The following is a 70880-nucleotide window of genomic DNA, read 5'->3' on the forward strand; positions in this document are numbered from 1 at the left end:
GTTCTTAACTACTAAGCCATCTCTCTAGACATTCTCTCCCTAATTTTTAGCTTTTAAATTTATAAAAAAATTTAGCAGTGTCTGGATATGTATCCCAGACTGGCTTCCAAATTGAGATCCTCTAGCCTCTGTCTCCCAAAAGCTATGTTTTTAGTTTCTTTCTTCCTTTCTTTCTTTCTTCCTTCCTTCCTTCCTTCCTTCCTTCCTTTCTTCTTTCTTTATTTGTTTTTTTGTTTGTTTGTTTGTTTTGTTTTGTTTTGTTTTGTTTTGTTTGAGACAGGGTTTCTCTGTGTAGCCCTGGCTGTCCTGGAACTCACTTTGTAGACCAGGCTAGCCTTGAACTCAGAAATCCGCCTGCCTCTGCCTCCCAAGTGCTGGGATTAAAGGCGTGCGCCACCACTGCCTGGCTGTTTTTAGTTTCTTGAGGAATTTCCATGCCACAAGGCTAGAATCTTTAAATTTTTAAAAAAGATTTATTTTTTGCACATAAGGGTGTTTTGGGTGCATGTGTCTGTGCACCAGAGACCAGAAGAGGGCATCAGATCCCCTAGAACTGGAGTTACAGATGGTTGGGAGACACTCTGGGTGCTGGGGGTTCACTAGATAAGCAGCCAGTACTCTTAATAGCTGAGCCATCTCTCCAGTCTCCCAAACCAAACTCCATTCTCCAATCGTTTTCCAGTTGCTACCTCCTGTTTCTTCCAAGCATCTCACATGGAGGGCCTTCATTTACTTACCTACCTACTTTCTGTTTGCTCAGTTCATCACTCTGGGCACCTCCGTTTTCTGCTGATGTGGATCAGACTATGGGGGTTCACGACCTTCATCATGCTGAATTCAAAGAATGCTGTTTTTGCTTTGACCTTATTGGAAATCTTTGCAGTGGTTGATGCTGTCGACCATTTAATAGTCCTTGAATTCCTTCCCTTGGATCTTATCCATGATGTTACTTTCTCTCAATTCCTCTCTTACTCTCAAGTTTCTTCTTGGCTTCCTTTCCTTTCCTTTCCTGTCCTGTTCTTTCCCTTGCTGGCTCTCTAAGCCCTGGCATTTCTCAAGTTCAGGTCTCAGGCCTTTGTTTTTTTACCTTAGTGCTGTTGTGGGTTAGGATTTCTTTTTGTTTGGTTGGTTTTGGCTTTTCGAGACAGGGTTTCTCTGCGTAGCCCTGGCTGTCCTGGAACTCACTCTGTAGACCAGGCTGGCCTCGAACTCACAGAGATCCTCCTGGCACTGCCTCCTGAATGCTGCATTAAAGGTGTGTGCCACCACCACCTGGCTGGGATAGTTCTATTGAAGTGTTTTAAGGAAGTTCTTGCCAGGTCTGGAATCTGGTTTCTGAATTCCACCTCCACAAGAATATTTTATTCTATAGATTTTCTAAATTAACGCTACCACCCAGTAGTACGAGAGTTTATTACCTCAAATTTTAAAAAAGTTTATTTTTAAAGAAAAAGTATAATATAAAATCAACATTTCACTGAGCGATGGTGATGCATGCCTTTAATCCCAGAATTTGGGAAGCAGCTGCAGGTGGATCTTTGTGAGGCTGAGGCTGGCCTAGTCTACAGAGTGAGCTCCAGGGCAGCTACACAGAGAAATCCTTTCTTGGAAAACAACAACAGAGCAAAGCAAACAAACAAAACCCCTAAAAGGATGAGAGAGAAGAGCAGAGAAAGGGAGAGTGCAGATACATACTGATTCTGTGTAGGTCAGAAGGTTTTATAAGCCTAGGAGTAGGTAAGGAATTCAGGAAGACTGTGTATAAATCTAACACACCGGAGCACTACCTGCATGAAATATGCAAGATGGCTCAGCAGGTAAAGGCTTGGTGCCAGGCCTGATGATCTGAGTTCCATCCCTGGGACCTACACAGTAGGAGAAGAAGAGAACCAACTCTTGCAATCTTCCTGAATTACACACAAGCTCATAGCATGCATGAGCTCCTACACATATGCACATAAAATAAATAAGCAAAAATGTTTCTGTAAGTAAAAAATGTAATAAAGCTTCCAATATTCATGTGTAGTAAAGCATTAAGTTATTTTTGCCCTAAAAGTGTTAATATGCATGCAAACTCTGTTCTTCTATATAGATGACTTGGGCACCAATTGCCAAGTAACACTAATTGGTTGGTCTATCACATTTAATAGTATAATTCCATTATTCATTGAGTATGGTGGCACATGCTTATAATCTCGGTTCTTGGGGGAGGGGGGGCGACCCAGCAAGCCCAGGAGGCTCAGGAGGCTAAGAACAGCTTTAGTTACACAGTGAGTTTCAGGTTGTCCTGGGCTGCAGAGAAAGTGCCTCTAAATAGATTTGCTTCTGATCAATCTTTCCTTCTACTTCCAATGTAATAACTACAGCAGATTGCTACCTGAGAGGGACTCACATTGGTCAGGAAATCACAGCATCCACAGCATTTCATAGGGCAAGGATTGATCTTAGCACAGGATGAGAGAGAAGAGCAGAGAAAGGGAGAGTGTGGGCACATACTGATTCTGTGTAGGTCAGAAGGTTTTGTAAACCTAGAAGTACGTAAGGAATTCAGGAAGACTGTGTATAAATCTAACACACCAGAACATTACCTGTATGAAGTATGCACCTTTTTCTTGTCTTATACTCTAGCTAATTACACTATGGAAGTTTAAATGAGAATGCCTCTCTGACACCCCATAAGGCTCATAAAATTGAACACTTGGTCCCCAGTTGTTGGAACTGCATGGGAAGGATAAGGAGGTGTGGCTTTATTGGAGGAAGTGAATCAGTGGGACACACTTTGAGGTCTTTTTGTTTTGGTTTGGTTTTTTGAGACAGGGTTTCTCTGCATAGCCCTGGCTGTCCTGGAACTTACTCTGTAGACCAGGTTGGCCTCGAACTCAGAAATCTGCCTGCTTCTGCCTCCCAAGTGCTGGAATTAAAGACATGTGCCACCACTGCTCAGCACACTTTGAGGTTTTAAGACTTGATACATTTCTGTTAATTCTCTGCCTTGTGATTGTGGACCAAGGTAAGCTCTCAGCTAGCTCACCAGCACCGTACCTTCCTGCCGGCTGCCGTGGTAGTGATGAGCTTCCATCCCCCTGGAACTGTAAGCCCCAAATAAACTCTTTCTTCTATAAATTGCCTTAGTCATCTTGTTTTATCAGAGCAACAGAAAAGTAACTAATGTGGGTTGTGGTGGCAGTGATGTATGCCTTGAATCCCAACACTCTCAAGGCAGAGGCAGTGAGTCTTTGTGAGTTTGAGGCCAGCCTGGTCTACAGAGCAACTTCTAGGACATACAGGGCTAAACAGAATTTCTGTCTTGAAAATAAACAAACAAAAAAGAAAAGAAAGTGAAAGAGAAAGAAAGAAAAATAACTAATGTATGCTTGTCATTCTTGCCAGATTGTCCAAGTTTGTGATTATCTATAAATATTTCCTGAATACCTCAGCCCCTTGTTCAATGAGATTTGAAAATTTTTGGTGGGTCATTTTAGGTGAGCGGTATCTCTGACTTTTCTCACTGGTCAAAGCAAAAATCTAGACGCTATTTTCTGCCATGTCCTCAAGCCAATGCCCAGTTAATTAACTGATCACTAAATTTCTGTTTATTCTGTCTCTTGAATTTATTGAGTCTATGCAATGTTCTCCATTCTTAATCCCGCTGGTATAGTTCTTAGTCATCACATCCCACCTTAGCTACCTTAATTACCTCCTAATTGTTCTCCACCTTCCAACATTGACCTTCTATCTCTTCTTTCTCAACATCCACACTCTGATGACTTTCTTTTTCTTTTTTTTTTATAAGATTTATTTATTTATTTTATGTATATGAGTACACCATTGCTCTCTCCAGACACACCAGAAGAGGGCATCAGATCCCATTACAAATGGCTGTGAGCCACCATGTGGTTGCTGGGAATTGAACTCAGGACCTCTGGAAGAGCAGTTGGTGCTCTTAACCACTCAGCCATCTCTCCAGCCCTCTGATGATTTTCTACTTAACGTTCAGAACTGACTATAGAAGGCTCAGCTTGATTTAACACTATTCTATCTCCTCTGTCATTTTTATGTACCGCCACACTTGCCTTAGTCTGTTTTCTGAGATTCCAACTAATACCACAGACAGGGTATTTACTGATATTTCTAGAATCTGGGATGTCCAAGATCAAGGTGAACATTTTGTGAGGTTCAACTTGATGTTAGGATTCTGTGGGGGTCTAAGATAGCACAGGGTCATCTCTATGGTAAGAAGAGGGAAGTGCATAAAAAAGACACAGACAAACTAGCTTTTATACTAGACCTGTTCTCCACACAACCCTATAATCCATTAAACCATGAACGAACAAATTCATCCATAAAAGCTGAACCTTCATGACTTCCAGGGGCCAGGGTGGGTGGGAGGGGTTGAGGCAGACTTCTTGGGTTCAGGCTGGCCTTGGTTATGGCCCTCTTGACTCACCGTGAGTTTGGGTGGCCATCTTTAGACTACAGCAATCTTCACACTACACCTGTACTCCTGCTACTTTGAGTAATTTTCTACTCTTCTGTGTGACCTCTATGTCATCCTGTTCTCACACTTAAACTTCACTTCCTGTGGGAGCCTTTCAAATCTCCTGGGCCAGAATAACCTGACACACACAGTGTCCCATGTCTTTTCCTTAAGACACCATAATTTTAATTATCTACGTGGTGTCTCTTCCCTCTTTTATTCTGTAAGCTGAATGAAAGCAGGAACTCTCTTTTGCTTTCTGGGTGTTAGCACCAAGGACAGTGTCTCATACCATACACCTATTTGCTGAGAGTGAGTGAGTGAGTGAGTGAGTGAGTGAGTGAGTGAATGAATGTCCTTCTAGGTAACACGTGCTCATTTCTCAAGGATCCAGGTCAGGTGCCATGTCTTCAGGTGGGATGCAGCGGAACCAGATTCTTTTTGGAATCTTTATGTCCTGCTTGGGATCCAACATGGTTTGTATATCCTAGGTGCTTGTCAGATTACAATGGATTCTTAGCCACAAGTCAGTAACTGTATAAGATGAGTGATGGGCATAGGAAGTTTTGTTACACTGCTCCATTTTTGTACATAAGTGCAAACGTCTATAACAAAAATTTAAAACATTCATATTTACCCAGGGACAAATGAAAAGTATATTCAAAGACACCTTTGGAGTGCTTGCTTTGAACAAGCCAGAGATTGATAAAGTGACCCTGCATTAAGATTGTGTGTGTGTGTGTGTGTGTGTGTGTGTGTGTACTTTTCCACTTCAGGGAAATTCTTTAGAAGATGAACATAAGATGAAATAACAAATTTAGATTTGGGCACTGTTAGACTTAGATGCATCTCCAATCAGTTTTTCAGTATGTTCAGAGCCCACCAAGCCCACAGCTCAGGGGACAATGCTTTTGGGGTTTCTGCCCCTCTTTGCCCTTGATGTCAGGGATCTGACCATTAAGACTTGCCTCATTGCCTACCCAGGGCCTGCAGTGAACAGGAAAATAGCCAAGTACATTTCTGTTTAATTTCCACTCAGTTCTCCACTTGGTCCTTTCCTAGAGTTAATTTCTACCCGGGAGTGCGGTGGGGGAAGGGTGTGGGGAGAGGCGGGGGAGGGGGGGCGCGCTGTGTCATAGCTTTATATTCAGAGGCATGGGTAGAGTGTTAAGAAATATCTCAGTTCTGGTTTAGTTTAACCACTTACTCTGTTACTGAGGGCAAGTCATGTTACCCTTCAGAATGTCAGCACCTGCCTCTCAAATCCGAGAACAACAATTGTGGGAATTGCACAGCGCTGGTTTGAGGATGAATGCAAGCAAATGGTTGAACATAGAGCCTGGTACAGAGTAAGCGGTCAATAAATACGCGCTATTATTATCCACAGGACGTCAGGGAGTGCTACCACAAGAGCCAGAGAGCAGCCGGCTGCCAGCCTCTTGAGGCGCAGCCACGGTCCCAGCACCCGTGTCTCTCTCCACCCCCCCTCCTTCCCCCCTCCCTAGCGGATCAGACTCCGTGCTCTAGGCGCGTCTCACGGCGTCGGTGCAGACCGACGCGGAGGTGAGTCCACGGTGGCATGGAAGGGGAGAGCTGGGCAGGGTCCTGGGAGATGGGTGCAGCCGTGCGGGGATAGACAGGAGGCCTGGGCCGCAGGGCTCGCTAGGGTCAAGGGTCTGCAGGGTGCGGCTAGGGCAGCTGCAGCCAGTGTGGCTCGCACTAGCTCGCGCGCCCCGCCCCGGCCAAGATGGCGCCCCTCCCCCTCCCGTGCGCGGCTCCGCCGCTCGGGGCGCGGCCCCGCGGCCTGCGCGCTCCTGGGCGGGGGATGTTGTGATGGAGAAGCTGCGGTGTTGCGGGAGCCTTGCAGCTTGAGCTACCTTCGCCACCTGGGCCTGGGGCCTCGCCGCGCAGGTAGGTGCTGCTCCGGCTCCAGCCCAGCTCCGGGAGCAGGATCCCCAGCCTCAGCAGCCCTTAACCCTTGCAGCCTCTTCTCAGAAGTCCAGGTCTCCAAGCCAGGCCTGATTACCTCCCACCCAACTCCCTTCGCCGCCTTCCTACCGCGGGCCTGCAAAATCACCCTCCGCAGGATCACTTTGGTCCTAACACCGACCGCTCCCCATAGCTTTCCTTCTTGATCCTCCAGGATGCCCGGCGGGGTCGGGGAGGGGGGATGAGGGGGGTGGGGGGGAGGAAGGAGAGCGAGGGGCGATAGAAGAGTGGGGGAGGGGACGTCTAATGCTGGGAAGGGGACTTGGATCCGGGTAGGAGCCAGGCCGCGCGATTCCAGACTAGAGCCCCAGGCTTGGGATCTGTCAGTCTGCATTCTGTTGTCCTCAGCGACCGAGGGGTGTGCCCTGGGACCGGCGGGGTTCCCATCTCAGCCTGACACAGAGGCCTAGCAGCGACTAGAGTGCTCCTTAGGAGCAGTTTTCCCTCTCCAATTCAGATGTTATTTCCAGCCTCTTCTGAGTTCTGTTTGTAGGTTGCATTCTGAGCCCCTAATTTCCCATTCATTTTAAAAATCCACTCCATTCTGTCTCAGACATCCACCGAAGCTTCTGAGCAAGGTCACTGGAGCCCTTCTTGTAACTCCAATGGACACTTGGCGGCTGTGAGCCCATTACCACTGAGTATGTGTCAGTCTCCTTAAAGCATTTTCCTGGTTTCCCTCCTAGGCACTGTCTATTGCTTTTAAGTCTTCGTGTTCTCTTGTCTCGTCTCTGCATATGTGATGCTATTCTGGCCTGAGCTGCGTTCTTTCACTCTGACCTTTTCCCTTGACCATTTATTTCTTCCATGTCTAACTCTTTAAATTTCATATATAAGCTGCTGAGTCCCAAATTTATTTATCTGGCCCAAACCACTGCTGAAATGCAAACTCATATATACCCAACTGTCCTCTGACATCCTTTTGAACAGTTCAACAGGAATTCCAAACCTACAGATTTCAAGGTGAATTAATTAACATTTCTTGTTCCCCTCATACCTCACTTACATGTCTGTTGTTTCTTCAGCCTCTCTCGATGACATCTGTCCATTCAGTTCAGGTTATGGTCACAGTGATATGGGTTCTGAGCAACATTCACCCTCACCTCTCGACATCAGATCTCACCAAGCTCTGTCATGCCCGCTACTTCAATATTTCTCAGGTCTGCTAATGTCACTGGAGCCCATTTGCTGTCACACTTAGTGGAGACAGCCCCCCTGACTGCTCTTGTTTATTCCCTCTTAGTTACACAGCACTCATAAATGGTCGTTTTAAAAATGCATCCAATCATTTATTCATTCAACAAATAGGATTTGAGCACCTAATATTTACAAGGCACTGCAAGAGGTACTAAAGATGTCATAAAAAACAGAATAGACTGAGTTCTCGTCCACAGAGAAGCGATGTCTTTGCAGGAAGTCAAATAAGAATGACATTGTAAAGATAGTCAGCATTATGAAGGAAGATGCATGGTGCGCTGAGAGATCCGAAGAACAGAATCTAGGCTGTCAGGGTGGCTAAGCAACAAGGGGCCAAGGGAAGATGCTCTCAGGAGCGTTCAGCATGAACTAGAATGTAAAGGGAGAGTTGGGAAAATGAGGCTCAGACCATGCTTATGCCTTCCAGGAATCAAAGAAAGCAGCTTAGGCTGGGCAGGTCAATGACAAGAGTTGGGGCCAGAGGGTAGGAGGGCCATGGTCGGGATAACAGGGCAGTTTAGGCAATGCTACGGATTTTGACCATAAGATCATTGGCTTTGGTGCAGATTATGGGTGTTAGTTGTTAGGTACAGGGTGGATAAGTCCAGAATATTTTCTCAGAATGTGATCGTTGTCTAGGAGTGGACAGCAAGGGCCGCACATGTATCTCTAGGATCATACAACAGAAGGACACAGAACAGGTGCACTGTATCCCGTGGTCCCGGATCCTGAAAGAGAATGAGATAGGACGGTAGGAATGAGAAACATGAACGCATGTATTAGTTTGAGAGGCTTCTGGGACAGCTAGATGGAGTTGTTGGGTAGGGAGTTGAAAGTTCATGTCTGGAGTTCCGATGAGGGAACTTCAAGTTTGGAAATCATCGTTGTATAGATCGTAACTGGGTCTGTGGGCATGAATGAATACTTCTACCGAACACAGGCCAAGGAAGAGAAAAGGATATAAGTCAACTCTGTGAGAAACCCAGCCTCTAATGGCTGGGAGGAAGATGAGCCAGCAAGGAAGTCTTAACAAGCAGGCAAACAAAATAAAACCCCAAACAAACCGGCAGCCAGATTCATGGAAAGAAATCCAGGAATGTAGATCATGGAAGCTATGAATGCACACTGGATGAGGGGCTCCTGAGGCTAAATTCTGCTGAAAGTACACATGCTGGCCAGACATCTATTGGGTTAAATGCCAGGGGGGCCATCTGGACCTTGGTAGATGCTGTTACCAAGTCTTACTGAGAATGGAAGCAGAGTTTAAAAAGCCAAAAGGGAAGAGAGGAAATGGCTGTAGTGAGTGTGGAGAGAAAGAGGCCCTGAGGAGCTTAAGGGAAGGTCAGGCCAAGAAACACTTTGCTCTTACATCTAAATAGTAGGCAAAGCACTTGGTTTTAGAGAAAAAGAGAAAGAACAGATTTATCCCATTTGGGTGTTTGAGGATGTTCCCCAATTAGTGACTTCCCTTTCTTCCAGGGATTGGAAAGGAAATTGAGAGACTGGGAGAACTGAGGGGTGGTCCAGGAGATTGATGTGCAAGCAGGCTTCGTTCCTAGAGCTGCAGAAAGCCAAGGGTCTAGTCATGTGGTATTCTTTCTCTATCACAGTAACTGATTTATTCCACCAATGAAAAGTGCTTTTTGGTGGGCAGGTGTGATGATGTCAGCAGACGAAGGTGCTTAGTATCAAACCCGACGACCTGAGTTCAGTCTTCAGGGCCCACATGGTGGAGGGAGAGAACAGACTCTCTTAAGTTGTTCTCACACTTGTGCTATAGTAAAGGTGTGCCCCCCCCACAAAATAATAAATGTAAATAAAAAATAAATGTAAATAAAATATAAATAAAAAAAAGAAGAAAGTAATTATAGATACTAGGAATTGTCCTAGAGATTGGCTTCCTACTATACAGTAAGGAGTTGTGCAGGTCCTCCAGGGGAGGAACCATTTTCTATTGTTGATACCCTTGACCATGTTTAGTGCAGTGCCTGGCATCTTGTAGGCTGTCAGGTTGGAATACTCCTGGCGTTGGACAGGACTCAGCTCATTGACCTATGGTGTGATGTTAGCCTTTTCAGGCTTTCTGGGTTCCTCCTTAGTCTCTACCCAAGGCCCAGCTTAGCTTCCTGCTGTACATTTATCTTTGTGGAGGAGAGATAAATGTGCTACACATTTATCTTTGTGTAGGTATACAGGAGCCACAGTGAAGATATAAAGGTATGGAGGTCAAAAGACAATTTATGGAGTTCATTTTCGCCTTCCGCAGTGTGGTTTCTGAGGATTGAGCTCAGTTATCTGGCTTTTTGGCAAGATCACTCATGCCATGAACCATGTTGGCCCCTTTTTATCCTCTGAGATGCCCCAAGTATGGATAACCCCAGTGAGAGAGGAGAGATTGGATTATACTTTTTTGAAGAAACTAGGTACCTGGTTATCTTTTTGGCTTCAAAAAGTCAGGGTGGTGGCCACATTGCCTCAGGCTAGACAGCTATGTCTCAGCACTTACAACAGACTTACCCAATCTAATTTAAAATTGCCTTCTTCTCTGGTGTCCTGATGGTCAGGGCTGCCCTAAAGTCAACTTGGCTTTTCACGCACCCAGTGACACAGAACCTGTGTTCTCTTCAGGTACATTTCCTAGTGTTATGAAAGCCAGTCCCAGCCTGACTTAGAAACATGGCTTTTCTTCACCATTGCCTCAGAGAGTTCATCATTCCTGATATCCTGTGAGCTGCCCAGAGGCATGGAGTCTCTGTGAGATGCTGCCATTGAACAGTCAGTGAGCCAGGACTTCAGTTTTCATTCTTTTTCTCCCTCTTTTCACAGACCGGAGCCTTACCTGGCCAGGCTCTGTCCCATCTTCCCGGTCAGGCCCCCTTCATCATTCTCTAGCTCCTTCCTTAAGACCACCTTCGTCCACTCTAGCCTGAGGTGACAGTACAAGCTTTCTGGGTATCTGTTCCCAGCCAGTGCCAAGCCCCCAGGTACCTAGTTCTCCAGTGTCTGCCTCCATCATTCATCCTATCCTTCTTTACAGTGGCCACTCTGGCAGACACACAACATGTTCCCCTTTATGACGATATGGTAATACTGAGTCAGACAGAGTTTCATATCTTCTGATAGCATGTGACGCTGGGTGTTATGGAGCACAGAAAAGGGAATGGTCAGTGGAAGGTAAGGAAAGTCCAGGGAAGGTTGCTTAGGAGCCCTGACAGCTGAGGGAAGGTTTGAAATACAAGGAGGGGTGGATTCCAGGCTGAGGGAACAATGTAAACAAAGACTCGGGCTTTGTTTGATGTGTTCCAGAACCTCCCATACTTCATGTGGCTGAGTATAAGGTGTGAGGGGGAGGGAGGGATGGCTTGAGAGGTGCTAGGTAGGGTTTGGCTGCAGTGGCCTCTCAGGTATCCTGTAAACTGAGCTCAACCCTTATCCTAAAGGCAGTGGTGAGCCCTTTAATTTTGTCAAGCAGGGAGTGACACAATCTGGTTTCCATTTTTGGAAAATCACTGTGGTTCTGGGTGGAGACCGAACTGCCTATTTTTTTCTCCTTCGTTTATTCCAGTGACCATGAGTTTCCTCACAGCCCAGGTGGAACCACCCTGATCAGATCAGCAGTTAGTTAAACATGAAGGTGAAGCTGACACACGGACAGAAACCTTATTTCATTTATTTTATACAAGTAATTCAGAGCATTGTACTAGATTCCCAGGTGCTAGAAATGGTAAAAATGCAGATAGTGGCTTCTGTCTCAGGATCCCTGGCTAAGCCTGAAGAAATGGGAGAGAGCCTTGCTTGGACACCCTATAACATTTGCACTTATTCTGCATTGGGGCACACACACTGAGGCAGTGGAGAGCCAGAGTCAGACACCTCGGCTAGAGAATAAGGGGGGTGTGCATTGAGTAAGATGTTAAAGGGAAGAGCTGCACAGTGGGGGTCAGAAAATAAGACCTGCAACTGTTGGGTTGTTGGGGACTTGTGTGCAGAGGAAGGGTTCAGTAGAAAGAGGGAACTTTGAGGGAAACCATTGGGAAGGAGAGTGACAACAGGGCTTGACTGAGGGAGGGATTGCTGTGAGAGTTGAGAGTGAGTGGGAGGTGGATGGTGGGGGAAGAACTAGCGTTGGGGGGTTCCAAGGAGAGCAGGGTTCATAGAGTTCCAGAACAGGCAGGGACAGAGAAAAGGACAGATTGGCCTTGAGGGAAGGTCTGGGGAGGGGGTCCCTTGAGGGAGGATAGGTCATACTCAGCCTGTTGGGAACTGGTGAGGAAGACTACTGAGAAATGGATGATATTGTTAACCAAGGGGTCCCCTTCCACATGTAGACTGGGAAGAGTGTGTTTGAGGTACCAAGAGCTACTGCTGAGACAGACAGATCCAAAGCATGAAATGAAGTGTTTTCTGAGAAGAGTCTAAAATGGAGTCTGGGGAGATGTGAGGGTAGGTTTGTACACTTACTCAATGAATGGTAATTTCTGGGCTCCCGCTTCTTGCTCTGTGCCAGGACATTGCTAGAGGCTGGGAGTATTTTATTGAAAATAATAACAATAATAATGCAGGATTTTCACCAACATAGAACTTAGCCAGGAGTAGATCAGTAAACAAATACAAAGGCTAACTTAGCATGGTAGATGATGGTCCATGCCTGGGAAGAATGGGTTACTGAGTTGGGGAAAGGTAGCCTACAGTTTAAAAGTGGATGTGTAGAGAAAGTCTTCCTCATAGTGATCCTTGGACAATGACCTGAAAGGCTAGAGGCTCCTGAGGTGACCATGCCATAACCAGGTGACCAGCCCTTGACCAGGGCTGGCAGGGGAGACTGGTACCCTAGGTGAGATATTTTACAGACACTGTCTATAGTCAGGAGAGTCAAGAGCTGGAGCTGAAGGCCCTTCCTCTGTGACCTGCTGTCTTTCATGATGTCTGCTGACAGGACACATCCATCATTCCTGTCTGACTAGTCCCCAGTGTAGAGTGGGCTTAGAGATAACTGTATTAGTGACTTATAATGAAGGGAACACAGCCCACGGGGCTGGCAACGATGAGGCTCCAGATAGCACTGTGGCAGTCGGTGTTTAGTATCCAAAACACTGAAGTCTGTGCTGTGCTGTCTGTGTCCCTGGCACAGTGAGCCCCAGTTGGTCAAGTGGGGCGTGGGGATGCACAGAGAGCCATTGTGCAGACATCCTGCTTTTGGTAGTAAAGAGAAAGCAGGCACCACTGGGCTACTCAGAACACAAGGGAAAGGCTGGGTTGCAGAGCTGGGCCTGGCTTGTGGTGGGGGTGGGGCTGTAGGGACAGGTGGGAATGTAGTTCATGGCACATGGATTGGTGTTTGCTTGCTTACTGAGTTACAAGAAGATGAGGGACAGGACCTAAGTCTGGGGCAGCAACAGGAACACTCAACATGGTCTCTCCTCCCTGTCTCACAGGATCTACCAAGGCCATGTCTGTTCCATCATCCCTGAGCCAGTCGGCCATTAACGCTAACAGCCACGGAGGCCCTGCACTCAGCTTCCCCTTACCCCTGCACGCTGCCCATAACCAGCTGCTCAACGCCAAGCTGCAAGCCACAGCTGTGGTACCCAAGGACCTTCGAAGTGCTATGGGAGAGGGTAGTGTGCCTGAACCAGGCCCTGCCAATGCCAAGTGGTTAAAGGAAGGCCAGAACCAGCTTCGGAGGGCTGCCACAGCCCACCGAGACCAGAACCGAAATGTGACCTTGACCTTGGCAGAGGAGGCCAGCCAGGAGGCTGAGACAGCACCTTTGGGTTCCAAAGGCTTAATGCATCTATACTCTGAGCTGGAGCTCTCAGCCCACAATGCAGCCAACCGAGGGCTTCATGGATCCACCTTGATCATCAACACCCAGGAACAGGGACCAGATGAAGGAGAGGAGAAGGCAGCAGGCGAGGCTGAGGAGGATGATGAAGACGAAGAGGAAGAGGAGGAGGAGGAGGACTTGTCTTCTCCTCCAGGGCTACCTGAGCCTCTGGAGAATGTGGAAGTCCCCTCTGGGCCCCAGGCCCTCACAGACGGCCCCCGGGAACATAGCAAGAGTGCTAGCCTCCTATTTGGCATGCGAAACAGTGCAGCCAGTGACGAGGACTCAAGCTGGGCCACCTTATCACAGGGCAGCCCCTCCTATGGCTCCCCGGAGGACACAGGTACCTTGTGCAGCTAGATGTGGCAATATGGGAGGGCATGGGGTCAGAAGTCTGGCTTCTCCATGCAGAGGCCAAGGCCAGCCTGAGCATGAGCTTCAGGGCCTATATCCTCAGTCCAAGATTCTCTCAGTCAGAGGGTGCTTGGACAGTTTGATACATCCATGTCCATCATGCATGCCATGAAGGCTGACTCTATTCATCATGTGTGCTGCCATGGTTGATGTGTAGCGTCACTGGTTTATTGAGTGCTTACTGAGAAACTGACCCTCTGCTAAGCATTGTGGCATTCAGTAATTAGAGCAATGTCTCTTAGAAAGACATACTCTTTCTAAGGCCAAATTACAAATGATGAGAAAGAGGCCCAGGCAAGTTTAGTGGCTTCCTGAGGGTCACAGACAGTCCCAGCTCATGATCAACTAAGATCTGAGCCTAGACCTGCGTGAGTGCTGAGCCCTGTGTTACACAGTCACCAGTGCACATGGCACATGCCCTAGGGTGCATAACATGGCCTCTTTTAGCAGTCACATCTATGACCAGAGGGAGCATCCAGCATCTTCCCAAAGATGTCTGTCTGCAAAGTGTGGGGGTTGGTTTCTACTTATGAGCCACATGCCGCATGCAGAGTGCCATGCCGGCCATTGCAAGGATGCCATGTTGCTGGGAATGAGATGCTGGCTAAAAGTTAGGGGACAAAGGAAGTACACTGATGCTTCCTCTTGGGGAGATACTAGAGAACAAAGAGTGATCAACTGATCACTCAATGTGACCTGTTTAATAAAGTTGAAGTTCTGAATTTGGTAATGTTATAGAGAGTAAAGATTTCTCTATTGTAGCTACAGCTACAGCCCAGAAGATCTGAGGGTGGGATATAAGAAAAGCTGCAGTTGAGGGGTGATGTAAGTTAATGCTAGATCATGTGCTTAGCATGCATGACCCGGGTTCTGCGCCTGGAAAAGAGATGGGAGGCAGAGACAAGGACTTTCACTTCTAAGGTACTAATAGTACCTAAACCCTACAAATGGTTCCTGGTAGGGGACATACATTTCAGATACCTGAGAGCTCCACCCATCTCTTTGTTGAAAAGCCTAACTGAATGTTTTCAAGCACATACAGAAGTGGAGACAACACAGTAATGAGCCTGACTTATTCATCACTCAGTTTTGGTAATCATCAATGCATAGTGATCTCGGTGGGTCAATGTCTTATCTACTTCTGAACCCCATCTAGGATATATATACACATATATTATACATATATTTTTTATATATTATATATTTTTTCTCTGTGTAACCTAGATGGACCCTACACTTGCCTTGTCTCTACCAAACTGTCTTAGGGCTGGCTATAGGCATGAGCCACTGTGCCCACATACCCAGCCTTGTTTTGCTTATATTTATCTGCATGTTTCTGAAAGGAAAAAAAGAAAAACCTCATAGAAACAAAAATTGTGATTCCTTCCTATCATCAGATGTCCACTTAATGTTAACATTCTCCCCATTGTGTGGTAAATGTCCCACTTAGCCTTTTGAAAAGAGGAGAACTATATGGATTGATATCCAGATGAGCCACAATGGTTATGCTTTTGTTTCATTTTGTTTGAAATGCATGCTCATGCATGGGCAGATTAGAGGATGACTTTCAGGAGCTGATTCTCTGCTTCTAACATGTGGGTTCAGGAGACCAAACTCAGGTCACTAGACTTGGCAGCAAGCACCTTTACCTGAAGAGCTCTCTTGCTGACCCCTTCCTTCCTCCCCTCCCCTCCTCTCCCCTCCCTTCCCTCCCTCCCTTGCCCTCCCTTGCCCTCCCTTCCCTCCCTCCTTTCTCTCTCTCTCTCTCTCCCTCCCTCCCTCCCTCCCTCCCTCTCTCTCTCTCTCTCTCTCTCTCTCTCTCTCTTTCTTTCTTTCTCCCTTTCTTTCAATTTGGTTATGAAATCTTGTCATTTTGGCTAACCTAGATCTCACAATGCACTATGTTGACCAAGTTGACTTCAAACTGGTCCCTTGCCTCTCTCTTTTGAGTGCTGGGATTATAGGCATGAGCCATAACACCTGGCTTTAAATTTTTTTAAATGTATATAAGTTCTCCCTTTATTTTTCTATTGATTGTGCGCACACACATTTCTGTCCTGAGTTTTCTATGATGTGAATTTTTAAGCCTTTCTCCTTAAGTGTTTTTGAATATATTCCTCTTCTGGATTTCTTGTAATAGATAATTAGATAAATGTAGTAGATAATTCTAGAGCCTTTACCAGATTCAGGTTTGAGTGGCATTTGTTTTGTTTCTTTGAGGACACCTCATAGGTGGTACCTTACCAACGGTAATTATTTCTCTTTGTGTTATGTTAGTGGCTTTTGATGGCCAATGTCCCCATCCTTTGTAAAGGGAACATCTTCTGTTTTACTCAGTCTGGTTCTTTATTAGATTGAGTTTGGAGAAAAAAAAGTACAAACTGAAAGTTGGATTCTGATGTAAACTATCTCAGTTTCTGGATGCTAGCACTCAGCAACTAATTTCTGTCTTTTCAAGAGCGCTGTGCAGGACATATGTGTATCTTAGAGCCTTGTAGCACTGGAGGTTACAGCTTGCAATCCTGGACAGGGGCTCACTGGCCAAACAGAGGCTTGGTTGCTTAGTGGCTCCTGAAGTCATCGCTGGTAGCTATGTTCTGGTCCTTTGAGGTGGGATGGTAGCAGAACAGAAGAACTAAGGGTGTGCTGGGTATGGCCAGTGATCTCAGGGAGGCCATGGGAGGGGTGAGAGGAGACTCAGCACAGTAGTCCTGGTGGATTTTAGGAGTTGTTGGATTCAGGCGTTAGGCCAGCCCCAAGGGGAGGAAGGTTCTTGGCTGTGTTGCTTCTGCCATGAGAACTGCAGGTGGTGGGTTTCTGCTCAGTAGAAACGGGGTAGGATGGAACAGAAGTTGGTTTTCTCCCCATTTTAGGATTGCCACGAAGCAGTTGTTGACTGAATGAACTGTGTGAATCGAGTGAATTTTGTGAATGAATGATGAATGAATGAACGTCATTACCTATGTTGGAGTTACACTCTGAGCAAGGCCTTGTCCTGGACGCTGAGAATGTGTAAGAAAGGACAAAGATGTTCTTACCCTCTCGGTACTCACAGTGGGGAAACAGAAATAGACTCACAATCAGTGATGATAACTGGGTTGGTAGAGGATCATCAGGAGGGTGCCCTGCCTGCCTGAGGGAGTCTGGAGGAGAGGGTCGGTCATGAGAGTTCCCTTTGTGCTTGTCTGAAGGTGGAGGGAACCCAATCTGGGGAATTGTCAGAGGCAAGGCTGAGAGGCAGAAAGCTAGGGGCTCTTAGCAGCACATAAAACCTGTGGAGGGGTCTGGATTTTGTCCTGAAGGTAATGAGAAAGCAGTTAAGAGTATTAAGCTGGAGAGTAACCTGATTACTTTGGCGTCTCCTAAGAATCATTCAGGCTACAGTGTGCAGCCCGTAGTGGAGACAGAAGGAAATCAGTTGAGAGGCTTCTGCCGTAATCCAGATTAAAGCATGCTGGTCGTCTGGTCTGTAGTAATGATGTGCGGGGGGGGGGGGGGGGGGGGGAGGGGGAGGGCAGGAGGAGAGAGAGAGCATCAGCAAAGTAGTTTGCCTGCCTAAACCACTAAGGCATTCATGGATGAATGAAGAAAGGGCCATGGGGATATTTGGATTCACGTGAGTGCCTGCAGGAGAGTGTACGGTTGTGTTATTAATGCATGTGTGTGGAAGCAGAGGCCCCGGGTGGGCTGTGCTTGGAGAGAGATGTGCCAAGCTCCAGAAGGGCCTCCCAGATGGTCAAGGGGGGAGGAGCTGCCCCCTCCAGGACAGATCGGAAGGACGAAGCTTTTTGAAGCAGGAAAGCACAGGCTGACAGAAATGGCAGATGGATCAGTGTGTGTGTGTGCATGACTCAGTCAGGGGAAACAGTGAACTGGCCCCCAGATTCCAGAAATGCCTGACCGACCACGAGGCAGGCTATGGAGGGCAAGGGCCCTTGGTGTTAGTGTTCCTGGAAGGTTTTAGCGGCAAAGTCCTGAGGGGATCTGGGGGAAAGCACACATTTGCTGAGCCTCAGTAGAGTCAGATAGTAGAGGGTGGAGACACAGTGATGGTTGCCTAGCAGGTAGATGGGCAAAAAGAGCTCCTTTTCATTGCGTGTCTGTGGGCTTACCTCATTTGCAGGCTGAGGATGGAGAAGCACCTTGTCGAATAACTCATGCTAGGTGGGGAAACACCTTGGCATAGGCAGGCCTACTCCCAGCCCCTCTGTGCCTTTAGTACCCAGCAGCCTGGATCTTGAGACTGCCTGTCCCTCAGTGCTGCCTCTTGGACCAGTCAGGATTCCTGGTTTCCTTGGTAACGGGAAGCACGTCAGCAGTCTGGGCACTCCCAGCCATCCCGGTGCTGCGGTTGCCGAGGAGACACTGCAGCCTAGCTGGGCCCTGGCAGGTGAGGGGGGGTGGTGCTGGGAAGCCTCAAATCCTCCAGCTTGCTAGGGTTTAGGCCCTCAAAGGCCACCCTTTGGTTGAAAGTGCTGGATAGAGTCTAGATAGGAGAAGGATCCCTGAGGGTTTGGAAGCCACACCCTGTTTATGTTGAGTCCTATAGATTCTGCAGGGCCCCAGGTGGCTGAGCTATTCCCAAGAGGCTGAGCCTCCTGGTGTTTGTAAGACTGGCTTAACTGTGGCTTTGATGTCACCACTGGAGGGTGGGGTAGAGAGTCGGGACTGGGGAGGGAAACCTGGCTAAGGAAAGAAGAGCCGAAGAGCTGGGGTCTCATGAGCTCCTCTTCTTCATCCATCTCCATCCCCCAAGGAGGTTCCTTAGTATGGTGGTCTTGGCCCCTCCCTCGAGAACTCCAGGCGGAGGAGGATCTTGCCTGGCAGACGCTCTGCCCTGGTGAGAAGGGGGCGGGATGAGCTTTTCTCTGCAGCCCAGCAGCAGGCTGTGAGCCCAGCTGGCTAGGCTAGAGGGGATGTGAGGAGGGAGGGTGGAGGCAGGAGGGGCAGGGAGTAAGCGCCATGTTCTCCCAGGACTTCTTCCTGGCTATCATCCTGCAGGACAACAGTCCAGGTGAGGGGCACCATGGGGCCCGGGTGTGATGTGGGGTGGGGCTAGCCAAGAGAGCAGAGGTGGCTGGCATATAGTCAGGGGACATGGATGGATGGAGCGCTGTAGATCTAGGAGAGGAGGGGTATATATCACAGATTCGGACTCTGTGTGTGTGTGTCTGTGTGTGTGTGTCTGTGTATGTGTGTGTGTGTGTGTGTCTAGTATCTGCACACCGGTAGCATAGGTTGATAATATATTGTATCTGAGTGTTTCCCCACCTGCATGTGCATGTGGTTGTCACATATATGTTGGGAGGTTTTGGTAATGTTGTATGTACACACCTGTTGGTAGGACTGGCATATATAGATATATATATACACACATAGCTCTACACAAGTGTGTAACTGATGTTGCTATGTCAGCTTGTGCCTGAACTCACAAGCATACCTGTATGTGATGCCTTCCAGAATTTTCTGTGCGCTGTGCAGTTTATGGATGCACAGGTGTGTGGTGGGGCTTACATATATTGTGGGTCGTGTGCACGTGGATGTGTGGAGGAGCTGGCAGTGTGTGTATCTTTTATAGCTAGACATAGGCTATGCATGATGCGTGAGGTGACCTGGGTCATTCTACCTCCTCTCCTCCTCCTTCCTCTCTGCTTTCTTCTTCTCTCCATGTGGCCACAGTAGGCAGCAGCAGGGCCCAGGAGGAGACCTGAGCCATGCTCCCCACTGGTGGCTCTCAATGTGGTGACACAAGTGCCAGCTCTAGAAGCAAGCAGCAACTATAATGTCCCTTCTCCAACTCCTTCTCATCCATGGGGTCTTGGGACGGGGATGGGCCATCTGATTGCTTGTTGGGTGGGCTGACCCTCACTGAACCTCCTACCTGGCAGATTCCTTCTGGAACCCCAACGCTTTCGAGACGGATTCCGATCTACCGGCTGGATGGATGAGGGTACAGGACACCTCAGGGACCTACTACTGGCACATCCCAACGGGGACCACCCAGTGGGAACCCCCAGGCCGGGCCTCCCCCTCACAGGGGAGCAGCCCCCAAGAAGAGTCCCAGGTGAGACTCAATGGCTTGTTCCATGCCAGGGGTGGAAGGGTCTGTCTTCTAGGACAGGGTGAAACTCCCACCCTACATCTGTTTCTCCTTCAGCTCACCTGGACTGGCTTTGCTCACCAAGAAGGCTTTGAGGAAGGAGAGTTTTGGAAGGTAAATGAAGGAACCAGTTTCACTCTGGGGGGAGGGGGGGAAGTGGGAGAAGGGGCTTCATTTTGGCCTGATTCTAAATCCCTTTTCAAAGGATGAACCCAGTGAGGAGGCCCCAATGGAGTTGGGACTGAAGGACCCTGAGGAGGCGACATTGTCCTTCCCAGCTCAGAGCCTCAGGTGAGTGAGATGCAGCAGACTACGGTTAGACTGGGTCTATGTAGAACGGGTATTGGGAGAACTCTAAAAATAGGGGTGCTGTGTCAAGTGTTCCCATCTGCCTCCAGCCCAGAACCAGTGCCCCAAGAGGAAGAGAAGCTGTCCCAACGGAATGCCAACCCAGGGATCAAGGTTTGTTCAAGACCAGCACCCATTCTGTAAGCAGCCCCTTGTGTGGAGGACAGGCCTTATGCTGTGCTTTGAGGATGTCTGTGGGCTCAGCAAAGCTCCCAAACAAGGAGTTCTTCCCAGTTTCAGGCAAAGATATGTGTATGAGCTGAACTGTCTTCTGACAGCTTCTGTACTTAATTCAGTTGGCCCAAGGGCCTCTTAAGGACTCTCAAGGCTCAGATCCACAGTCATCTCTACTGACCATGTCTTGTTTGGGGACCTTACATCTAAGTTCAGACTGCCTCACACTTTCTATGTGCCAGGTCAGAAGCTCCTCTGTCCTGTGCCCCAAGGCACCTCCAGTTCCATCTCAGATCTCTACCCCAATTGTTTTCTGTGTCTGGCAGTGTTTCGCTGTGCGCTCCCTAGGCTGGGTAGAGATGACCGAGGAGGAGCTGGCCCCAGGACGCAGCAGCGTGGCAGTCAACAACTGTATCCGCCAGCTCTCCTACCACAAAAACAATCTACATGATCCGATGGCTGGGGGCTGGGGAGAGGTGAGGGCCTGAACTGGTGCGGTGGTGGTACCCTGGGAGTGTGCAGGGAATTGTGAGATATGGGGGATTTGACCAGTCTCATGGAGGGCTGGTGGAGACATGGGAGTGGATATTGGTTTAATTAAGGAGCATCTCTGAGGGATGGATGTGTAACCCCAGCCTGGCGCCCCGAGGAATGGTTGCTTAACAGTGATGGGGATGATAAGAGTCATGGAAGAACCTTTATTAGACTAAGGCCCAAAGGTGGATGATCTGACAGCCAAGTCAGCCCTGCTCCTCCCCAGTGGTGGCCAGTGTCCCCTGAGCTGGAGAAGGCAGAGATCTGCCACCCTCCCACTAGGGCACCACTGAGTACCACCTCCTGGGTTTGCAGGGAAAGGATCTGCTGCTCCAGCTGGAGGACGAGACTCTAAAGTTGGTGGAGCCACAGAACCAGACGCTGCTGCATGCCCAGCCCATAGTCAGCATTCGTGTGTGGGGCGTTGGGCGGGACAGTGGAAGGTGGGCACGGGAGTCTCTAGGGTGGGGGAGGCTCATCCATCTAGCAGTTAGCCCTCTTGTCTAATCTGTTCTTTGGCTCTCTTGTGCTGCCGGACCCAGAGAGAGGTATTAACGTCCGTCTGCTTTGACTGTGCCTCCTCCTCCTACACCTGGACTGGATGCTGCGAAGCACCTAGGCTCCCTTTCTGTGTGCCCTGTCCTTTCCCCACCCGCTGTGCTGGGCATTATCCCCCACCTCAGCATGCTTGCCTCTCTGTCCGCCCCAGCTCCTTAAGGCAGAACCTACAGAACACCAGGGCCAAACCCTGTAGGCTGTCATGGACAGGGAGGTTGTGGGTGGGACGGTGGCCAGGCATGGCATTTGATGGTTCTAAGAGACACTGAGGTGACCCTCCCCCAACAGGGACTTTGCCTACGTAGCTCGAGATAAGCTGACCCAGATGCTCAAGTGCCACGTGTTTCGCTGTGAGGCACCTGCCAAGAACATCGCCACCAGCCTGCATGAGATCTGCTCCAAGGCACGGCCCCCTCCACTCCCTGAACTAGCTGTCACCTTTGCTCTAGAAGGGTGTGGGTAGGGCTGCTGAGTCGGTGGGTAGTGAGGTGGGGGCTTCAGGGCCAATGTAACTCTAACAGAGCACCCCCCCCATTCTTTCCTCAGATCATGTCTGAACGGCGCAATGCTCGCTGCTTGGTCAATGGACTCTCCCTAGACCACTCTAAACTCGTGGATGTCCCTTTCCAAGGTGAGTACCGCAGCCTCACAAGACCCAGCTCAGCTTTGCTCATTAAGGTGAGGTGACCTGAGAAGAGGCACAGGCTCCCGGGCAGGCATGGGCACATGGAGATAGGTGCTTTACAGTACATAAGTGGACAAGCTTAGAAAGAGGCAGGGGAGAAGTGGGGGTGAGGATTTGGCTGGGAAAACGCATAGTTCATGCACTGGTGTTGCAAGCTAGGAGAGCAGTGGAACCTCTTTTTCTCTTCACAGTGGAATTCCCAGCACCAAAGAATGAGCTGGTGCAGAAGTTCCAAGTCTATTACCTGGGAAATGTGCCAGTTGCTAAACCTGTTGGTATGTGTCCCCTTCCCTCAGGGACCCAGCCCCCTCAGTCCTGGCGCTCTGTCCCCCACCCTGGGCTTTCTTGGGTTTATTCTCCTGGGTTGTCTCATATGTGGCATCGCCTTGCCTTTCACAATTCATTCCGTCTACCTCCATGCCAACCTTGTCCAGTGTTCTGCCTGTAGCTCCAGTGAGCGTGTTTCAGTGAACATCTATCACAAGACTAGTGCTGAGCTAGGCACAGAGGGAGACTTTCTTCCCCTATCCCTGATTCCATGGGAGAGCTTTCATGGGTTTGGGAAGCAGGTGTTTGGGTGGCTGGAGACACCAGGCATTAGCCTGGCACTGGGTTCAATATAACCATCTTCATTGTGAGCCACGAGCATCCTGAGAAGGACTCTGTAAGCATAATTAACATAGGTTTCACTATTGTAAAAGTGTAGAGTTTTTAATATATTATTTTATTTGTGTGTGTGTTGTATATATGTGCACACTCATGTGCCCATGCACTTTTTGCTGGCACACACGTGCACACATAGTACTAGGGATCAACTCCAAATCCTTAGATGTGTAAGTCAACTATTCTACCATGAGTTATACCTCATCACTTCTTGATAGTCCTACATGTTGCAATTACAGTAATACCTTGGGTTTATTCTCCTGGGTTTATAGCGGATGAAGCAAGAGAGCACGCTTTCACAGTACCTGACATTTTTTTATTTATTTACTTAACAATTACCTTTGAAACCTATTGTGTCAGGTCCTGTGTTGGGCCATGGGAAACAATGGCCACAGCCTGGCTTTCGTGGAATTTATGGGAACTTACAGTAGAATAATCAGGCCAAATCAAATAAGTGTCATAATAAATCAAGTCCTTTATAGAAAGGAAGTAGCAAGATACAGAAAAAGCTCTTCATTCAGTCTAGGACGCTAGAGAAGGCTTCCTGTGAAGCCTGGCATGGTGACAGCACTGATGATCCCTGAACTTGGGAAACAGAAACAGGTTGGCTGCAAGTTTGGTGAGCTATAAGTGAGTACCTGGCCAGCTAGGGCTACAGAAAAAGTCAGTTTCCTTGACCCATCCCACCCCTGTAAAAACAGGAAAGAAAGAAAACACAGCCTTCCTGTGAGAGTGTCATATGAACTGAGAAATATGAATAGCAGTAGATGTGTTAGAGCTAGATGATCATCCAGACCAGGAAAGAGTGACCAGGAAAGGTCACTCTCAGCTGCATAGATGGTGTGTGAGGCTCCAGAGCAGGGGACATGGTGGCACCAGGAAAGCACTAGGAGAAGGCTTAAGACAGTGATGTGGTCTTTAAGATTGAGAGCTGCAGGGAACCATTTTCCTTGGTCAGCTTCCATTACTATATAAAACACCTGAGGTGATCAGCTTACAAAGAGAAGCAGTTTATTTTGGTTTGTGCTTGGTTGGCTTTGTCTGTGGCAGTGTCACGTCACCCAGGAGCCTGTGGCATAGACACAGACACTCCTGCCCTGGGACCAAAAAGAGAAACTGAGGTTTTGCAATTCCTATCCAGGACAGACCTTCTGGGACAGACCTACTGTTCCTATGTCTTCAAGGTTCTAGAGCTTCCAGAAACCTGGTGGTCTGGGAATCAAGGCTTTCACACGTGGGCTTTTGAGGGAACATTTGACCATGCGTGCAGGCTTCAGGAGTCTTCTTGAGCAGATTTGAATACAGTAAAGCTTGCTTTGGCTGTACCATGAAGAAAGATGTTGAGTGGGTGCAAGAAAATGTAGGACATGCAGGAGGAGCTTGCTTTTCAAAGTAGTCGGTAATGAGAGTGTCTTAGACAACAGCAGGCTGAAAGGAGTGTAAGTCAGTAGGCTTTGGTGACTGATTGACAGTAGGGCAAGAAGCAAAGGCATTAAGGATGACTTGAGTCCTTAAGGAGCACTTGGACTGCATAGCTGAGTGCCAATGGGATAGTGGTGCCTTTCTCTAAATGTAGCAGACACTGGCGGAGGTTGGCACCAGAGTAGGGACAGCCCAAAGTGAAGAACAGTGTGCTAGGCCTACCTTTGTATTTAATGGCTGGGTGGAGGAAGGTGAACTTCCAGGACAGTGAGAGTGGGAAAGAGGGAGGAGGAGGAGGCAAAGAGAGGACTCCAAGGAATGGTGGATGTGGCGCATGTTAAAAGACAGAGTCCCAACATCTTGGTGCATGCCTGTAATCCCAGCTCTGGAGAGGCAGAGGAAAGAGAACTGTGAGCTTGGGCTACGAAGACCCTACTTCCCAAAGAAACCAGTGCAGGAGGAAGAGAGTAATGAGAGGACAGGAGAGAGGGAGAGGGAGAGAAAGGAGAGGTAAATAACCAAGCTTGGGGTTGGAGGTGAGGACAAGTTCTCAGAGACTGTTCTTTTGGACCAGCGCGTTCTTAGTTTCCTTCCTCTTTTATATCTGTAAAGTGTGCGTGTCTGTGTGATATGTTGATCTATTGAAGTCTGAGGACAACTTTGAGAAATCAGTTCTCTCCTACCTTTAAGTGGGTCCTGGGGAGAAATTCGGGCCATCAGGCTTGCGTGGCAAGTCTGTTGAGTTATCTTTTTTATCCCTTTTTGTCTCCCTCCACTGTTTACACACTGTTCTCCTGAGGCTACAGTGTTCATCCACCCACCCAGGAGATTATTCTTGAATACCTTGTGCCAGGCATGATTTAAATCCTTGGCACACATCAGTGCAAGGCATTGGCCATGATTCTGGACCTCAGATAGGTTAGATTCTAGCAAGGAGAGATCAACAGTAAGAAGTGCATTGCATGGTGCATTTGAAAGTAACAACTGGTACAGTGGGGAGGGGAATGCACAGAAGGAAAGTGGAAATAGGAGTGTAGGCAGGTGAGGTTTTAACCCTGGGCTATGAAATTCAGCTATTTAGATGTCCCCCTTTTCCTTTTGTGCAAGATAAGGCTTTTCTGTATAGCTCTGGCTTTCCTAGGATTTTCTCTCTTTAAAAAAAATTTTATTATTATTATTTTTTTTATTTTTATTTTATGTATGTGAGCACATTGTAGCTGTCTTCAGATGCACCAGAAGAGGGCATCAGATCCCGTTACAGATGGTTGTGAGCCACCATGTGGTTGCTGGGAATTGAAGTCAGAACCTTTGCAAGAGCAGTCAGCACTCTTAACTGCTGAGCTAACTCTCCAGCTCTCCTAGAGCTCTCTTTATAGACCAGGCTGGTCTTGAACTCAGATATCCACCTGCTTCTGCCTCCCAAGTGCTGGGATTAAAGATGTGCACCACCTCACCCAGCCAGCTGCCTTTTTCTAGAGCACCTTCCTGTTGACCCTCACAAGGTAGACTCAGAAGTCAGACTCCACCCAAGATCTTGGGCATATTCTTCAGCTTAACTTTGGTTCCTTCCTCTCCTGCGAACTTTGAAATTTCCTAGTATTTGAGCTTAAATGTTGTAGACATCACACCATTCTGCCTGTCTCTTGAGCCCCTTGCAGCGTGACTCTGCCATCTGCTCCTTTCCTGTGTCGTCATCCTCCTGTGCACTCCAGTGTTATTAGACTTTTCATTTTCCTGCATTTGCCTATGCTGCCTTGAGAGTCACATTGCCATGTATCTGAAATCTTCAGCAGATAACCCCTGAGTTAAGAATAGGAAACATAAAATCCATTTACATTTAGTCTGTGTCTACAGTCCAGTGTAGAAGAGTTTTCTCTGAGGCTGGGTGGTAGTGGTACACACCTTTAATCTCAGTACTAGGGAGGCAAACGCAGGCAGATAGACAGATCTCTGTGAGTTTGAGACCAGTCTGGTCTACAGAGCAAGTTCAGGACAGTGGAGGCTACACATAGAAGCCTTGCCTTGAAAACAACAAAAGTTCTCTCTGGAGTATCTTTCTTTCCATGCCCTGGAGAAGGCTTCCCAGGTGGGACCTAGGATGTTAATCAGGAATATTAAGATGGATACTGGAAAAGAGTCCTTGGAGACTTGGCCATTAGTCATAGAATGTGTCCTTAGGTCATCGTTTTCACTGAAATCTAAACATCTCCCTGCCCCAACACACCCCCTCCCGTGCCACACACACACACACACACACAGAGCTCTAACTGTAACTTGTTTAGACTATATTAGCTTTGAACTTGTGGTGATCCACCTGACTCTGCCTTCCGTATGCTGGGATTTTATAGAAGTTTAAAAGCAGTTTGAAGTGGAGGAGACCATCATGGGATTATTGATTTTGAGACAAGGTCTTGCAGTAGAGCCATGAATGGCCTGGAACTATGTGTAGTCCATCCTAGACTTGAACTTGCAGCGATTCTCTTGGCTCTGGAAAGTGCTGGCATTCCCAGAGAGACCTTTGTTTTTTATCTCAATGTTTTTAAGTATTAGTTATACATAATAGTTTCACTATGACATTTCCATACATGTATATAATGTATTTTGTTCATATTCACCTTCTCTTATTCTCCCACTCCTGCTGAACCTATTTGTTTGTTGGTTGTTTGGTTTATTCTTTTATTTGGGGTGTGTGTGTGTGTGTGTTTTGGTTGGTTTTGGTTTTGAGACAAATCTCTCTACATAGCTCAGGCTGTCTGGGACTCACTATATATTATCAGGCCAGACTAAAACTCACAGAGGTCTGCCTGCCTGTGCCTCCAGAGCGCAGGGAAGTCACGCACCACCGTAGCTGGCCCCAATTGCTGAGCTGAGTCCTTTTCCCAGCTACTATTCTTTCTGTTTTCAAGGTCTCATTATGTCACTTTGGCTGGTCTGGACTCCATATGTAGACCAGGTTTTGAACTCACAAGGAAACCCTGTCTCTCAAACAAAACAAAACCCAAACCAAACAAACAGAAAAACAGAGCCAGGAGGTAGTTCAACTGGTAAAGGCATGTGTAGCCAAGCCTGACAACCTGACTTCAGTCTTCTGGACCCACATAGTGGAAGGAGAGAACTGACTCTTGCATGTTGTCCTTTGACCTCCATGCATACACAATAAATATACAATAAATTAAAGATTTTTTAAAAAGGTTTGGGTCTGGGGGTGGGGGGGCTATCCTGGCTGATCAGAAGCCACTGTTTTTGTGAAAGGAGCCATGTAATGTTTGAATGCATAGAGTAACACATGGGGAAATTGGGAGGGGTCTGTCCATTTAGGGCGCTGAAGTAAGAGATAGACACAATGAACAAAACCAAACCCGAGATTCAAGATAAGACAAACAAGAAAGGGTCACACGTCACTGAAGTCAAGGAGAGTGTCCAGGAAGAGTACCTAGACAGCAGCACCCTTAGGCTCCATGTAGGTAAGATGGGCTATCTTCTTCCTTCCCTCAGTCCTGCATGTTTGTGTCTGTATCTTTCAGGGGTAGACGTGATTAATGGGGCCCTGGAGTCAGTCCTGTCTTCCAGTAGCCGTGAGCAGTGGACTCCAAGTCATGTCAGCGTGGCCCCTGCCACCCTCACCATCTTGCACCAGCAGGTAAAGCGCTGGGGTAGGAGACCTTGTGACTGTGACTGAGCTTTGCCATGAGTGGGAATCGAGTCAGGGGAAGAGCTGCCAGTAGTATAGAGTTAGGGGGTTTTCTTCTTAACTGGCTGCCTCCCCTACAGACAGAAGCGGTGCTTGGGGAGTGTCGGGTGCGGTTTCTCTCCTTCCTGGCTGTGGGCAGAGATGTGCACACATTCGCATTCATCATGGCTGCCGGCCCAGCCTCCTTCTGCTGTCACATGTTTTGGTGTGAGCCCAATGCTGCCAGCCTCTCAGAGGCTGTGCAGGCTGCATGCATGGTAAGTAGGCAGGGTAGTGGGATAGCAGTGTGACCTGAAGGGGCTGAGACGGAGAGTTACTGTCCCTTTGCTTCTCCACAGCTCCGCTACCAGAAGTGTCTGGATGCTCGCTCCCAGACCTCCACCTCCTGCCTCCCAGCACCCCCTGCGGAGTCAGTTGCAAGACGTGTAGGGTGGACTGTCCGCAGGGGTGTTCAGTCGCTGTGGGGTTCCCTCAAGCCCAAACGTCTAGGATCCCAGACCCCATGAAGAACTCCCATCCTTCCTCTGCCTGCTTGTTTGGGCCCCAGGGAACTCAAGGGTTTGGGGCAGGTAGGGGCGGGCTGTGGATGTCCTTCCTACACCCCACATCCCCTGGGCTGCCCTTCCTCAGTAGCTGGGGTTCCCTACCTAGGGCCTGGGAGAGAGAAATTGAATTCCTTCACAGAAGTCATTACACTGGACTGATGACATGAGGGGCCAGAAGCAAAGCCAGCCTTGGGCTCTCCATCCCCAGTGTTTGAGGTGGAGCAGGAAGAACTGGTCCAAGCCAGGCCCCATCCTCAAAGGCCCAGCAGGGGGAGGAGGGGACTGGTCTCATGGATCCCCTCTCCCGTGTTCTGCGGGCACCTCCGCTGTACTGATATCACTAATAAAGTCTGTCTGCGCTGCTGTGTGTCTTCCTGTGTTCATGCAACTCTTCAGTCAAGGTCATGCTACCAACTTCCCTTTGCCCTGCCTGTTTGGGACTAAGAAATTGGAACAGTGGAGTCTGAAGTGTGAGTCTCTGTATTTTAACAGCCTGGCAGGATCAGGTAACAGTACAGGGTTCAGAGGTTCATAGCACAGGCTCAGGCAATAGCTCCTGTCTGACTATCCAGAGCACTGAGACCTAGACAAAGCCGAGGTCAGACATCAGCCCCAGGGGTAATCCACAGTGTAGCCAAACAAACTCTCATGAGGCTGCTTGTTTCCCTGGCCTGAAGCTTTTGCCTCAGGTAGATAAGCAGCACTCAGGAATGTATCCCTTTTCTTTTCTTCTTTTTATTTTTTTTTTAAGATTTATTTATTTATTATATGTAAGTACACTGTAGCTGTCTTCAGACACTCCAGAAGAGGGAGTCAGATCTCGTTACTGATGGTTGTGAGCCACCATGTGGTTGCTGGGATTTGAACTCCAGACCTTCGGAAGAGCAGTCGGGTGCTCTTACCCACTGAGCCATCTCACCAGCCCTATCCCTTTTCTAATACATGAACTTTCCCCAGTCTGGAACCTGGAATACTAGCACAACAGGGGGCGTGACCACAAGTTATTGGCATCTGGGAGGCTCCCATTGGGCATCAAGTGGCGACACAGAGCAGGGCTGTCAGCTCGGGCTGAGAGCTGGGCACACAGAGTGGCCAGGCGGCAGGGTGTGCCACAGGGCTCTGAAGGTGGGTGGCCCTTATGGTAGAGAAACCAGAAGGTCTGGAAGAGTTGCTCATCGTCCCTCATGCGGTAGACCAGGTTGTGCCAGGTGGCAGGCATCGCATCTGGAAGTCCATAGGTTTCTCGAGCCCTGTAGAGGCGCTTCCAGCTTGGTGTGCCTCCTGGTGCGTTGGCCTGGGTCAGATTCAGGATGTAGGTCTCATGGTCCAGGACCACATGAGAGCTTCCGGGGTAGTTTCCATCTATTTGGTAAACTCGGTAGCCTGTGAGAAGGGAGCGTTGAGTGGTGAGGAAGGGAACAAAGGAACTTTAGGAGGACCTGCTTTGGCTTCCACCCCTTTCTGTCACACCAGCCTCGGGATAAGGAATGCTCCCTTTCTGCCTTACTCACCAGGGTTAAGGTTGATAAAGGTTGTAGCACTGGGCGCCAGGAAGGCTACAGCTAGTGGCCGGCTCAAAGTTTCCTCATCATAGAAGATCTCAAACTCATCCACGTGAGTGTGGCCAAAGAACTGACCGGCCAGAGTGTTTTCATACCTGCCCCAGACACAGTGATAGAAGGCTATAAGGAAGCAGAAACGAGGGTGGGTAGACCTGAGGAGTTAGGGTGGTCGTTCTGCACCTGGCAAAGAAGCTCCTCCAGATTGTGAGACTCTGTGCTTGAGGGAATTGTTCCCTCCCTCCCTCCCTTCCTTCCCTTCTTTCTTCCCTCCCCCCTCCCTCCCTTCCTCTCTTTCTTTTTTTTTTTTTTTCTCCAGAGAAAGGATTTCTCTGTGTTAACAGCCCTGGCTGTCCTAGAACTCACTTTGTAGACCAGGCTGGCCTTGAACTCAAGAGTGCTTCGATTAAAGGCATGTGCTACCACTGCCTGACTGTTGAGGGTATTTTAACCCTTCAGTCTCCACACCCAAGCCCTCTATCCCTTTACCTGGCTATGATTTTGTAATAATTCCAGCTCCAGCTCTTAAGACAATGTCCTGGAGGAATGTGGCCAATTATATGCACCTGAAGGGAGAATTATGGGCAGTCAGAGCATTGAGGAATCCAGGCAGCCTTGGGTGGAGTGACAGAAGATTGAGTATACGAAGGACATAGGAAGGTGACCATGGACCCAGGGAAGACAGTAGTTCTAGGAAGTGAAGTGACACTCCCCTCTTCAAAGATCTCAGCCCCACACACAGCAGCTTCTCCTCAGCCCCAACAGCACCTTCTCCACTCGGTTCATAATGCATCCCCTTACTTTGTCTCCTCGATTCTCAGCAGCCTGAAGCTCCTCCACCAACCACTGGAGTTGTCCAGCAGGATCTGTGGAGTTGATCAAGAGCCAAAAGTTCTCCCGGGAACAAAAATTCATATTGAGAGAGATAAGGCGGAGGCCAGGGCGTGGGGTGAGGGCATAGAAGCCCCCAATTCTGAAACAAAAGTAACCAAGGTGTCAATAGTCCTGCACCTCAGGCAGAGGTACACATGGTGTCATTTCCCACCCCCAGGAGCTCCCACCCTAGCTGAAGACCAACAGCAGTAATTATAGGGCTCCTCTGACAGTAAAGAAGCCTCAGAGGGTTGAGAGCTCCATGAATTCAGGACAAAGAGTGAGGTGAGTCAGAAAGCAAAGGCCTTTCTGTCAGGAGATGTTATAGGCCTGGCCACGTTGAGAAAAAATAGGAGATATTAAAGAGGGAGGGAGAATTCATTTTACAAAGAGAGCTACTGTAGGCAAAGACACAAGCTAGGGAGTGGGGATGTACTGCTAGCTCTGAAAAGAGGGTGGCTGGAGATAATTAAAGGGAAGGCAGGGTCAGGTTAGGGAGGACAGTAGAGAGTGCTGAGGACACCTGCTGAAGTAGTCTACCCAGTTCCCTCCTCCTTTCTCCCTCATCCATCTTTCTTCTTCCTTCCTGGGTTTCCATCGACAGTAAGTACCTGAGGGTGTGAAGGGCGTCAGCTGGTAACCAGGGTTCCCATGCCTTGGCCATGGCTTCATAGAGCCATTGTGAAGATTGGTTTCCCTTTATGAAGGGAGGAGGGAAGCCATTGACAGGAGTGCTCTCATGGTTGCCCACAGCAGGATACACTGGCACGGGGCCCAAGAACTTCCTCACGAGGTCTGTGATGGTGGTCAGGGCCCTCAGCTGATCTTGGCGAGACTGTTGCCAGACATCATGGGCAGGGATATCTCCCGTCCAGTACACCATTTCAAAAGGGCCGGCAGGGCCCAGTCCTTTCAACAGGCTTTCTAGCGTTCGCAAGGGTAGGTCACACTTGCTGTACTCGCCCCAGAACCCAGCCCCCTTCTGGGAGTTGGGTGGCCATCCGGACCCCCGGCGGCAGCAGAGTGGATCTGCACAGTAAGGGTCTGTGCCCTCCAGGTACTCATGGTCCCAGTGTAGATCAGTAAGGAAGAGGACACGGCTGACAGGGGCACCTGGGGCTGGTGGGCTCGGTGGCTTTGGGGGTGGCTTCGGCACTGATGGCAAAGAGATGTTCCAAGTCGAAAAGATGTCCCAGTGCCCACAAGAGGAGCCCAGAAGCAAGCCACAAGCCTCTGACGGGCTCAGAACTGAACGTGTCCACACCTCCACCACATCGTCCTCAAAGAGATGGACGGCTGACTGGCACACATTTAGTGGTGCTATGTTCAGCATCTTGCATATCTTGATGGCCACAGAGCCTACCCGTGCCACATTGGGCTCCTTCTGTGGTGGAAGGAACCAATGAAGAGAGGTCAGAGACAGAACAAGTGAACCCTGGCCACCACTCCACAGGCTTCCATGTCTAAATCGGAGCTAGGATGAACTCTGTCACCATGATAAAGAGACATCAGTATCTCCCACACACTGCCCAGCAGTTCAGCACCAGGCCTCTAGCACCTACTCTAGCTCAGGGTGTTCTACCATTTCAAGCCCACAATTAGCCAGCTGACTTTACTCTCCCTACTTTACAAAGGTCACAGTGGGGTAGTGGTAACATGGATGCATAGGAAGCACTCTCTACCAGAAATACATTGCCCCTTACCCCCGGGCATACCAGTGCCCTTCATCCTGCCCCCAGCATTCCACAACAGCCCTTCATGCACTCACCTTCAGCCCATGGTTGAGAGCAGTGAATAAGACTTTGCAGGCGGGGCAAGTGAGGTTCTGCCACCCAAAGGCATTCTGGAGCGGCGGCGCTATGGCACTGAATTTGACAGAATGGCCTTCAGAAGGAAGAGGATAAGCTCTGGCAGGAACCCAAAGAACCGTGGAGTCAAACAGAGCCAGAACGAGCGCCAAGCCCAGCCCCATCCAAAAGAGTCCCACTCTGGGTGCCGGTAAGGACCTCTCCAGTCTCTGCTCCCAGCCGGCTCTCAGGTGGTCCTGGCCGGATGACGCTCTGTGGTGGGGCATTGCCAGGCTCGTACACAGGACTGGTTCGCCCCTCCAGGCCCCACAGGCCGAAGCCCTGGCTGGCCCTCGGGGGCCCGGGTAACGCTGGAGACACCTGATTACCCTTCGTTGTGGTTGACTGATAGCTCAGCAGCCAGCCACAAAACAGCTCCTCCCCTTCCTGTTCCTCTTATGGCCCAGCAACCGTGGGGGAGCGCTGTCAAAGCCTTGGGGGCGGAGCAAAAGGGGGCTCGCCAGCCCGCCCTGGTCCGCCTTCTTCAGCCTCAGCCCAATCGCCCTGGGCGGTCGTAGGACCCGCGGGGTTGGGCTGGGTAGGTGACCTCCGTAGAGACAAGCTTCACCACCCCGAGTCATTGCTGCGCGAGGCTGCCGGCGGCGGCCCCGATGCTTTCTGCCCAGAACCCGATGGGTTCTGCCCTTTAGGGAACTCCCAGGTGCCTCCTCGCCCCTCGTCTTCCCCCAACACCCCACCTCCCCCCGCTTTTTTTTTTTTTTTTTTAAACTTTCAGATTCCTAGAATAGATGCCCGGCTCAGCTGGTCCTTAAACTGAGAAGATTAACGAGAGAGGGCTGGGGCAGCGATGCTTGCATTGAGCGAATTGACCTGCCATGGACGGTCCTCCCCTCGGTTTCCTATGCTCTGCCACCATTACAGCAGCCTTGAACCACTTAAGGTTTTGTTAATGTGTCTTTCTTTTAATTTAAAATTTTGCATTATTTATTTATGTGTATGGATATTTTGTATGTGTGTGCACCACGTGCCTGGTGCCTGCTGGAAGCCGGAAGAGGCCGTAGGATCCACCTGGACTGGAGTTATAGATGTATTGAGGTCGCCACACCGGTGCTGGGAATTCTACCCAGGTCCCAACACTATTAATTAGGTGTGGGGCCTGCCCTGGAGCCTGGTCAACCTACCAGGGGTCGTCATATCCTTAAAAAGAAAACTGCTTCTCTTCTAGGAGCTCTCCGATGCCAATACGCCTTAGCTAGGAGTGGGTCTTTGGAATTTTTTTGTTTTTGGTTTTTTGAGACAAGGTTTCTCTGTGTAGCCCTGGCTGTCCTTGAATTGGGTATACTCCTGTAACCCCAGGTCACTCTGTAGACCAGGCTGGCCTCGAACTCAGAGATCCGCCTGCCTCTGCCTCCTGAGTGCTGGGATTAAAGGCGTGTGCCCCAGGCCCGGCTGGGCCTTTGGAATTTTGTCTCCCTTGAAGATCCTGTGCGTGCTGTCACAATCACGGCGATTTCACTGCATGCAACTTCCCTGTCACTCAGAGATCCGCCTGCCTCTGCCTCCTGAGTGCTGGGATTAAAGGCGTGTGCCCCAGGCCCCGCTGGGCCTTTGGAATTTTGTCTCCCTTGAAGATCCTGTGCGTGCTGTCACAATCACGGCGATTTCACTGCATGCAACTTCCCTGTCGTGCCAGAAAAGTTTCCTTTAGTCACCCGCCAGAAAAGTTTCCTTTAGTCACCCGCTGCCTCTGGCAGTTCCAGTCTTTCAGTCCCACTTTCAATCCCTTAGCCTTGTAAGGAGAGGTGTGATATAGACCCCATTTAGGGAGGATCACTTCGAAGTCTCTTGTTCTCTGATGATCATTTGTAGGTGTCTGTGTTTAACTCTCTCCTGCTTCAAGAAGCTTCACTGGTGAGGACTGCTAAGTGCTCTGATCTACGGGTACACTAAAGTCATTTAAATACTGTGCCTATTAGCAGAATAATAATAGTAGGTTCTCTGCCCCGCCATGGGGGTTGTGACCTATCTAGCCACAGGCCCTTGCACTGATAATGGTGCCAGGTATGGGTTACATCTCATCTCTCAAAGGTCTTAAGTGTTTTTAATCCTATTTTATCTGTTGTTGTTTGTTTGTTTTGCTTTGTTTTTGAGACAGGATCTCACTATGTCTTGCCCCAGGATCCACAGTTCTGGGAGCCAGCCAATCTTTTGACATAGCTTTAACTGAGAATCTGATTCAGAATTCTCTGGATAGAAGGGACTTCTGGCTCACATGAAGACACCATTTCCTCCTTTTTATTGTTTATTTATTTATTTATTTATTTATTTTTATTCTTTTTCAGACAGGGTTTCTCTGTATAGCCCTGGCTGTCCTGGAACTAACTTTGTAGACCAGGCTGGACTCGAACTCAGAAATCCACCGGCCTCTGCCTCCTAAGTGCTGGGATTAAAAGGCGTGTGCAACCACTGCCCAGCTCATTTCTTCCTTTTTAATAGAGAAAGAATTGGGTATACTCCTGTAACCCCAGCACCTGGGAGGTAGAAATAGGAGAATCAGACATTCAAGGCCACCCTTAGCTACAAAGTGAATTTGAGAAGTTTGAGTCTACCCTAGACTGCTGTGAAACCATACCTCAAAAAATTAAAAAGAGGAATTATATCCACAGTGGCAAAAAGCTTAATTTATCAAATTCTGTAAATGTGCTAAACACTAATCCAGGTGCTTTGTAATGACTAGTTTTCAATTCTCACACAATCCCACAAATAGCTATAATACTACTATTCTTGAGCTGGTCAAGTGACACATGCCTGTAATCATAAAATGTGAGAGGTAGAAGCGGGAGAAACAGGAGTTCAAGGTCCTCCTTATCTATGTACACAAGTTCTAGACCAGTCTGAGCTGCATGAGATCCTGCCTCCAAACACAATAACATAAACTATTGCTATTTCCATTCTGCAGATGGGAAAACTAAGACAAAGGCAACAGCAGTGAGCCAACTAATCTGTTTGATTTCTACAGAAATCCCACATTCCAAGCTATGAATCCCCACTAGTGATTTTCTTAGAGAATTTATTTCAGGGAACACCTCCCCTATACCTCCCCACCCCCTACCCCCCACCTGGTAGACTTCATTTTAGACAATCACGATAACTACCAAACATGTTCCAAGATTATGCGGTGGGCTTTCTTGAGAGCTCTGAGTTAACTCAATCCTTATAACAAATGTAGGCATTAGGTACATACAATTTTTCTGCCATGTTTCCCAGGATCCTCTTGGATACCAAAGTTCAAGAAAGCTTAGTCCCTTTTATAGAATGGAGTAGTGCTGCATTTGCATATAAGCTATACACATCTAGATACTTTAAATCCTGTTTATTCCTAATAATAGCAATAGTTGTTACATTGTATTGTTAACAAGGGAAAAAGTCTGTACATGTTTCTTATAGGCACTTTCCACCCTGCATATTTCTGATCTGTGACTATTTGAATCTTCAAATTAAAATAAAACTAGATTTATTCATTTTATGTATTTATGTATTTTGTCTTCCTGTATGAATGTGCACCATATATGTGTACCATGAGAATGCTTGTCACCTAGAGAGGTCAGAAGAAAATGACAGATCTCCTGAAACTGGAGTTGCCAATGGTTGTTAGGCACTGTATGGGTGCCTGAAATCAAACCAGGGTCCTCTGCAAAAACAACAAATGCTCTAAATGGCTAGACCATCTCTCTAGCCCCAAATCTTCAGATTTAAATCTTATACCAACACACTCAGTAACTTTATATTCATCTATAAAGATTATAAAGCATATCTCAGGCTGAAGGTGTTTCCGTGATGCTGAAAGAGCTTTGCAGAGCTTCTGGTGGCAGGATGAAAGCGACACTTTCAAGAAGTGAGGACCACTCTAAAGTACACTTCCTGGGGCTCCAAGGTGGAGGTGGTGCGTCTACACAGGGGAGACTGACAGTAAATGGAACCACAAATACCTGCTCCGAGAAGGTTAATGGTCCTGAGGAGGTCATCAAACCCACTGCCACAGATGTGAGATAACAAGTTTTATCACACCTCACAAACATGAGATAACACGTTTTATCACACCCACACCTTTGTTTTCTTTCTTTCTTTTTATCTTTTTTTTTGGTTTTTGGTTTTTCGAGACAGGGTTCCTCTGTGTAGCCCTGGCTGTCCTGGAACTCACTCTGTAGACCAGGCTGGCCTTGAACTCAGAAATCTGCCTGCCTCTACCTCCCAAGTGCTGGAATTAAAGGCGTGTGCCACCACGCCCGGCTTATTTATCTTTTTTAGTCTGTCTGTTTCCTCCCCCACCCCCATGCCCTGAACAGGGTCTCACTATGTAGCTCTGGCTGTCCTGGAACTCACTCTGTAGACCAGGCTGGCCTCTAATTGGCAGAGATCCACCTGCCTCTGCCTCCCCGATGGTGGATTTAAAGGCATGTGCTACCACCAGAAGGTTTTGTGTCTGTTTTGGAGGCCACCTAAGCAGTGGTATTTCTATAGGTCAGGTTGGCCTGCACAGAGGAACCCTTATGATCTCCTGGGACAATCTGGTTCTTCCTTCAACTTACATTTCTCATTGCTTTAATAAACCACATGTCCCCGGAGACTCTGTGGAATAGTAACTTGGTGGAGACTCTGGCTTTTTACACATCTTCTTAATATCCACTTTGTGAAGGCCTAAAGATACTTCTGTCAATTAAAGCATTTCTCCCTCACGTCGACCATCATTTTAAAAACTTTCTGCAGATGAATTGCTTTCACCTGTTTTCTCCTCAGACTATTGATAGGGCTGAGCAACAGCTAGCCAATTCACTCTTCGTTATAATTAACATTTCTCTTGCATTTTCCAACAGACTGATTCATAGGCCAGATGCTGTGGCTCGTGCTTGTGCTCCCAGCACATGAGAAGCTGAGGCAGGAGGATTGCTCTGGGTTCAAAGCCAGCATGAGCTAGATAGGAAGCAGCCTGGATTGCAGAATGAAACCTTGTCTCAACAAAAGAACTAAAAACCTCCAATTCACTAAACCAGCAAATGCAAATGCATTCTTTTCTACGACCTGATTAGTGCTTAGCTGGTGATGGATGTTGTCTTTGTTGGCAGCTGGGGCCGAGTGACCCATCTCCTTCACCCCCTGCCATTCCAACACCTGCTTTCTCAGAGTGCTTCTAGCACTGACACCTGGAGGTCAGACTTCTCAGGACAACAAACTAGAGCTGGACACGCAGGGGGGTTATTATGGGCTGCATCCAGAATCAGCATCTGAAAAGAGAAGGAAGAAAAGAGGATGGGATGGAATAGTGTCTCTACAGAGCCAAGTTCTAAAGCGACAACCTTCAGAGCTGTTCCAAGCAAAAACATGGATGCTGAATGTTCATTCTCCCCTAAACCAGTCAGTCATAGGATATGTGTTACCTCTGGAAAGGGCGTGGCCACAGACAAGGTGATTCTTAGCCGTAGAGGGTCCTTCAGAGGCTGCGGGTCAAGGTCCTTAGAGTAGCAGCACTCTGATGTGCAGAGAGGAATCAGGGCTGCACACAGTGCTCCTTAGTGTCTGTCTTGGGAGAGAGTTCCATTATAAATAAAACCTATGTCATTATGAACAAGGCTGCTAATGAGACTGGTTGAGAACTATCTTATTCTTTAACATGTTAGGACCTAGGAAACCTTTTTGTGAAGTCGCCTAGGCTACTGAACAGTGGGCATCACTTGGAGGAAGTGTTGTTGTATAAAGACTTAAGACTTAGAAGGCTGGAGAGATGGTTCAGTGGTTAAGAGCTTGGGTTGCTTTTCCAGAGAACCAGGTTCTATTCCCAGCACCCACATGGCTCCTCACTTCCATACCTTCAGTCAATTCAATGGAATTCTCTATTTTTCCTGAACTCCTCATGCATGTATGTGCTATACATACAGACATACAGACATACATACATACTGGGGAAACATCAATACACATAAAATAAAAGTAAATAAAACTTAAAAAGGAAAAGACCTAAGGCATATATAGTTCCTGACAACACAGGAATTAATTGTCAAGTTCTGGGAGCTGGGAGTGGTTGGTCAGTATGGGCCTCCTGATTGGGGCTGAAGACTTTCTACTTAAACTTGGGTAATTTGTCTTTGTCTTATTATTTTTTAAGTAGGGTCTCAGGTTTCATGTTGCTCAGGCTGGCTTCATAGCTCTGTATCTTGGATGAACCTGGACTTAGGATTCTCCTGCCTGCAGCTCCCCGGTGCTGGGATTGCAAGAGTATGCCACCAGGCCTGGGTTTTGTGCAGTGTTGGGTTTCAAACCTGGGTTTTTGCTCATGATAGGCGAGTATTCTACCCTTGGAGCTAATCCCTAACTTGGGATAATTTGTTTGAGTGCCCCTTTATAGCATCTGGGTTCTCTGTGTCAGGAGACCAATGTAAATTCTGCAGAGGGCCAATCAGCTCTTCAACTGCCTATGAAACTACAAATTAAATCCAGATTGCCAAAACCAGCAGCCTAAAGTTTGGGTGAGGAAAGGTTTCCCTCGTGTGGAATTTTTAGGGAATACTAGTGGACTAAATGTGGGTTAGAAGCAGGCAATTCCAACGCCCTGAATGTGGACTCCCCTCTTGTCATGCTAAAGGGGAACTTTAGATTCAGGCCTCCTGGGTTTAAATCCTGGTTCTGCCACTGACTGCACAGGACTGCACGGTCCTGAACAAAGCATGGCACTACTTCAACCTTTTGAGTTCTGGGAGTATCGGTGTCTGTGTGTGTGTGTGTGTGTGTGTGTGTGTGTGTGTGTGAGACCATGGTGAACAAGGCATGATTTAATTGATATTAAATGTTACCTGTCATCTGTAGAGGGCAGGGAGAAGAGAGGGAAAATATTATATGAAATTTGCATTTTAATGTCCAAAATAAAGTTTTATTAGAACACTGCCATTTGTTCATTATGCATTATCTATATCAGCTTTCCCGTCTACATGTAAGAGTATGCAGTAGTATGCACACCTGAAGGATTTGTGCTCTTAGTCTTTATAGAAAATAATTGCTATGTTTTGTTTTAATGTTGTTCTTTTTGAGACATGGTCTTACTATGTAGTCTTGGCTAGCTTGGACTCCATCTGTAGGCCAGGCTAGCTTCAAACTCATAGAACTCCTCATGCTTCTGCCTCCCAAGTGCTGGGACTAAGTTGCATGCCACCACACCCAGCTAAGCTCTGTGCTAGATTCGAATTGGAAATTAGTCACATTATCTTGGAGAAAATTGGAATTACTATGATGGTGGAAATAGATAGAAACAAAGGTATAAGGATTAGCTTGGTGCTTTGTACATGCAGTGTATATCTGCATTGCCAAACAAGTTTGTAATTCAGATGTCTGCCCTTACCCAGGGGGAGAGACCTCAGCCATCTGAGAGTAAGGAAAAGTGGGTCTGAAAAGAGAGGGTCAAACCAGAGTGATTGTCTTGTCATAGCTGGACTCAAGATGACTGGGCAGCTTGTGCCTCCTCTATCAGCCAGCATGAAGAGGTGAAGAAACCAACACCAGCTGGCTCCTGTCACACTCATGTGGACACACTGTGTCACTAGTATTCACAGATGATCTTTTAGTCACTGCTGGAGGAGGCTCTCCATTCAGCATTGTCTCTCACTGAGTGTTTGGCATGAGATCCTCCCCTGTGTCTTGAGACATTGCTATCTGCAACCATGCTGTCCCATGTGGACTCCTCACTTTTAGTGACTCAGAGAGGTGTAATGGGAGCTTGATGTAGAAAAGAATTACTCAACCCCAGGGACTGAATGAAGGGAATTGCAGTTGATAAACCCAGAGAATTGTACATTGTTTCCTATGTCTAGATTCTGAAGAGGCTGAGCCCCGGAAGTACTTTTCATTCAGCTATGAGCACCCATGACAGCTCCCACCCTAACTGCAGTAACTCTCTGACCTCATCCATGCATCCAGTCTAGCTGGACCTGCTGGCAAAGGCCTGTAATTCCAGCTACTCAGGAAACTGAGACAGGGGAATTACAAACTCAAGTTGAAGGGCAACCTGAACACCTCATACCCTGTCTCATAATAAAAAAGCAAAAGCAGGGATAGGGATGTAGTTGACCCATGTAGTTGCCCAGCATGAGAAAGACCCTAGGTCTAATGTCAGTACCACAAACAACACCCACTCAGTCCTTCAATTGAGAGCACTGGATACTCCTCTAGAGGACCAGGATTTAATTCCCAGCACCCATGCGGCAGCTCATAGCTCATAACTCTCTGTAACTCCAGTTATAGGGGATTCGTGGCACCAGGTATGCATGTGGTGCGTTTACATATACATTTGGGAGAAATACCCATACATGTAAAATAAGATAAATAAATCTTTAAAAAAAACAAAAAAACAAACAAACAAAAAAACACCAGGTGTGGTGGTAGCACCTTTAATCTCAGTACTTAGGAGGCAGAGGCAGGTGATTTCAGAGTCCGAGGCCAGTTTGGTCTACAGAGTGAGTTCCAGGGCACCCAAGACTACACAGAGAAACCCTGTCTTGAAAAAAAAAAATAAACAAAGAACAAAGGATAAGAAGCCTGGAAGGGCCAGATAATTTAATAAAATGTCACAAGTCCTCCCAATAGGCCCAGTTTTCAGAAATTACCTTTCAGAAACATTCTGATTTAAGTTCCATATCTAATCAATGGAGGAATCAAGGCCTGGGGTTCTTCTGATTGTACAAGTCTCTATTTTAATCTCAGTAGTGATGTCCTACTACCTCTGCCTATACCTCTCTCCACGTGACTCTATTCTATCCTCTTTCCACACATCCCTTTATGAAACTCTCGTCAGAGACAGACTTAAGTGATCCCAAGATTTATTGCAGTTTAGGAAATAGTTCCAGATCTCAAGATGCCTTGTGACATTGCCAGACAGCGTGTCTCAGAGGTTAGGCATGACTGTGTAAGACTCCAGGGAGCCTTAGCTTACAGGGGACCCCTGAGTGAACCATGTGAATCCAGGATCGATGCAAAAAGCAAGAGGAATTTATTGTTCCAGTGCACTGGGGTTGTTCGTCCCAGACCCAAAGGAGAGGCAGTGCCCGTTCAGTGAGTTTTTATATGGTTTCCAGGGGCAGAATAGAGCATTGGCAACTAGGCACAATATGATTGGCAGAACAGTGCACCCTTTAAACTGATTGGCCTTTAGGGAATGAGGTGACAAGGACTTCCCTCATCTGAAGATGGGCAAGGTCCGACCTGCAGAACTTGTTCCTTCCCGCAGGTCAGTTCCCGCCCTGTGGTCTGAGAAATGTTATTTAGCCTCTCCCTTCTGGAGGGGCACTTGTTTCATGACCTTCCCAAAGTTCCTGAGCTGACCTTTTCAACTGTAAAGGTGGGAAATATGTCCCACTGTCACACCTGCAAACAAACAAGGCTCCATTTTTTTTTTTTTTAATTTACATTTGTGCGAGAGTATGTACAGGATGACCATGGCACTGACCAAAAGCTGGTTCCCTCAAAGATGGTGCTTGTGGAAAGCCTAGCTTGTCACATGGATGCTGGGATCTGAACTCCTGTCCTGGTCCTCCTGCTTGAATATCAAATAGTCTTAGCCAACAAAACCACCTTTCCAGCCTTTACAAACAGGTAATTTGAAAGCAGGGACAGAGAAAATATCTTCCGCTCTGCTGGGATAAGAAGTTAGAGATGAGCCGGGCGTGGTGGCGCACCCCTTTAATCCCAGCACTTGGGAGGCAGAGGCAGGCGGATTTCTGAGTTCGAGGCCAGCCTGGTCTACAAAGTGAGTTCCAGGACAGCCAGGGCTATACAGAGAAACCCTGTCTCGAAAAACCAAAAAAAAAAAAAAAAAGAAGTTGGAGATGTTGAAAATGGCTGAGGGAGGTGAGGGAGGGGGTTGGAGGGGAGGTTAGAGGAAGTGGGGGTGTGGGGGAGTGGGGGAGTCCGGAAAGATGGTTCTGCAGTTAAGAGTACTCGGTCTTTTAGAGGACCCAGGTTTGTTCCCCAGCACCCACACATGGTTCTCTAGCAGAAGTCACAAGTAATCACAGATAAGCACTGAAGAAACCAGGAATGTTAATCACACAGGCTTGCCTCCCCAGCGGAGGAAAAGAATACCTGTTTCCCACCCAGAAGGCTGGGAGTGGATGTTGTTAATGACCTAGTGACCTTTGCTATCTGTTGGGCCACTCCTCACCCAAATCCTGCAGAATGTTTATCCCAGACTCCCCTCTCCCTCCTTAGACCTTTATCTTTAGCTCCCTCTTAGGGGAGATGTCACATGTACTTTATAGCTTGCTGACTTCTACATGATCTCAATCAGAGACCACACCAGGTCCTAGGCCTTTAGGCTAAAGAAGTCATCTTCATGGTCATGTGTACTGTGCAGAAGAGTTTTGAAGTAGTCATGTCTTGAGCTTTATTGTGTACATGGACTTGGAATAATTGCCACCAGGAAACTTTTCCCAAAATTTTACTGAATTTACATTTATCTAAAGCGGACTGGCCTGATCTCAGACTCCAGAAGTTTGATCCTGATTGGGCAGGTTGGGCTGAAGAGAGTTTCCCTCTCACCTAACTGGCATTGCCTTTCTACCCTGATGCTTGCTGGGACCCCCTCAACAACCATCTGAAACTCCAGGTCCAGGGGTCCAATGCCCTCTTCTGACTTCTGTGGGCATTGCAGACATGCATACACGCTGGAATGACACACCCATACATATAAAATAAAATAAATCTAAAAATTATTTTTAAATAACCAAGAAAGTAGTTGAGTTCCTTATCTTAATGAATGCCTTTAGACTGGTAAGCTTCGACTCTAGCAGAAAAGATATAAGCAAACACAGGGACAAGAAGCTGGTGCTATTTGGAAATATTTGGGTGTATAGGGTTACTACTCTTATGGTTATTGTCTTAGTTAGGATAAGTAAAACCAGCTGCTTTAAGGAATGATAACAAATGTGATTGATGAAACAGTCCAGCCTTACTGCAGGCTCTTGTCGTTGTCCAAAGTATGTCTGTGTGAAAGGGATAGAGGCAGGAAGGGCGGAGTTCACCTTTACCTCATGCCTCAAGAAGCTCTACAAAAGAACACACATAGCCGGGTGTGGTGGCGCACGACTTTAATCCCAGCACGCGGGAGGCAGAGGCAGGTGGATTTCTGAGTTCGAGGCCAGCCTGGTCTACAGAGTGAGTTCCAGGACAGCCAGGGCAATACAGAGAAACCCTGTCTCGAAAAACCAAAAAAAAAAAAAAAAGAACACACATGATATGCACTCACTGATAAGCAGATATTAGCCCAGAAACTTAGAATATCCAAGATACAATTTGCAAAACACATGAAACTCAAGAAGAAGGAGACCAAAGTGTGGATACTTTGCTCCTTTTTAAAATGGGGAACAAAACACCCATGGAAGGGTTTACAGAGACAAAGTTCGGAACTGAGACCAAAGGAAGGACTATCCAGAGACTGCCCCACTGGGGATCCATCACACATACAACCATCAAACCCAGACACTATTGCATATGCCAGAAAGATTTTGCTGACGGGACCCTGACATAGCTCTCTCTTGTGAGGCTATGCCAATGCCTGGCAAATACAGAAATGGATGCTCACAGTCATCTATTGGATGGAACACAGGGCCCCCAATGAAGGAGCTAGAGAAAGTATCCAAGGAGCTAAAGGGGTCTGCAGCCCTATAGGAGGAACAACAATATGAACTAACCAGTACCCCCCAGAGCTGTGTCTCTAGTTGCATATGTAGCAGACGATGGCCTAGTTGGCCATCAATGGGAGGAGAGACTCTTGGTATTGTAAAGATCATATGCCCCAATACAGGGCAATGCCAGGGCCAGGATGCAGGAATGGGTGGGTTGGGGAGCAGGGTAGGGGGAGGGTATAGGGGGCTTTGGGGATAGCATTGGAAATGTAAATGAGGAAAATACCTAATTAAAAAAATATGCCTTAGAAGAAGAAGAAGAAGAAGAAGAAGAAGAAGAAGAAGAAGAAGAAGAAGAAGAAGAAGAAGCTGCTCTTCTGCATGAAGCCAAACACTGTATAGGAAAGAAAGGTGAGGATGATGGAAATGGAAGATCAAAGGTCATGCAGATGGTGCAGGCAAAGTGAATGGCAAAAAGTTCCCCTTTTATCTCCCTGCCTTTCTTCCATCTCCCTTCCTCTCCTCTCTCTACCCCTCCTCTCCACTCTTTCCTTTCCTCTCCTCCTTTCTCCTCTCCTCCCTTTTCCCTTCTCTTCTCCCCTTCTCTTCTCTCCCTCTTCCCTCTCCTTTTTCTTCTTCCCTCTTGTTTCTTCTCCTCCCCTCCCCTTCTCTATTCTCCACTCCTTTCAATTCCTCCCCCTTTCCTTTTCTTTTTCTTGTTCCTTCCTTCCTCCCTTTCTTTCTTTCTTTCTTTCTTTCTTTCTTTCTTTCTTTCTTTCTTTCTTTCTTTCTCTCTCTCTCTCTCTCTCTCTCTCTCTCTCTCTCTCTCTCTTTCTTCTTTCATTCCTTTACTTCCTTTCTGAAATATAGTATATAAATATATACAATATATGTATATATGGATATATAAACAGACAAACACAGATACAGAGAGATATGTCCGAGCAGAGTTTTGGTCATCATCTGGTACTCTTTGCAGTGGAGTCTCTTGTTGATTGTTGCTGTGCTCGCTTGGTTGGTTGGTTTCCAGCTTCTCTTGCTGCCTCCCATCTCTCTGTAGGACTGCTGGGATTATAGTCTGGCTTTAGTTGGGCTCTGGGAATCTAAACTCAGGTCCTCAAGTTTGTGTATCAAACACAATCTTTTTTTTACATTTTTTTTAATTAAATATTTTCTTTATTTACATTTCAAATGCTATCCCGAAAGTTCCCTATACCCTCCCCCCACCCTGCTCCCCTGCCCACCCACTCCCACTTCTTGGCCCTGGCGTTCTCCTGTCCTGGGGCATATGAAGTTTGCAAGACCAAGGGGCCTCTCTTCCCAATGATGGACGACTAGGCCATCTTGTGCTACATATGCAGCTAGAGACACGAGCTCTGGGGGTACTGGTTAGTTCATACTGTTGTTCCACCTATAGGGCTGCAGACACCTTTAGGTCCTTGGGTACTTTCTCTAGCTCCTCCATTGGGGGCCCTGTGTTCCATCCTATAGATGACTGTGAGCATCCACTTCTGTATTTGCCAGACACTGGCATAGCCTCACTCGAGACAGCTATATCAGGGTCCTTTCAGCAAAATCTTTCTGGCATATGCAATAGTGTCTGGGTTTGGTGGCTGATTATAGGATGGATCCCCAGGTGGGGTAGTCTCTGGATGGTCCATCCTTTCGTCTTAGCTCCAAACTTTGTCTCTGTAACTCCTTCCATGGATGTTTTGCTCCCTATTCTAAGTAGGAATGAAGTATCCACACTTTGCTCTTCATTCTTCTTTATTTTCTTGTGTTTTGCAAATTGTATCTTGGGTATTCTAAGTTTCTGGGCTAATATCCTCTTATCAGTGAGTGCATATCAAGTGACTTCTTTTGTGATTGTGTTACCTCACTAAGGATGATATCCTCCAGATACATCCATTTGCCCAAGAATTTCATAAATTTATTGTTTTTAAATAGCTGAGTAGTGCTCCATTGTGTAAATGTACCACATTTTCTGTATCCATTCCTCTGTTGAAGGACATCTGGGTTCTTTCCAGCTTCTGGCTATTATAAATAAGGCTGCTATGAACATAGTGAATCATGTGTCCTTATTACCAGTTGGGACATCTTCTGGGTATATGCCCAGGAGAGGTATTGCTGGATCTTCCAGTAGTACTATGTCCAATTTTCTGAGGAACCGCCAGACTGATTTCCAGAGTAATTGTACAAGCTTGCAATCCCACCAGCAATAGAGGAGTGTTCCTCTTTCTCCACATCCTCGCCAGCATCTGCTGTCACCTGAATTTTTGATCTTAGCCATTCTGACTGGATTGAGGTGGAATCTCAAGGTTGTTTTGATTTGTATTTCCCTGATGATTAAGGATGTTGAACATTTTTTTCAGGTGCTTCTCAGTCCTTCGGTATTCCTCACTTGAGAATTCTTTGTTTAGCTCTGTACCCCATTTTTAATGGGGTTATTTGAATTTCTGGAGTCCAGGTTCTTGAGCTCTTTGTATATATTGGATATTAGTCCCCTATTAGATTTAGGATTGGTAAAAATCCTTTCCCAATCTGTTGGTGGCCTTTATGTCTTACTGACAGTGTCTTTTGCCTGTCAGAAGCTTTGCAATTTTATGAGGTCCCATTTGTCAGTTATTGATCTTACAGCACAAGCCATTGTTGTTCTGTTTAGGAATTTTTTCCCCAGTGCTCATATCTTCTAGGGTTTTCTCCACTTTCTCTTCTATACATTTCAGTGTCTCTGGTGTTATGTGGCGTTCTTTGATCCACTTAGACTTGAGCTTTGTACAAGGAGATAAGAATGGATCAATTTTCGAGAAAAGCACCGGGGTAGCGAGGGCGCAGGGTCGGCTGACACCCGCCAGCTACCCACGACCCCCGCCACAGGATTTTGAGACTGCTGGTGAGTGGAACACAGCTTCTGCTCCAGTCCAATCACGCGGGACCTGAGACTGCTCTGGTTGGGGAGGGAGAAATCCGGCCTACATAGGGCCACAAGCCTCTTCCGGTCAGAAAAGCACCAGGGTAGCTAGGGCGCAGGGTCGGCTGACACTCGCCAGCTACCCACAACACCCGCCACAGGATCTTAAGACTTCTGGAGAGTGGAACACAGCATCTGCTCCAATCCAATTGCGCACGGGACCTGAGACTGCATTAGTTAGGGAAGCAGAAAACCGGCCTGAGTAGGACCTCTTCCGGCTGGACCAGCACCGGGGTACTGCCAGCTACCCACGACCCCTGCCACAGGATTTTGAGACTGCTGGTGAGTGGAACACAGCTTCTGCTCCAATCTTTAAACAGTGACAACGACAACAACTAACCCCAGAGATTACCAGATGGAGAAAGGTAAACGTAATAATCTTACTAACAGAAACCAAGACCACTCACCATCATCAGAACCCAGCACTCCCACTTCGCCCAGTCCAGGGCACCCCAACACACCGGAAAAGCTAGACACGGATCTAAAAGCATATCTCCTGATGATGGTAGAGGACTTCAAGAAGGACTTTAATAACACACTTAAAGAAATACAAAGGAACACTGGTAAACAGGTAGAAGACATTAAAGAGGAAGCACAAAAATCCCTTAAAGAATTGCAGGAGAACACTGCTAAAGAGTTACAAATCCTTAAAGAAAAACAGGATAACCTAATCAAACAGGTAGAAGTCCTTAATGAAAAACAGGAAAACACATCCAAACAGATGATGGAAATGAACAAAACCATACTAGACCTAAAAAGGGAAGTAGACACAATAAAGAAAACCCAAAATGAGGCAACACTGGAGATAGAAACCCTAGGAAAGAAATCTGGAACCATAGATACCAGCATCAGCAACAGAATACAAGAGATGGAAGAGAGAATCTCAGGTGCAGAAAATTCCATAGAGAACATCGGCACAACAATCAAGGAAAATGTAAAATGCAAAAAGATCCTAACTCAAAACATCCAAGAAATACAGGACACAATGAGAAGACCAAACCTACGGATAATAGGAGTGGATGAGAATGAAGATTTTCAACTCAAAGGACCAGCAAACATCTTCAACAAAATTATAGAAGAAAACTTCCCAAATCTGAAGAAAGAGATGCCCATGAACATACAAGAAGCCTACAGAACTCCAAATAGACTGGACCAGAAAAGAAATACCTCCCGACACATAATAATCAGAACAACAAATGCTCTAAATAAAGATAGAATACTAAAAGCAGTAAGAGAAAAAGGCCAAGTAACATATAAAGGCAAGCCTATCAGAATTACACCAGATTTTTCACCAGAGACTATGAAAGCCAGAAGATCCTGGATGGATGTTATACAGACACTAAAAGAACACAAATTCCAGCCCAGGCTACTATACCCAGCCAAACTCTCAATTAACATAGATGGAGAAACCAAAGTATTCCACGACAAAACCAAATTCACACATTATCTCTCCATGAATCCAGCCCTTCAAAGGATAATAACAGAAAAAAAACCAATACAAGGACAGGAACCACGCCCTAGAAACAACAAGAAGGTAATCCCTCAACCAACCTAAAAGAAGACAGCCACAAGAACAGAATGCCAACTGTAACAACAAAAATAACAGGAAACAACAATTACTTTTCCTTAATATCTCTTAATATCAATGGACTCAACTCCCCGATAAAAAGACATAGACTAACAAACTGGCTACACAAACAAGACCCAACATTTTGTTGCTTACAGGAAACTCATCTCAGAGAAAAAGATAGACACTACCTCAGAATGAAAGGCTGGAAAACAATTTTCCAAGCAAATGGTATGAAGAAACAAGCTGGAGTAGCCATTCTAATATCTGATAAGATTGACTTCCAACCCAAAGTCATTAAAAAAGACAGGGAGGGACACTTCATACTCATCAAAGGTAAAATCCTCCAAGAGGAACTATCAATCCTGAATATCTATGCTCCAAATACAAAGGCAGCCACATTCATTAAAGAAACTTTAGTAAATCTCAAAGCACACATTGCACCTCATACAATAATAGTGGGAGACTTCAACACACCACTTTCACCAATGGACAGATCATGGAAACAGAAACTAAACAGGGACACAGAGAAACTAAGAGAAATTATGAATCAAATGGATCTGGCAGATATCTACAGAACATTCTATCCTAAAACAAAAGGATATACCTTCTTCTCAGCACCCCATGGTACCTTCTCCAAAATTGACCACATAATTGGTCACAAAACAGGCCTCAACAGATACAAAAATATTGAAATTGTCCCATGCATCCTATCAGATCACCATGGACTAAGGCTGATCTTCAATAACAAAATAAATAATAGAAAGCCAACCTTCACGTGGAAACTGAACAACACTCTTCTCAATGATACCTTGGTCAAGGAAGGAATAAAGAAAGAAATTAAGGACTTTTTAGAGTTCAATGAAAATGAAGCCATAACATACCTAAACTTATGGGACGCAATGAAAGCATTTCTAAGAGGAAAACTCATAGCTCTGAGTGCCTCCAAAAGGAAACTAGAGAGAGCACACATTAGCAGCTTGACAACATACCTAAAAGCACTAGAACAAAAGGAAGCAAATTTCACCCAAGAGGAGTAGACGGCAGGAAATAATCAAACTCAGGGGCGAAATCAACCAAGTGGAAACAAGAAAAACTATTCAAAGAATCAACCAATCAAGGAGCTGGTTCTTTGAGAAAATCAACAAGATAGATAAACCCTGAGCCAGACTCACTAGAGGGCACAGGGAAAGCATCCTAATTAACAAAATCAGAAATGAAAAAGGAGACATAACAACAGATCCTGAAGACATCCAAAACACCATCAGATCCTTCTACCAAAGGCTATACTCAACAAAACTGGAGAACCTGGATGAAATGGAGAAGTTCCTAGACAGATACCAGGTACCAAAGTTGAATCAAGATCAGGTTAATGATCTAAACAGCCCTATATCCCCCAAAGAAATAGAAGCAGTCATTAATAGTCTCCCAACTAAAAAAAGCCCAGGACCAGATGGGTTTAGTGCAGAGTTCTATCAGACCTTCAAAGAAGATCTAATCCCAGTTCTTCACAAACTATTCCACAAAATAGAAACAGAAGGTACTCTACCCAACTCATTCTATGAAGCCACAATTACTCTGATACCTAAACCACAAAAAGACCCAACAAAGATAGAAAACTTCAGACCAATATCCCTTATGAATATTGATGCAAAAATCCTCAATAAAGTTCTTGCTAACCGAATCCAAGAACACATCAAAACAATCATCCATCCTGACCAAGTAGGTTTCATCCCAGGGATGCAGGGATGGTTCAATATACGGAAATCCATCAACGTAATCTAGTATATAAACAAACTCAAAGACAAAAACTACATGGTCATCTCGTTAGATGCGGAGAAAGCATTTGACAAGATCCAACACCCATTCATGATAAAAGTCTTGGAAAGATCAGGAATTCAAGGCCCATACCTAAACATGATAAAAGCAATCTACAGCAAACCAGTAGCCAACATCAAAGTAAATGGTGAGAAGCTTGAAGCAATCCCTCTAAAATCAGGGACTAGACAAGGCTGTCCACTTTCTCCATACCTATTCAACATTGTACTTGAAGTCCTAGCCAGAGCAATTCAACAACAAAAGGAGATCAAAGGGATACAAATTGGAAAAGATGAAGTCAAAATATCACTCTTTGCAGATGATATGATAGTATATATAAGTGACCCTAAAAATTCCACCAGAGAACTCCTAAGCCTGATAAACAGCTTCGGTGAAGTAGCTGGATATAAAATTAACTCAAACAAATCAATGGCCTTTCTCTACACAAAGAATAAACAGGCTGAGAAAGAAATTAGGGAAACAACACCCTTCTCAATAGTCACAAATAATATTAAATATCTTGGCGTGACTCTAACTAAGGAAGTGAAAGATCTGTATAATAAAAACTTCAAGTCTCTGAAGAAAGAAATTATAGAAGATCTCAGAAGATGGAAAGATCTCCCATGCTCATGGATTGGCACGATCAACATTGTAAAAATGGCTATCTTGCCAAAAGCAATCTACAGATTCAATGCAATCCCCATCAAAATTCCAAATCATTTCTTCAACGAATTAGAAAGTGCAATCTGCAAATTCATCTGGAATAACAAAAAACCTAGGATAGCAAAAACTCTTCTCAAGGATAAAAGAACCTCTGGTGGAATCACCATGCCGGACCTAAAGCTCTACTACAGAGCAATTGTGATAAAAACTGCATGGTACTGGTATAGTGACAGACAAATAGACCAATGGAATAGAATTGAAGACCCAGAAATGAACCCACACACCTACGGTCACTTGATCTTCGACAAGGGAGCTAAAAACATCCAGTGGAAGAAAGACAGCATTTTCAACAAATGGTGCTGGCACAACTGGTTGTTAACATGTAGAAGAATGCGAATCGATCCATTCCTATCTCCTTGTACTAAGGTCAAGTCTAAGTGGATCAAGGAACTTCACATAAAACCAGAGACACTGAAACTTATAGAGGAGAAAGTGGGGAAAAGCCTTGAAGATATGGGCACAGGGGAAAAATTCTTGAATAGAACAGTAATGGCTTGTGCTGTAAGATCGAGAATTGACAAGTGGGACCTCATGAAACTGCAAAGCTTCTGCAAGGCTAAAGATACCATCAATAAGACAAAAAAAAAACCACCAACAGATTGGGAAAGGATCTTCACCTATCCTAAATCAGATAAGGGACTAATATCCAATATATATAAAGAACTCAAGAAGGTGGACTCCAGAAAGTCAAATAACCCCATTAAAAAATGGGGCTCAGAACTGAACAAAGAATTCTCACCTGAGGAATACCGAATGGCAGAGAAGCACCTGAAAAAATGTTCAACATCCTTAATCATCAGGGAAATGCAAATCAAAACAACCCTGAGATTCCACCTCACACCAGTCAGAATGGCTAAGATCAAAAATTCAGGTGACAGCAGATGCTGGCGAGGATGTGGAGAAAAAGGAACACTCCTCCATTGCTGGTGGGATTGCAAGCTTGTACAACCACTCTGGAAATCAGTCTGGTGGTTCCTCAGAAAATTGGACATAGTACTACCGGAGGATCCAGCAATACCTCTCCTGGGCATATATCCAGAAGATGTCCCAACCGGTAAAAAGGACACATGCTCCACTATGTTCATAGCAGCCCTATTTATAATAGCCAGAAGCTGGAAAGAACCCAGATGTCCCTCAACAGAGGAATGGATACAGAAATTATGGTACATTTACACAATGGAGTACTACTCAGCTATTAAAAAGAATGAATTTATGAAATTCCTAGCCAAATGGATGGACCTGGAGGGCATCATCTTGAGTGAAGTAAGACAATCACAAAAGAACTCACACAATATGTATTCACTGATAAGTGGATATTAGCCCAAAACTTAGGAAACCCAAGATATAAGATACAATTTGCTAAACGCATGAAACTCAAGAAGAATGAAGACCAAAGTGTGGACACTGTGCACCTTCTTAGAATTGGGAACAAAACACCCAGGGAAGGAGTTACAGAGACAAAGTTCGGAGCTGTGATGAAAGGATGGACCATTTAGAGACTGCCGTATCCAGGGATCCATCCCATAATCAGCTTCTAAACGGTGACACCATTGCATACACTAGCAAGATTTTGCTGAAAGGACTCAAATATAGCTGTCTCTTGTGTGTGAGACGATGCCGGGGCCTAGCAAACACAGGAGTGGATGTTCACAGTCAGCTATTGGATGTATCACAGGGCTCCCAATGGAGAAGCTAGAGAAAGTACCCAAGGAGCTAAAGGGATCTGCAACCCTATTGTTGGAACAACATGATGTACTAACCAGAACCCCGGAGCTCTTGTCTCTAGCTGCATATGTATCGAAAGATGACCTAGTCGGCCATCAATGGAAAGAGAGGCCCATTGGACTTGTAAACTTTATATGCCCCAATATAGGGGAAGCCAGGGCCAAAAGAATGGGAATGGGTGGGTAGGGAAGTGGGGGGCGCTATGGGGGACTTTTGCGATAGCATTGGAAATGTAATTGAGGAAAATATGTAATAAAAATATTAAAAATTAAAAAAAAAGAATGGATCAATTTTCATACTTCTAACATGATAACTGCCAGTTGTGCCAGCACTATTTGTTGAAAATGCTGTCTTTTTTCCACTGGATGGTTTTAGCTCCCTTGTCAAAGATCAAGTGACCATAGGTGTGTGGGTTCATTTCTGGGTCTTCAATTCTATTCCATTGATCTACCTGTCTGTCGCTGTACCAGTACCATGCAGTTTTTATCACAATTGCTCTGTAGTACAGCTTGAGATCGGGGATGGTGATTCCACCAGAGGTTCCTTTATTGTTTGTTTTTTTTTTTTTTTTTAGATTTATTTATTTATTATATGTAAGTACACTGTAGCTGTCTTCAGACACTCCAGAAGAGGGCACCAGATCTCGTTACGGATGGTTGTTAGCCACCATGTGGTTGCTGGGATTTGAACTTTGGACCTTTGGAAGAGCAGTCGGGTGCTCTTACCCACTGAGCCATCTCACCAGCCCCCTTTATTGTTGAGAATAGTTTTTGCTAACCTAGGTTTTTTGTTGTTCCAGATGAATTTGCAAATTGCCCTTTCTAACTCAGTGAAAAATTGAGTTGGAATTTTGATGGGGATTGCATTAAATCTGTAGATTGCTTTCAGCAGGATAGCCATTTTGACTATATTAATCCTGCCAATCCATGAGCATGGGAGATCTTTCCATCTTCTGAGATCTTCAATTTCTTTCTTCAGAGATTTGAAGTTCTTATCATACAGATCTTTCACTCCCTTAGTTAGAGTCACACCAAGGTATTTTATATTATTTGAGACTATTGTGAAGGGTGTTGTTTCCCTAATTTCTTTCTCAGCCCCTCAAACACAATCTTTAACCCCTTGAACCATCTCCCTTCTTGTCATCCCCCTACACCCCAACTCCATGACTCCTCAAAGGGAGTGAGAGATACTGTTGCTCGCGCTGGCTAATTAAATTTACTTTTGTGTGTTCCCTCTATATTCTCAGGGCTATGGAGCCTGGCCTGTAAAAGTTCAGAGAATTTGCTGAGTTTTGGAGTGCCTTTAGTTTTAAGAGTTTAGACAAAAGTTCCAACTCATTTTTTAAATTTTATTTTATTTATTTATTTTGGTGTCCTTTGGGACTGATATTTAAAAATAGTTCCTGTGTTCAGAAAATGAAAGGGCCAGCTGGAACTGAAGTGACCATGAAAGGCTTTAGGGAAGCAGAGGATGCAGGAGATTTAGATGGAGGAGGCAGAAAGACAGCAGGGTTCGAGCAAGTCCGGAAACAGGCTTGGGTTCTGACCATGACATTGCCTTCAACTGAGATGCTTTTATTGAAGATATTGAATTACATTTAAACACAGGCAGTACATTTAAAGGATCTTAAATCAATTGTGGAGAGTGAAAAGCCAGAAGAAAATGAAGCTGTGTTCCCTGTTCTCAGCCATGGAGCTCCTCTCAACCAAGACAAGTTCTGCTAGTCTCTATAAATATTCTTTGTTTTCTGAAACAAATACCTGGCAATTCCTGCTTCCTAACTTGCATGATGTCGCAGAGTGCTACCTTCACTTGTGTGGTAGGATTTCTGAGTGACACTTGAGAGTTATGGTCTGTGCTTTTTGTGACATTATAATCCTGGGCACCTTTCCTTTTGTATTTCTAGCCAGACGGAAAGCTTTTCTTTGATTTCTTTGCTTTACCCATTTTTTTTTTCTTGAATTGTTGTTAGTTTTTTTGGTTTGTTTTGTTTTGTTTTTCAAGACAGGGTTTCTCTGTGTCGCCCTGGCTGTCCTGGAACTCACTTTGTAGACCAGGCTGGCCTCGAACTAAGAAATCTGCCTGCCTCTACCTCCCAAGTGCTGGGATTAAAGGCGTGTGCGCCACCACGCCCGGCTGTTTTTTTTTTTTTTTTTTTTAAAGAATTATTTTTTTACCTTTATGTGTATAGGTATTTTGCCTGCATTTCTGTGCACCACATGAATTCCTTGGTACCCATAGAGGCACGGAGAGGGTTTCATATCTCCTGAGACTGAAGTTAGAGACAGTTGTGTGTGTGCTGTGAATCAAACCTGGGTCTTCTGGAAGAGCATCTAGTGCTCTTCATCCCTAAGGGGTTTCTCTAGCTTGATTGTTGCTGTTATGAATTTCTCTTCTCTCTTTTTAAAAAACATACTTTATTTTATTTTATGTACATTGGTGTTTTGCTTGCCTGTATGTCTATGTGAGGTTGTCAGAAGCCCTGGAACTGGAATTTCAGACAGCTGTAAGCTGCCATGTGGGTACTGGGAATTGAACCCAGGTCCTCTAGAAGAACAGCCAGTGCTCTTTGCTGTTGAGTCAGCTCTTCAGTCCTGGAATTTCTTTTCTCATAGAGAGATTAAACTTTGATACTGCTAGGAGTTTCCATGTTGAGCTGGATAGCACACGAGACACAGAAGCAGTAACATTAGAAGTTTAAAGCCATCCTTTCCCACACAGCAGGTTTAAGGCCAGCCTGAGTCATTGGGGACCTTGTTTCAAAACAAACTTTTCAGTGATTTTTTTTTTTTTTTTCTTTTCTAGTTTGATTCCTCCCTCCCTTTGGAATCTGCTATTGGAATGCAGATTTTTTTTTTTTTAAAGTTTAACTTTTTGTTTTAATGGGTTCTGTTTGTTTCCCCATATCTATTTTGCTTTTTCTCAGAAGAAAAGAAATAGGAATGCCACATATGGTATCTATGACATAACTTTAGTACTGTACATAGAAGGACCAGGGGTTTACGGGCATCAGCTTCACAGAGAATTTTTAAGCCATCCTGGGCTACAGGAAACAGTCTCAAATAACAACAACAAAGAAAACAGGAGGGCTGGAGAGATGGCTCAGAGGTTAAGAGCACTAACTGTTCTTCCAGAAGTCCTGAGTTCAATTCCAAGCAACCACATAGTGGCTTACAACCATCTGAAATGGGATCCAATGCCCTCTTCTAGGGTGTCTGAAGACAGTGACAGTGCACTCACATACATAAAAATAAACAAATATAAAAAAAGAAAAAAAAAGAAAAAGAAACAGGAGCTGTTGATGTTGGAGTTCATCAAAAGACCCTTACTCACAAAGAACACAGAGATCGCTGCCATCACTGCAAAACACATGAGGATTTTTTATTGATCCAACATGTTGGGGACTCTCCTCTCAGCACACAGGCTAGAGGAGAGACCCAGAACAAAGAAAGAATACTTTTTATACCTTTGTAAGGGGCAGATTTGGGTAACAGGTTCTCATTGGTGTAGCAAGTAACCCTTTGAGGCATTGGTTGGTTTATATAGTGACTAAGTAACCCTTTGGCCTAGTCCCTCTTGCCCCCATGGTGGGTTATTATGATTTGGTCAGCAAAGTAATAGTACATTTTGAACTTATGGGTCAACTATTAACATCACAGCTATCAACGTCAGGGAGATTCTAGTGACAAGGTCAGGGGTGGTTTGTGGTCTTTATCAAAATTCAGTGTGGGGCGGAGGGCAGGAGAATTGCTAATCTTGTTATGATTATTTCTCTGAGAACAGCTAATGTTGTTTTGGTAGTTGCAAGCTTAATCAAATTGACCGCTAAAACTATGTTTTTACATTTATTTAGTCAGCCAGCTTCCTTATCTGGCTCTGTACTTGGCCTGCTAGTATAGTTTGGAAAGTCCTTTTTGAAGGGGGAAGGTACTGGGTGGTCTTCAATTCATTTTGGATATTACATTGACTGTATGCATCTCACCTACACTTGGACACATTGGACAGCATCTTTGGGTTCAGCTGGTCCCAAGCACCAGAGAATTGTGGGCATTAGTGATTAACTCTGTTACCAATAATGGATCAGTGTCCCATTAAGGAAAGAAATGAAAGCACTTCCCCTGAACTCATTTAACCAAGAACAAGTCCAGATTTGAATTCTCTACTTCACGTTCCCAGGTTGTGTCTGTGCATGTCTGTCCCTCACAAAGGGCTTCCCCTCTGTATTTTCTTTCTTTTTTTTTTTTTTTTTTTTTTGGTTTTTCGAGACAGGGTTTCTCTGTGTAGCCCTGGCTGTCCTGGCACTCACTTTGTAGACCAGGCTGGCCTCGAACTCAGAAATCCGCCTGCCTCTGCCTCCCGAGTGCTGGGATTAAAGGCGTGCGCCACCACGCCCGGCCTGAAAAAGAAAAAAAAAATCTTTCACAGAGTTTTACACTGGGTTAAGCCATTGGCCTCAACTGATCCCAACTGCCCCAGATAACTAACATCATTGCTTCTCAACCAATATTCACAAAGGGTTGCTTTCAATTTGGAGGAAGAGGAAGCGTCTTTCAACCTCTGTATTTGCCACTTTCAGCACAAGATACACATGGATTGTCTGGGTCATGTGTATCCATGCGGCATGGAAGTGTATATAACTTAAGATCACAGCTCTGTATTAGTTTAGGTTGTAAAAGTTGATGACTTGTGAAATCCAAGGCTTAATTTTGATTGTTACATTGTTCTTTTAAGGAAAGGTTAAACCAACAGGCTGAATACACAGGAGGACAGCAGTCTTCAAGTTTCATTGTTATGGGGTTGGTGAAGGAAAAACAAACAAACAAACAAACAAACAAAACCACCAAGAGGCCAGGCGGAATAAGTGGAATGATAGGAAAGGCAGAGTAAGTCAAATTATGTGGAGCCTTTGTTTACAGCTAGGGAGGCTGTCCCAGGCAGAGTAGCAGGAAGTAATCTTGCCCTGCAATTTGTTGAGTTTTTAAAGGCTCAAGACAAAACAAAACAAAACAATACAAAACAAAACACCCAAAGCCCAAAAAACAATCAACCAAACAACCAAAAAACAAAACAAAACAAAACAATACAAAACAAAACAAAACACCCAAAGCCCAAAAAACAATCAACCAAACAACCAAAAAACAAAACAAAACAACCAAACCCAACCTTGTGATATATACAGAAAGGTAGTAGTGGACATGTACAGCAAGCAATCGATGTCTGCAGCAGTGGAAAGTTAAGGAACCCAACATCCCCACTCTCACCCTCTTCTGTTCTCCTAAAGCACCAGGCACACACACAGTACACAGATATACATGGGGGCAGGACATCCTATCACATTCTAAAAATTAACTAAAAGCCAGGCATAGTTGCATGAATCAGTAACCCTAGAGTTGTTGAGTGTGTGTGTGTGTGTGCAGAGATAGGAGGATCCTTGGAGCTTGCTCAGCAAGGAAAAAAAAAAAAAAAAAAAAAAAGGCCTTCTCCAGGACCAGTGAGAGACCCTGTCTCATAAGAATAAGGCAAAAAGTGACAGAGGACACTGATAGGTTATTTCTACACCTGTGAAATGAGCCAATTTAAGCTAGATTAGAATATACTGAAGGTGAGTTTATTGGGAAGCTGCTCTTGGGCAGGTCAGGTAAGTTCACTGGTCCCAAGGAAGGAGGCCAGGGAAGTTGACCATGGAGGAGAAGGGGTGGGAAGGGGGATGAGAAAGAGAGAGAGGGAAGAAGAAGAAAAGAAGAAGAAGAAGAAGAAGAAGAAGAAGAAGAAGAAGAAGAAGAAGAAGAAGAAGAAGAAGAAGAAGAAGAGAAGAGGAAGGGGAAGGGGAAGGGGAAGTGGGTAAAATAGGAAGAGAAGGAGCGAGAGGGGAGAAAGAGAAAGAGAGAACAAAATGTCTGGAATATATTTGCAGGAGCCACTGGGGGAAGGAAAATTCAGCGTTGGGAACAGGGTATGCTAGGTAGGGACTGAAGGATGCTCAGAGAACTTGGAAGCCAGGCCTGCTTTGATTTGTAAAATATGCACCCCAGCCTCTTGTCCTGGGGTCCAAAACCAAACAGATACCTGAATCCCTTCTATGGCCTTTGCATACACACACACACACACACACACACACACACACACACACACACACACACGGATATGCCATAAAACACACAAATAGGTTCGTAAATAGGAAGAAAGAGCAACAGTTCCTCAGAGAACTTTAGCTCACAACTACAATCACATGTCCCACAGGACACTTAGGGATGCCAGGTTACTGGGTCCATCCTGACTGGTAGCACAGACTTCTTACCAGTTCATGAATGACTAATTCCCCTTCTCCTAATTTCTTTTCCCTTGGCCAGTAGTGAATCTCTGCATTCTGTTATAGCCCTTAGAGCCCTACAGACAGGACTCCCCCTCCCCCATCTCTAAGGACTTTCTTCTTTTGTGTCAGTGCAATGTTATGAAAATATCTTTTATGTTCTATGAGGCTGCAACTTTTACTGGACTTCATAGTCAGAGTTAATAATACACCTCGAAGTCACTTTATGTAGCTGGCCACTGAACTAGTTATGCAATTTTGTGAAGTATTCTTTGTAAAGTATTCTTAAGAATACTTTAGTGCTGGGGCTGGAGAGATGGCTCAAAGGTTAAGAGAGTTGGCTGCTCTTCCAGAAGTCTTGAGTTCAATTCCTAGTAACCACACAAACACAAACATCTGTAATGAGATCTGGTGCCCTCTTCTGGCCTGTAGGCATACATGCAGGCAGAACACTATATATACTAAATAAATAATTTATAAATAAATTATTCTTTAAAAAATACTTAATGCAAAGCCGTCTTGGGTTAACTGGTCTCTAGTCATGTAGACCAGCCATAAGTTCCTATACAATGTGTCCCTGACCTCAAGGTTATGAGAACCGCCTCCCAGTGCCAGCATTAAAGGCGTGTGACTCTATACCCAGCTCTGCTTTTCTTATTTTAAACTATGGAAGACTTCAGGAATTTGAGCTTCATCCTTGTGCCTGAACCGTGCTAATATTCTTCATATTGCAGGGGTGTGGGGTGTGTGTGTGGGGCAAGGACTGGGAGGAGAGGAGGGAGGGGGAACTGAATTTGAGCCAGTAGGCTGGGGTCAGAAAACCGAAGATGGAAGGACTCTGCTCATTATACAGATAAACGGCCTCCACTGGGAAGCCTCACCTCTCAGAGCTTGGTGAACTGTTTCTCCTAACAGAATAACCCCAAATGTATTCAAAGTCAACAACAATAACATTTTTCTTTGTATTATTCAGTTTTGTATATGTGCCGCCAAAGCAAACGACTCTTCTGATTTTGATGCCAGTACAGTCTAATTGGGAATAAGGTGCCTCCTTCTGTGAGACTCTTGGGGTCATTTTTGACACTCATCTCCCTTTATTTCTAAATTTATTTCATTACCAAATTGTGTTTCTTCTGCCTTAAAGACCTATCTTTTTGTTTGCTTGTTTTGACACAGTCTATCTACATAACCCTGGCTGTCCTAGAACTTGATTTGTAGAACAGGCTGGGCTTGAACTCACAGAGATCTGAAACTACTGTTCTTGCACCCAAGGCTGTTTTCCACAGTCTGCTTTTCTCATATGAAATTGTGTATCAGATTGAAATGTAGTTCAACCATAAAATGTTTGACTAGCTTGTATGAGGCCTTGGGTTTAATCCCTAGCATCTCTCTCTCTCTCTCTCTCTCTCTCTCTCACACACACACACACACTCACTCACACAATCACTCACACACACACACACACTCACTTACACAATCACTCACACACACACTCACACACACACATACACACACACACCGTGTATCAGATCATACTCCAGGTGAATTACTTGAGTAAGTAAATTAGAACAGAGCCGTGCAAGGTGACAGATACAATCAGATACAATTCTAACTGATGAGAATATGTAAATAAGTATTATCTTATTATCATAGTGCTGACAAAGCAAGTAGGCATTGTGGTGCTGTGATAAGTGCTATGAGGTGTGGCTGGGCTGAGAGACAGCTTGGTACATATTCAGTTCAAGTAGGTGGGTTAGGATGAGTCTCCAAGACTCATAGAAATGAAGTACAGGATGGGGTGGAGTGGGGAGAATGGGGAGGTAGGGTGGGAGGAGTGGGTGGGTATTCCTGGCAGAGGGAACAGCAAGTGAAAAGACCTTGGAAGGAAATCACATCTGGGCAGAGCTGAGCGTGCAGGAAATGGAGTGGGCTGAAACTGAAGCGCTAATGGAGGGGACACTATCATAGGCCATAGTTGGGAATCCTTTAAGACAGTGGTTCTCAACCTTCCTGGTGCTGTGAGCCTTCATGTTGTGGTGACGCTGTTAGCATTCTGTCTAGGCTCCACCCCGTGGTTACCCGGCAACAGCCAGGTATCCTCCTCCTCACAGTTCCCTGGCAACAGCCAGGTAGGCCTGACCCACTATAAAAGGGGCTGCGTGCCCCCTCCTCCCTCTCTTGTTCTCTTGCTTCTCTCTTGTTCTTCCTCTCCCCTTCCTATTCCCTACCCCCTCTCTCCATGTGCTCATGGCTATGGCTGGCCCCTACTTCTCTACTTTGTCCCTCTCTCTGCCTTTCTCTGCCTCTGCTACCCTCTTAACTCCCCTCCCCATATCCTGAATAAACTCTATTCTAAACTATACCATCATGTGACTGGTCCCTCAGGGGGAAGGGGTGCCCTGGCATGGGCCCACTGAGACATCCTCTTCCCTCATACCTCACCACACCCCCATAGAACATACTTTTTATCTTTTTATAAAACATCATCCCCAACCATAAAAACATTTTTTGTTGCTACTTCATAACTGTAATTTTGCTGCCATTATTAATTGTAATGTAAACATCTGATATGCAACCCCTGTGAAAATGTTCTTTGGCCCCCAAAGGAGTCACAACTCACAGGTTGAGAATCAATGATTTAAAGGCTTTGAAATGGAGAGGTAGCCCCTACCTATCCCACAACCTTGGCTACTTGGCTTCTTTCTTTCCTTACTATACTCTAAACTTTGGGACATAAATCAAGGCCAGGAAGTTTGGTAAGGTAAAGCAGGTGGAGACCTGGAGACTCAGTAGGCACACACCTGAGGCTTAGATGACTCCCTGCTCCCTGCAGGACTCCCGATTTCGAACACTTGCCATGCTTCTCACTAAAAAAGATGTGACCACACGCTCAAGACAGAGGTCTCCATGCAAATGAAGTACCTAGAGGCTTGGAGAGTGTAGCCAGTAAACTTCCCTTCCCAGACATTCCTCCCTGCAAAAGATATTTAATCTCAGACCCACTCAGAGAAAGTGGGGAATGGTTTTACGCATCTACTTTCTACCATGACAATAAATGATTTGGAACCACAGACTGTCTCTTTTCATCGGAATCTGCTGTGGGGAGCCATGGAGCAGGCCTTTGCCTATACAGGCCTCTCTGCACTTGAAGCCAAAACCACCACCAAGCCAAGGACTATCAAGGTCTATCCCCGTGAGATGGGACGGAACCCTCCCCCCTCCCCGCTAGATTCAGCCCTAGGGCCCCCATTCTATTCTCAGCTCTTCTGAGACTTCCAGTGGTGCCTGGATGTCCAAGGGTCTGAGAGCTCCATGGCCCAGCTGTAGGCCTGGGGACCCCCTAACCAGCTCTGGCTTCCCACGTCTCAGACTGTGCTTCCCACTGGGAGCAGTGTCCCAGCACTTCTCTACAGCTCCCCCCACCTCCCGCCTGCCCAGTGACCCTGTGGCAGTGGCATGGGGTAAGCTCAGTCAAATTCCCCACATCCCACCTCCCCAAAAGGCCGTGCCCTGTGGCAGAGCAGACACAGGACCCACAACCTTACACTAAACTGTATACCTACCCATATAACTTTTTTTTTTTTTTTTTTTTAATTGGCAGGGTCTCTTGTAACCCAGGCTGGCCCGGAACTTGTCACAGAGCTAGAGTTAGTCTTGTACATCTGATCTTCCTGCTTCTACTTCCCAAGTTCTAGGATTATAGGAAACTGAATTCAGCACTTCCCAAATGTTTGGCAAGTGCTCTGCCGCAGAATCATAACCCATCACTGTTTTATTTTGAGAGACAGTTTCAATATGTTGGTCTTGAGAGTAGCCAGAATCACAAGATTGTGCCAGGAGCTATACATTGTTCTTCAAATACACGAAGGTGTAGTTCATGGCTCCATAGCCCCTTCTTCCTGAAATGCCCTGAGATCTTTTCTTTCTTCCTTTCTTCCTTTTTTTTTTTTTTTTTTCCCAACACAAGGTTTCTCTGTGTAGCCTTGGCCATCCGGAACTCATTCTATAGACTAGCCTGGCCTTGAACTCACAGCCTACCTCTGCATCCCGAGTACAGAGATTAAAGGTGTGCACCTTTGCCTGGCACCCACCCACCTTCCTTCCTTCCTTCCTTCCTTCCTTCCTTCCTTCCTTCCTTCCTTCCTTCCTTCCTTCCTTCCTTCCTTCCTTCCTTCTTCTTTCTTTCTTTCTTTCTTTCTTTCTTTCTTTCTTTCTTTCTTTCTTTCTTTCTTTCTTTCTTCCCATTTGTCTGTCTTTTAAGACAGTCTCACTTTATAGCTTAGAGCTTGCTATGTAGACCAGACTGCCTGAACTCACAGTGATCTCTCTCCACCCACTGAGTGCTGGGATTGGCAATGTGTGTCATGGTTCCTGGCTCTTACTGACCTTTATCCTGTGTTTTGAAGCCCTTTGCAACACTTGGGTCCCTCTGCCCAATGGATCTTCTTTCAGCAGTTTTGAATGTAGCCCCTTGTCCTACATCAATATGACTAGGGCCTTGTGAGAAAACAAACTACACTGAATGTTTTAAATAAGATGGAGTTTATTTATTTATAAAGATTTTATTTTTAATTATGTGCATGAATATTTGTCTTGTGTGTGGGTAGGTATATTATGTATGGGCACCTGAGAAGGTCAGAATTCTCTGGAGCAAGAGTTTCATGCAATCTTGAGCAACCTGACTTAGGTACTGGGAGCAGACGGTCTTCTGTGAGAACTGCATACATTTGAAACTGCTGGGTGATCTCTCCGGCCCCAAGATGGAGTTTAGTACAAGGAGTTCTCATCACATGGGTGATGAGAAAGGCTGAATCCTGAGCCTAGTGGTCAGGCTCCCAGACACTCAGGAAGCCAAGGCAGGGGAATCTCAAGTACAGTGTGAGTTCCAGGCCAAGCTGGGTCAATTTAAAGAGATACTGCTTTGAAATACAAAGAACAAAAAGAAGGTTGGGGGGCTATGGCTTAGTGGCAGAGCTTTCCTAGCATAAAAAGGCTCTGGACTCAATCTTTAGCAACACACACACACACACACACACACACACACACACACACAAATAAAAGAAAAAAAAAAGAAAAAGAAAGAAAGAAAGAAAAGAAAAAAGGAAAAGGAAGGTTGAGGCCACCTTGAGACTAACAAAGGAAGGAGTTAGTAACATGGAATTAATTGCAAGGAAGTTGAGGTTTTTGTCCATGAAGCCCCTGTATCTAGAACAATAGTTGCACGTACTAGATGCTAAACAAATATTTATTGAACAAATGAAATTTGTTGGTTGGACAATAAGATTCACAACCTACATTGTGTAGGATTGTGCCAATCACAGCACAAGATTGGCACCGTGGCAGCTCTCTAAGACTCTATCACAAGACACCTCAGCCTGGTGACTTAAGACAACTTATTGCCTCACAGTTTTGAGGCCCAGGTATAAAATAGAAAAGATCTTATTATAGCTACCTTCCCTCCAAAAGCCCCAAGGAAGGATTCTTCCTTGGAGGACCGAGCTCATCTCTCCCTTTTTCTTTACTTGACCCTTTATGCGATGTGTGTATGTTGTGAGTTTGCTTTTGATACTGTTGTTTTGTTTTGGAGACAGGGTGTCATGTAGGGCAGGCTGGCAAGAAGATTTTGGATTTCTGATCCTCCTGCCTCTATCTCCTCCGTGCTGGGATTCCAGGTGTGCTCACTGACTCTGTGACCCAAGGTTTTGTGACTACTATGCAAGCCCTTGACCAGAGAGATGGGGAGGGGGGAGAAACCTGGGATGTGCTAGGATCTGAAGGGAAAAGAGGTAGGCATAAGGAGGGATTCTGGGATTGACAAACTCTTGTCTTCTATGTAAAGGCATCTGAGACACAATGGACTCTGTGTGCAGTGAGCTGAGACAGTACAGAGGTCTGGAACTTGGGGTTCGAAGGGTCAGCAGGTGCCAGGCTTAGGTGGTAGCCCTGTACTTCCGGGTGGCTAGAAGAAACAGTCTGGTGATCTCAGTCCAGACTTCCTAGGTGGGCTCACTGTAGCATAGACTGCCTTTCTCACGAGACTGGAGCACAGCTGGGGCCAGGTCTGAGGCACAGAGCCAAGTGCACAGAAAGGACAAGGCAGGAGCCCTGTCACTGGCCTCTACTGAGTCAAGGGAGAAGGTGATAGACAGGGAAATAGATAGGACTTTATCAACACCTGTGAAGCAAGAGCTCTCATATGCCATTCAGAATGTGCAGTGGCTTCAAAGCACTGGCCTCTAGGTACCCAGCACAGAGGGTCCTAACAGAGTGGACTCTTCAGGTTCTTCAGTAGCCTGCTCACAGCATTTCATAGGGGGAGGGGGGTGTCCTGGCCTCTAGTAGTTTTGAGCACAGATCTCTGTCACTGAATGGCCTGACTGTCACTGAGGGAGGCTTGAGTGAAGCCCCCTTACCTTTGTGGAGCTGAAGCAAGGACTTCTGGTTATTGGGGTGCCCAGTAAGAGGTCCTGGCCATTGGGGTCATGTCCTAGGGTGCTCTGTCATCAGTGGTGGGGCTGGAGTCTGAGTGAGTACTGATACCAGGGAGGATGACTAGAAGAAGTAATGGTGACTAGAGACGTGGAGCAAAGGCTCTGATAACTAAAGCTTGCGGCCTGAGGGAGAAGCCACTTCTTTTAATCCTGAATGGGAAAATAGAGAAGGATTTTCATGTTGGCCTGTTTACTGGCATGGCCAGTAAGGATCACAATGACCAGCAGGTGGTGCTGTGGCTTCATACAAAGCCCGAACCAGGACTGGCCACAAGAGGACTGCCCCTAGTTTGAGGAGGGTCAGCTCAGAAAAGGCTCAGGTGCAGGCTGTGCCAACTGTGGGCACAGTGGGATCAGGGAGACAAAATTAGACTCTCTGAGGAGATGGCCCCAGGCAGAACCCCTGGAGGTAGAGGATCCTAAGTGTGGCTTAAGCTGCCCAGGTCCCGTCCATGTCCCAGAAGTGTTGGCTGCTCAGAGGTCAGGAAAAACTTCTCTGCAAGTGTAACTTAACTCCTTCCCAAGGTTGAATCAGTTGTTCTGTCAAGCCACACATCCCCAACAAGCTAGGGTCTTACAGGATGTCTGTGCCAGACCCTGTAAAACTCATACAGAATTAGACCATGTCCCAGCTCCACCAGATCCTGTCAAAGCCCAGAAGTCATGAGAAACAGGTCACATCTCATGGCAGGGCCTTGTAATATTCCTGACACAGACAGATAGCTGGATTCTCACAGACGGGGCAGTCCAGCACCTGGCTTTGCATACTGACATGCCCTAGAGTCTTCTTGCTGTGCACACTTGGCCCAGAGTTGTGACAATACTCTGTGGCAATCGGGATGTGTCAGGACATTGCGATGTGACAGTACGGAGCATGGGATGATGTTCCATAATGTGCCTACATCTGAGAAATGGCACATCCTGAGCTGTGGCTCCCCCCACCCCCCCACTCTCTCTCCAGATTATTTTATGTGTGTGTTTGTTTTGCCTGCATGTAGCTACATCATATATGAGCCTGGTACCTACAGAGCCCAGAAGAAGATTTTGGATTCTCTGGAACTGAAATTACAGATGGTTATGAGCCACCGTGTAGGTGCTGGGACCCAGGTCCTCTGAAAGAGAAACAAGTACTTGTGCCATCTCTCTAGCTAGCCTGTGAGCTGTGGCTTTAGCTGTACTACAGTATGACACGCACCTTCCGGCTGGCCTCTGTTGTCGGACTGCTGTCATAGAGCGTTCGTGATGACCACGCCCATTGGAGCCAGAGTGTATGAACGATGTTTCTGAAACTTTGTGACTACTTTCAGTTTTAAAACAAAATTTCCATACAGGCTGAGAAACGGCCTTGAAGGTGAAATCTTATATTGTTCTTTCTGAGGGCCTGAGTTCAGTTCCCAGCACCTATGCCAGGAGGCTCACAATGGCCTGTAACTCCAGTTCCAGGGAATCTGATTCCTTCCTCTTGCCTCTGTGGTCATGAGTCCGCACAGTCATACAGACAAAACACTCACACCCATAATATAAACATAGCTGAATCTTTCTAAAAATATTAAAAAGTAATATTTAAAATTTCTCATATTGAATATCCATTGCAGACTGACAACTTTATTAAATGCAGAATAGAGCTATAGAAATAAAATTGAAAAGACATTAGACACACACACACATATATATTTGAAGATAAACTTAATTTTTATTTATTTTGAACATCCTCTTTAACTTTATGTGTATGAGTATTTTGCTTTCATGTGTGCCTGGTGTGCCCCAGGAGGACAGAGAGGCATTGGTGTTTCTAGAACAGGAATTACAAGTAATTGTGAGCCACCATGTGGTTACTGGGAATTGAACCCAGGTCTTCTGGAAGAGCAGCCAGTGTTCCTAACCCCTGAGCCATCTCCCCAGCCTCAGCTTTTCATGTTTGAATACAGATTTACAGGAATTTTCAGAGTAGAGATTGCTGTGCACCTCCCGGTTCTTCTACTGTGAAATCTTCTGTAACTATCACACACTTGTCAAGGCTGACATGGTATAACTGCAGGCTGGCCTCAGATGTCAGCAGCTCTCCCACCACGGCCTCTTTCTCCTTTGGAATCTGACTGGGGCTCCTAGAGTGTGTATAGAGAAACTTTGATTATGAGACTCAAGTGACATCACACTGTTAATCCTTTTTCTTTGAGAGACTCCTGTAGTCCAGGTTGCCCTGAAATTCAGGATGAAGCCACCTTGGCTTCCAGGGTCTCATGCACACCTGAGCGGGTGTGCATGTAGCAGGGTTTCTATCTGGGTACTGGGATTGCAAGCATGCGCTACAGTGCTCAGTTTTATGTATTGCTGGGAATCAAACCCAGGGCTCTGTGCATGTTAGGGATGCCGTCTACCAATTGAGCTACATCCCCCAAATTCTGACCTGGAACTTCTGGTCTACCTTTCTCCACATCCTGAGTGCTGGGATTACAGGTATATGCCACCATACCCAAGTTTCAAGTACAGAGAACATACAACACTAGTCAATAGTTAATAGTCAAGCAACCTACCAGAAGAGCTGCACCCCCAGATCCTGGTTTCACTCCTTTTAAGACAGAGTCTTGCTATGTAGTTCTGGCCTGGTACTCACTATGTAGTGAGTAAGACTGATCTTGAACTCAAAGCAGTCCTCCTGCCTCAGTCTTCCAAGTGCTGGAATTACAAGCATGTGCCATCACATCTGGCTCCAGATACTACTATTCTATCAAATTGTTATACAACTATGTTAGTATTTACTCTCAGCCTCTGAACTTATTTCTATCCATCTATCTGTCTATCTATCTATCTATCTATCTATCTATCTATCTATCTATCTATCTATCTATCTACCTATCTACCTATCTGAGACAGGGTCTCTTTATGCAGCTCTGGCTGCCCTGGAACTCATAGGGTTCCACCTTTCTCTGCCTCTCAACCCCTGTCTGCTGGGATTAAAGTTGTATGCTACCACACTGAGCTACCAACCTCTGAACTTATAATGACCGGCAGCAAACAGATAAGGCCCAGCAGTGGTGCCTAGGCCACACCTGTAGTAATGATTGTATAAAGACTAGTTTGCTCATGGTGGCATGGCACTGGGTGAGGGGATGGAAGTCAACTAAAGCATGAGGGTACAGAAACTAGGACAGATGGTGTCCACATGGGTGGGTCCTCACCACACCCTTCAGAAAGATGACAATTCAAGCCCTACCAGGAAGTCTAGGATCCTGAAGGTATTAGTTGTGCTGAAGATTTGGTGTTAATGTTTGCAACAGTTTCGAGGCCTTGATGACAGTTTATGAGCTCATTGAGCTGTAAAGGTCAGTGGGTGGAGATCTTGAAAAGACAAACTGTTTAAGGCATAAGAGAGTACAGGTTTTGACCCAGGGATACGTCAGTCCAAGACCTCTGCTGAGTCAATGTCACTTTGTAGGAACTCAAGCTGAGGGTGTGGTGGCATAAAACCAGGAAGTAGGAAGTTTCAGGAGATCAAACATCCCCCAAGGAAAAGGAGTAGACCAAGGTGATGTGTTCGTGCCATAGCTTTATTTTGTCCATTTTGTGATCTGGACATTGGGGAAGCAGACACTTCAAGCCTCCGTCTCCCCATCTGTGAGGCAGTATGGTGGTCGCTGTGGTGGCAATGGAGGTGGTGGTGGTGGCAGTGTGGAGAAATGGTTCAGTGGTTAAGAGCACTTGATGCTCTTGTGGAGACCTTGGTTGAGTTCCCAGCACCCACACAGCAGCTCACAACTCCCTGTAAGTTCAATTCCAGGGGATCCAATGCCCTCTTCTGATTTCTGGATAGCTACATGCTACACACAAACATGCAGGCAAAACATTCAGACTCAGAAATAAATAACTCCTTAAATATTTTTTAAAATTAAAAATAGTTTCTTTTGTCATACAGTGCATTTCAACTACATCCCCTCCCCTGCCCTTTACCCCCTCTTAGCTCCTCCCCCTCTGAATTTTCCCCCACATCCACTCCCTCTTAGTTTCCTTTTTTAGGAAAGAGCAGGCCTCCAAAAGACAAACAGGACAAAACAAAACACAGTAAGATAAGGTGAACAAGGCTGGACTAGGCAACCAAATAGGAGAGGAAAAGTCCTTTGAGTCAGAGATACACCAACTCCCTCTGTTAGGATTCTGGAGAGATGGCTCAGCCATTAAAGGCTACGCTCATAACCCAAACTACCCCTCCTTATTTATTTATTTATTTATTTATTTATTTATTTATTTATTCACTTCATATCCTGATCATAGACCTGCTCTCTTCCCAGTCCACCCCTGAAACAGTCCCTTCCCCTTTCCCTCTCCTCTGAGAAGGGGAAGGTTCCCCCTCCTCCCAGTCACCAACCCATCCTTGTACCTCAAGTCACTGTATGGCTAGGTACATCCTCTCCCACTGAGGTCTGACAAGGCAGCCCAGTTAGGGGAATAGGATCCACTGGCAAGCAACAGATTCAGGGACAGCCCCTGCTCCATTTGTTGGGAGATTAGCATGAAGACCAAGCTGCATATCTGCTAAATATGTGTGTGGGGGCCTAGGTTCAGTACATGTATGTTCTTTGGTTAGTGGTTCAGTCTCTGGGAGTTCCCAAAAGTCCAGGTTAGTTGACTCTGTTGGTCTTCGTGTGGAATCCCTATCCTCTCTGGATCCCTTAATCCTTTCCCCAATTTTTCAACAATAAATCTTTTTAAAATTAAATTTCATTTTTGGTTTTATGTGTGAGTCTTTTGCA

The 70880-nt window shown here is 46.1% G+C and overlaps 2 protein-coding genes across 6 annotated transcripts; one reads left to right on the forward strand and one right to left on the reverse strand.

Annotated features, from left to right (window-relative positions):
- The first annotated feature begins 5944 nt into the window (after positions 1–5944).
- Positions 5945–28987, forward strand: Apbb1 (amyloid beta precursor protein binding family B member 1). Of its 5 annotated transcripts, none has more exons than XM_021168926.3 (14): positions 5945–6040; positions 13099–13833; positions 19793–19968; positions 20062–20118; positions 20210–20295; positions 20403–20466; positions 20853–21002; positions 21376–21503; positions 21907–22021; positions 22165–22249; positions 22495–22578; positions 27913–28028; positions 28160–28336; positions 28418–28987. In XM_021168926.3, the coding sequence occupies exons 2-14, from the start codon at positions 13113–13115 to the stop codon at positions 28583–28585; spliced, it is 2127 nt and encodes a 708-aa protein (XP_021024585.1). In that variant the 5' UTR covers positions 5945–6040; positions 13099–13112; the 3' UTR covers positions 28586–28987. The 5 variants fall into 5 exon arrangements, with proteins under 5 accessions (XP_021024585.1, XP_021024589.1, XP_085697562.1 ...); XM_021168930.2 differs by lacking the exon at positions 5945–6040 and adding an exon at positions 6252–6388; XM_085841436.1 differs by lacking the exons at positions 5945–6040; positions 13099–13833 and adding an exon at positions 18272–18287 and having other exon boundaries at positions 19786–19968.
- Positions 28988–29112: 125 nt separating this feature from the next.
- Smpd1 (sphingomyelin phosphodiesterase 1) lies at positions 29113–33292 on the reverse strand. The gene is made up of 6 exons (XM_021166689.3): positions 32825–33292; positions 31668–32440; positions 30985–31156; positions 30673–30749; positions 30136–30281; positions 29113–30007 (listed from the first exon to the last, which is right to left on the reverse strand). Exons 1-6 carry the CDS (start codon positions 33128–33130, stop codon positions 29598–29600), a joined length of 1884 nt encoding a protein of 627 aa, XP_021022348.1. The 5' UTR covers positions 33131–33292; the 3' UTR covers positions 29113–29597.
- Between the last annotated feature and the right edge of the window lie 37588 nt (positions 33293–70880).

Source organism: Mus caroli, unplaced genomic scaffold (genome assembly GCF_978045245.1).
Source record: "Mus caroli unplaced genomic scaffold, Mus_caroli_1 scaffold_8, whole genome shotgun sequence".
In the NCBI taxonomy this organism is placed as follows: domain Eukaryota; kingdom Metazoa; phylum Chordata; class Mammalia; order Rodentia; family Muridae; genus Mus; species Mus caroli.

Excerpts from the sequence above, each read along its gene's own strand:
- Apbb1 (XM_021168926.3), top strand. The coding sequence starts at position 13,113 with ATGTCTGTTCCATCATCCCTGAGCCAGTCGGCCATTAACGCTAACAGC. Across the intron at positions 13,834-19,792 it reads TGGCTCCCCGGAGGACACAG|ATTCCTTCTGGAACCCCAAC; the intron begins GTACCTTGTGCA and ends CCTACCTGGCAG. Across the intron at positions 28,337-28,417 it reads CTGTGCAGGCTGCATGCATG|CTCCGCTACCAGAAGTGTCT; the intron begins GTAAGTAGGCAG and ends GCTTCTCCACAG.
- Smpd1 (XM_021166689.3), bottom strand. The coding sequence starts at position 33,130 with ATGCCCCACCACAGAGCGTCATCCGGCCAGGACCACCTGAGAGCCGGC. Across the intron at positions 32,441-32,824 it reads CTCTCAACCATGGGCTGAAG|AAGGAGCCCAATGTGGCACG; the intron begins GTGAGTGCATGA and ends CTTCCACCACAG. Across the intron at positions 30,750-30,984 it reads CTGAGAATCGAGGAGACAAA|GTGCATATAATTGGCCACAT; the intron begins GTAAGGGGATGC and ends TTCTCCCTTCAG.